We start from the raw sequence: 72,089 nt of genomic DNA, 5'->3' as shown, positions 1-72,089 counted from the left end.
ACAAAAAGGGAAGGAAAGGAAACCACGACCTAAAATGGTCTTCTCCCTTTGATTACCAACCAAAATCCCGTGCGCTAGCGACTTTTTTTTCTCGCCCCGCACTAAACAAAAAAAAAACAGAAAAAGAAAAAGCCAGAAAAATCAAAAGCCAAAAACACACAAAAGCCGAAAAAAAAACCCACCAAAAGAACCCATTCCCAAGGGAAGCCCTATTGATCCATGATCACGCATGTAATTTTTGATTTGATAGGAAATAATTTGCAAAGTCAAGTCATGACATATCTATGGTTCGGAATTAGGATGAAACACTTACCTGTGCGAGATTGATACACTTTGAGTGGATTTCTTCTATTTTTGTCGAACCCAGTGTTTCCTCTAAATGGTCATTTAGAAACGAAATTCTAACATCCAAAATCTCATTTATGGTTATGGGAGATTTCATCAGCAGACTCTCCTTCCCCGGTAGACGCATTGTTTTTCACTCAAAAAAGCATATGCTGCTCTAAATCAGTTGGAATATTTGTCTCTTTGCTAAAGCATGTTTGCATTTTAGTGGAGAAAACACCGAGACTTTTTCAAGTCTCACAAGTTATCCAGAACTACGTAGGTCTGAGTTCCTCATTGGAGGATACGTAGGAGCAAGAGCCTCGCTTTTGTCGACCATACCGCCTTTTGTTGCCATGACTCAAGAGCTGGTAGCCTGCGGAGACACCTTACGGTTATCCGCACCTCGTCATTCAGTGACCCCAAGTGTGATTGACGAGCAGAGACCAATATGATCATCTGTGCCCTTTCCGGAGATGTCATCATTTTCCGATGGAGACTTTTCAAGTCTCACAAGTTATCCAGAACTACGTAGGTCTGAGTTCCTCATTGGAGGATACGTAGGAGCAAGAGCCTTGCTTTTGTCGGCCGCCCCATAATCTTTGTCATACTGACCCTGAGGTCCTGTGACGTGCACCCTTGTATCATCCAGAGGCGGCGGGCCCGATGATACGCGGAGATACCTTACGGTTATCCGCACCCTTTTGTCATCCAGAGGCGGCGGGCCCGATGACAAGCAGAGACCAAGTTTGGTCATTCTGCACCCTTGTATCATCCAGAGGCGGCAGGCCCGATGATACGCGGAGATACCTTACGGTTATCCGCACCCTTTTGTCATCCAGAGGCGGCGGGCCCGATGACAAGCAGAGACCAAGTTTGGTCATTCTGCACCCTTGTATCATCCAGAGGCGGCGGGCCCGATGACACGCGGAGATACCTTACGGTTATCCGCACCCTTTTGTCATCCAGAGGCGGCGGGCCCGATGATACGCGGAGATACCTTACGGTTATCCGCACCCTTTTGTCATCCAGAGGCGGCGGGCCCGATGACAAGCAGAGACCAAGTTTGGTCATTCTTCACCCTTGTATCATCCAGAGGCGGCAGGCCCGATGATACGCGGAGATACCTTACGGTTATCCGCACCCTTTTATCATCCAGAGGCGGCAGGCCCGATGATACGCGGAGATACCTTACGGTTATCCGCACCCTTTTGTCATCCAAAGGCGGCGGGCCCGATGACAAGCAGAGACCAAGTTTGGTCATTCTGCACCCTTGTATCATCCAGAGGCGGCGGGCCCGATGATACGCGGAGATACCTTACGGTTATCCGCACCCTTTTGTCATCCAGAGGCGGCGGGCCCGATGACAAGCAGAGACCAAGTTTGGTCATTCTGCACCCTTGTATCATCCAGAGGCGGCGGGCCCGATGATACGCGGAGATACCTTACGGTTATCCGCACCCTTTTGTCATCCAGAGGTGGCGGGCCCGATGACAAGCAGAGACAAAATTTGGTCATTCTGCACCCTTGTATCATCCAGAGGCGGTGGGCCCGATGATACGCGGAGATACCTTACGGTTATCCGCACCCTTTTGTCATCCAGAGGCGGCGGGCCCGATGACAAGCAGAGACAAAATTTGGTCATTCTGCACCCTTGTATCATCCAGAGGCGGCGGGCCCGATGATACGCGGAGATACCTTACGGTTATCCGCACCCTTTTGTCATCCAGAGGCGGCGGGCCCGATGACAAGCAGAGACCAAGTTTGGTCATTCTGCACCCTTGTATCATCCAGAGGTGGCAGGCCCGATGATACGCGGAGATACCTTACGGTTATCCGCACCCTTTTGTCATCCAGAGGCGGCGGGCCCGATGACAAGCAGAGACCAAGTTTGGTCATTCTGCACCCTTGTATCATCCAGAGGCGGCGGGCCCGATGATACGCGGAGATACCTTACGGTTATCCGCACCCTTTTGTCATCCAGAGGCGGCGGGCCCGATGACAAGCAGAGACCAAATTTGGTCATTCTGCACCCTTGTATCATCCAGAGGCGGCGGGCCCGATGATACGCGGAGATACCTTACGGTTATCCGCACCCTTTTGTCATCCAGAGGCGGCGGGCCCGATGACAAGCAGAGACCAAGTTTGGTCATTCTTCACCCTTGTATCATCCAGAGGCGGCAGGCCCGATGATACGCGGAGATACCTTACGGTTATCCGCACCCTTTTATCATCCAGAGGCGGCGGGCCCGATGATACGCGGAGATACCTTACGGTTATCCGCACCCTTTTGTCATCCAGAGGCGGCGGGCCCGATGACAAGCAGAGACCAAGTTTGGTCATTCTGCACCCTTGTATCATCCAGAGGCGGCGGGCCCGATGATACGCGGAGATACCTTACGGTTATCCGCACCCTTTTGTCATCCAGAGGCGGCGGGCCCGATGACAAGCAGAGACCAAGTTTGATCATTCTGCACCCTTGTATCATCCAGAGGTGGCGGGCCCGATGATACGCGGAGATACCTTACGGTTATCCGCACCCTTTTGTCATCCAGAGGCGGCGGGCCCGATGACAAGCAGAGACAAAATTTGGTCATTCTGCACCCTTGTATCATCCAGAGGCGGCGGGCCCGATGATACGCGGAGATACCTTACGGTTATCCGCACCCTTTTGTCATCCAGAGGCGGCGGGCCCGATGACAAGCAGAGACAAAATTTGGTCATTCTGCACCCTTGTATCATCCAGAGGCGGCGGGCCCGATGATACGCGGAGATACCTTACGGTTATCCGCACCCTTTTGTCATCCAGAGGCGGCGGGCCCGATGACAAGCAGAGACCAAATTTGGTCATTCTGCACCCTTGTATCATCCAGAGGCGGCGGGCCCGATGATACGCGGAAATACCCGAGTGGTTATCCGTATAAACATTCTTTTGCTATCTGTAAGACAGAACGCTTGATAGCATGCAGAGGCTGACATAGTCTTCTGCACCTTTTGTTCCTCCGGGAACAACAAGTCATTTACATGCGGAAATTTCATGGTCACCCGCGACTCTCGTCAACCGAGAGGAGCGAAATTAGTGTCATACACTAATTTTCGTCCGGGTACCTTTGCTTGATGACATGCGACCTTTCTTTGGTCCTTGTGAGGTGCTTGGCACCCATCATTAGGCAATTTGTGAAAATCCGGGAACAACAAGTCATTTGCATGTGGAGATTTTATGGTCACCCGCGACTCTCGTCAGATCGAGAGGAACGAAATTAGTGTCTTATCTTTACTTTCCTTTTATCTCCAATAAAAGACAAGTAAAGAGGGGCAACTGTCATACCCTAATTTCGTCCGGGGACCTTTGCTTGATGACATGCGACCTTTCTTTGGTCCTTGTGAGGTGCTTGACATCCATCATTGGGCAATTTGTGAAATTCCAGGACATGCCGAAAAACCAAAAAAAATATATTGATGCACAATCCGTAAGTTTCCGTGACACACCGGAAATCAAATGGAAGCATCGTTGCATAATTAAGTGAGGTTCCGTAACATTCCGTAAGTCAAAAGGGGGATGATTATGTAATCCGCAAGGTTCCGTAACATTACGAAAAGAAAACAAGTATCGTTACGAGATTCGTAAGTTTCCGTAACTTTACGAAAAAAGAATCACCAAAAAAGGTAAGGGGGTGAACTTATCAAGATAGGGGTGTAAATAGCAATTCAAATCTAGGCCCTTCTAGAACATTTTGGAAGTTGGGTTGCTTAAGGAGGAAGCAACTGGGCGGCAAGCTCCTCCACGTTTTTGAAAAATGGTTTTCGGGGCTTCCGCGGCTTCCGCGGCTTCCGTAATACTTCCGTAAAATTTCCGAAAACCTTGGGTAAGCATATTCCACTTAACATTGGTAAAAGGGAAAAGAAAAAAGATGAAAATCAAATTCGAAAACAGTTCCGTAAGGCTTCCGTAACTTTTCCGTAAAATACGAAAAGGGGGGTGAACTTAGTAATTCGGGTGCGCTTAGAAATCTTCTTCATTAAGTCTTTGGGCGGCAAGCACCTCTTCTTTTTTCTATAAATAGGGGAGGGGGGAGCTGTTTCAAAATGTTCAGCCCCTTTGGCACTTCTCTCTCTTTCGAATTTGCTTGGAAAAATCGTTTCCGTGAAGAAAATCTAAGCCGAGGTGCTTCCGAAACGCTTCCGTAAGCGATTCTGTGGAAATTCTTCATCGTTCTTCACCGTTCTTCATCCATTCTTCGTTCGTTCTTCGTTCTTCAACGGGTAAGTTTTCGAATTCGAGACTTTCAATTCATTTCTTGTTTTGTGTACTTTCACTTTAATTTCGTTTACTTTCAGTTTTCTTTTCTTCCGTTTTTAACGTGCTTTAACCATTTATTTAAGCCGTTTTCTCGTCTAATAAATGATAAAATGAATTTCAACCGATCACTTGTGTTGTAATCTCGTTTAATCACTGTTAAAACGAAATCTAACCGATCGTTCACGCTATAACCTCGGTTAAACCAAAAAAAGTAAAATAATAATAAAATAATCAAAATATCTTGAAAAATAATAATAAAATAATCAAAATATCTTTGAATAAAATAAATTAAAAAAATCAATCGGACGTTTTTCTTTGGAAGTTTCCTTGAATGAATTGATTAATAACCAAAGTGAAACTAAGACTAAAATAGACTCACAAATCAAGTTTTGTCCGAAAATCACTAAAAACCGTTTTAAGGTCCAACGCCTTAAACGGTCCTCTTTGCTTTTATCGGTTAACATGGACCATTCAAAAGCATAAAATCAACATGTGACTTTACCGCTTTTGCAAGAACTACGTAGGTCTGATTTCCTCATCGCAATTGAGGATACGTAGGAGCAAAAGCCCCGCTTTTGTCGACCACCCCAAGAGATCGTTAATGGTCCAAATGCCTTAACGTTTCTCTTCTTTCAAAAACAAGAGATCGTTAATGGTCCAATGCCTTAACGTTTCTCTCCTTTCAAAATCAAAAGACCGTTTAATGGTCCAACACCTTAAATGACCTTTTGTTCAAATAAAAAACATATTTTGCAAAAAAGACAAAAAACAAACTTAAACCAAACACTTTGTTCCAAAAGAACTACGTAGGTCTGATTTTCTCATCCCAAATTGAGGAATACGTAGGAGCAAAGGGAAACACCCTTGTCGACCACAAAAAGAGAAAATATAAAAAGGGTATGAAGGATATAGAGACATAAAAAGGGAACATAAAAAATCAAAGTCATGTTTGCACATTCGATTAAAGGCTGCCGTCCCTTGGGGCGGACGTGTGGGGTGCTAATACCTTCCCCGTGCGTAAATACAACTCCCGAACCTTTCACTTAAAAGTTCGTAGATCGCGTCTTTTCCGGTTTTTCCGACGTTTTCCTCAAATAAACGTTGGTGGCGACTCCGCGCGTATTCCTTTCGTGGAACACGCATCCCGCGAGTCACGCGTCGCCCTCCCGCCGAAGGGTAGGTTGCGACACCTCGTGCTAAGTTTTTTCCCAATTTCTCATTTTCGGCTAAGTTCTTGGCTAGCTGTTCGCACATATTTTTGGCAAAAATTGACTTCTCAGTTTTTCCCATTTCTTGCCTTTGCTAGGTCTCCCATGCAATGTTATCACCCAATACGAAGATTTAGAGTTCATTTCGCACGTGCTTAGTTTTTGACTGGTCGCCTTTTTTTCAAAAAGTTCTTGGCTAGTTGTTAACACATATTTTGGCCAAAAGTTGACTGCTTGGTTTTGCTTGTCTCTTGCCTTGGCTAGGTCTGCCATTCCAATATATCACATGTGCCATGTTTCAGAGCTTGGTTTGCCTTGTGCTTAGGTTTTGATTGGTTTCCCATTCTTGGCTAGTCGTTGACACAAATTTTGTCCAACAATCGACTTCTTGGTTTTGCCCGTTTCTTGCTTTGGCTACGTCCACCATATTAAGATATCACCTCGTGCCATGTTTTGGAGCCTTCTTTGCCCCGTGCAAAGTTTTTGACCGGTCACCCCTTTCCGGGTAAGGTCTTGGCTAGTCGTTGACACATATTTTGGCACATAATCAAATTCTTGGTTTGGCTTGTTTCTTGCCTTGGCTAGGTCTACCATGCGACGATACACCTTTTGCCAAGTTTCAGAACTTGGTTTGCCCCATGCTTAGTTTTGATCAGTCACCTATTTTTAGCTAAGTTCTTGGCTTGTCAATAACACAAATTTTAGCCCTAAAATTGACTTCTTGGTTTTTCCCGTTTCCTTCCTTGGTTAGGTCCCCCATGCCTGGATATCTCCACGTGCCATGTTTTGGAGCATGGTATTCCATTCCAAGATATCACCTCATTCCAAGTTTCAGAGATTGGTTTGCCTTGTGTGAAGGGTTGGAACTTGGTTTTCCCAGTGCTTAGGTTTTGATCAGTCGCTCGTTTTTGACTAAGTTCTTGGCTAATCCTTGGCACAAAATTTTGGCCAAAAATTCACTTCTAGGATTTTTTTTCCTTTCTTTCCTTGGCTAGATCCACCTTGCCAGGATATCATCTTGTTCCATGTTTTGAAGCTTGGTTTGTGTCGTGCTTAGGTTTTCACTAGTCATTCGTTTTCGGCTAATTTCTTGGCAAGTTATTGGCACAAATCTAAGCCAAAAATTGACTTCTTGGTTTTCCCTATTTCTTGCCTTGGTTAGGTCCCCATGCAAAGATATCACCCGATGCCATGTTTCGGAGCTTGGTTTTCCCCATGCTAAGTTTTTGTCCGGTCGCTCGTTTTTGGCTAAGTTCTTGGCATTGTTGTTGGCACAAATTTTGGCCAAAAATCAACTTATTTTTTCTTGTTTCTTGCCTTGGCTAGGTCCATCATGCCAAGATATCACCCCGTGCCAAGTTTTGGAGATTTTTTTTCCTCATGCTTAGGTTTTGATTGGTTGTTCATCTTCAACTAAGTTCTTCGCTAGTCATTGGCACAAAGTTTGGTCAAAAATTAACTTCTTGTTTTTGCCCATTTCTCTTGGCTAGGTCCACCATGCCAGGATATCACCCTTTGCTAAGTTTTGGACCTTGGTTTTCCCCATGCTTAGGTTTTCATTAGTCGATCGGTTTTGGCTAAGTTCTTGGCTAGCCGTCGTTGGCACAAATCTTGGTAAAAAATCAACTTCTTGGTTTTCACCGTTTCATGCCTAGGCTAGGTCCCCCGTGCCAAGATATCATCTTGTGGCATGTTTTTGGAGCTTGGTTTGTCTCGTGCTTAGGTTTTGGCTGGTCACTAGTTTTTGGCTAAGTTCTTGGCTAGTAGCCGACACAAATTTTGGCCAAAACTAGACTTCTTGGTTTTACTTGTTTCTTGCCTTGGCTAGGTATGCCATGCCATGATATCACCCCATGCCATGTGTCAGAGCTTGGTGGTCCCTGTGCTTAGGTTTTCATTGTAACACCCTAAAATTTCTCTCTTAATTTATTTTTCTACACGTGTAGAGACTCCCTATTAAGGACTAGACAATGGAAATTATGCACTATGCAATTTAATTATATGCTTGTATGATTTAATGTATTCTATGTATAATATTTGTAGAAGCAAAGACTTTGACTTTGTCTTTGATGTTTTGATGATGATCGTGATGATTTGATGAAAATTCGCTTCTCAAGTTTAATTCAAGACAATGATTCAAGAATACAAGATACAACATCAAGAAGATCTCAAGTATTTTAGGAAGGGAATTCCTAATTGAAATAGCAAAAGGTTTGGCCAATAAATTTAAGTTAAAAAGTCTTTTTTAAAGAGATTTACTCTCTGGTAATCGATTACCAGTGGCCAAAATGGTTTACAACAGCTATTAAAAATTTGAATTCAAATTTTAGACTGTGTAATCGATTACACATTATTGGTAACCGATTACCAGCAGTTAATAAACGTTTTAATTCAAATTTTAAAACCTGTAATCGATTACACATATCCTGTAATCGATTACCAGAGGAGATTTTCAGAAAATTAGTTCCAAGAGTCATATCTTTTCAAATGGTTTTTACATGACCACCAAAGGTCTATTTATATGTGACTAGGAACACGAATTTGCTCAGAGTTTGTCATAACAAAAAGTCTTATTCTCTCAAAGAGCAAAAACATTTTATCCTATTAAGAATTCCTTGGCCAATACACTTGCTATTCAATAAGGAATTAATTGAGTGCTCAGATTGTACAATCTATCTCTTTAAAGAGATATTTATTATTTTCTTCTTTCTAAATTCTCAAAAGGGATTGAGAGACCGAGGGTCTCTTGTTGTAAAGAAATCTGAACACAAAGGAAGGATTGTCCTTGTGTGTTCAAAACTTGTAAAGGGATTTTACAAGATAGTTAAACTCTCAAGCGGGTTGCTTGGGGACTGGACGTAGGCACAAGGGTGTGGCCGAACCAGTATAAATCTGAGTTTGCACTTTCTCTTCCCTTAAACTCTTTTATTTATTATTGCTTTGCATTTATATTCAGATTTTTTTATTTGAATCATTATTTAAGAGTTCATTTTTAAGGAAACTTGTAACTTGCATTGAAATTAAAATAGAATTTTAATTGGGGAAATAGTTTGAGATATCTTAATTCAACCCCCCTTCTTAAGATATCTGAGGCCACTTATCTAAAAAGTGGTATGAGAGCTTCATTCTTGTATAAAGTTTAGAAGCTTCAAGAATAATGGCCTCAGCAAACTTCTTATTTCCAGAAGGAAATTCAATCAATAGACCTCAATCTTTAATGGAGAGGGTTACCACTACTGGAAAACCCGAATGCAAATTTTCAATGAGGCAATAGACTTAAACATTTGGGAAGCCATAGAAATAGGACCTTATATACCCACCACAATAGAAAGAATCACAATAGATGGAAGTACAACAAGTGGAAGCACAACAAGTGGAAGCACAACAATAGAAAAACCTAGATATAGATGGTCTGAAGAAGATAGATGACGAGTACAATATAATTTAAAAGCCAAAAACATAATTACATCTGCCCTGGGAATGGATGAATATTTTAGGGTTTCAAATTGTAAGATTGCTAATGAAATGTGGGACACTCTACAAGTAACACATGAAGGCACAACAGATGTTTAAAGATCTAGGATAAACACATTAACTCATGAATATGAACTATTTAGGATGAAAGCAAATGAAAGCATACAAGACATGCAAAAGAGGTTCACACATATAGTAAATCATCTTGCAGCTTTAGGGAAAGATTTTCAAAATGAAGATCTCATAAACAAAGTATTAAGATGTTTAAGCAGAGAATGGCAACCTAAAGTAACAACCATTATTGAATCAAGAGATTTATCTAACATGACTCTTGCTACTCTGTTTGGAAAGTTACAGGAACACGAAATGGAATTGTTGAGATTAAATCAACATGAAGAAAATGACAAGAAAAAGAAGGGAATTTCTCTTAAAGCCTCATCTTCAATCTAAGAAGAAAGTGATAAGGAAATTGATCTAGATGAAGATGATGATCTTAGCCTTTTTGTAAAAAGGTTCAACAAGTTTCTGAAAATCAAAGGAAGTCAAAGGCGAACAAATTTTAAATCTAAAAGAAGGATAGAAGTTTCATCTTCTACTCTAAAATGCTTTGAATGCAATCAACCTGGACATCTAAGGGTTGATTGTCCTATCTTCAACAAAAAGATGGAGAAATCTGAAAAGAAAAATTTTAGTGAAAAGAAAATGAAGAAAGCTTACATCACATGGGATGACAATGATATGGAATCTTCTGAAGATTCAGAAAATGAAGAGATAAACCTCTGTCTAATGGCTAAAAGTTATGAAAGCGATGGAGAGGTAACATCTTCAAATAACTTATCCATTTCTTTTGATGAATTACAAGATGCATTTGCTGATTTGCATAAAGAGTCAATCAAACTTGCAAAGTTAGTTTCATCTTCTAAGAAAACAATTTCAGATTTGGAAAATGAAATTTCAAAATTAAATAAAGAATTAGATCATCTTAGAACTGAAGTTTCAATTTCTAAATCAAATGAAAAATTTTATATCTCTACTATTTCTGACAAGAAAATATCTGATTCTTGTAGTTGTTGTAGCAAATATAAAAATGAAATTAAAGATTTGAAAAACTCACTTGCAAAATTTTCTATTAGTAAAAATAATTTAGATGTCATATTAGGAAAACAAAGATGTGTCTCTAATAAGGCTGTAATAGGATATAAACCTGAAAAACAACAAAAATTTCATAAAAACCTCTTTGCTTCCACACAAAAATATAATTCTAGTTATATCATTTGTTTTTATTGTGGAAGAAAAGGGCATGACACATCTACATTTTATTTTAAGAAAAACTACAACAACATTAAAATGATATGGGTCCCAAAAGGATCTTCAGTCTACACCAACACACAAGGACCCAATAAAGTTTGGGTACCTAAGTCAAAAACTTGATCATGTAGGTATCTTTGAGGAAGAAATGGTACATAGATAGCGGATGTTCAAAACATATGACGGGAGATGCATCAAAGTTCACACATATCTCTCCCAAGAAAAGCGGGCATGTAACTTATGGTGACAACAACAAAGGTAGAATCCTTGGAGTTGGTAAAATAGGTACAAATTCTTCAAACTCCATTGAAAATGTTCTACTTGTTGAAGGTCTTAAGCACAGCCTACTTAGTGTTAGTCAATTATGTGACAAAGGCTATCTAGTATCATTTGATTCTCAAAAATCTCTTATAGAACATAAGCATGACACCAATATAAAGCATGTAGGATATAGAGTCAACAATGTATATATGATAGATTTAAGTCTAAAACTAGATAACAATCATTGTTTTCTTAGCAAAGATGATGATTCATGGTTATGGCATAAAAGAATTGCTCACATAAACATGGATCAGTTAAATAAATTAATTTCAAAAGATTTAGTTGTTGGTTTGCCTAAATTAAAATTTGAAAAAGATAGACTATGTGGTGCATGTCAAAAGGGAAAACAAACTAGAGTCTCATTCAAACCCAAAAATATTGTTTCAACTACTCAACCCTTACAATTATTGCATATGGATTTATTTGGTCCTTCTAGAACTATGAGTTTGGAGGAAATTACTATGCTCTTGTCATAGTTGATGATTTCTCTAGATATACATGGACATTATTCATTACTCAAAAAAGTGATGCATTCCAAGCATTTAGGAAACTTGCTAAAGTTATACAAAACAAGAAAAATCTTAAGATTGCATCTATTAGAAGTGATCATGGGGGTGAATTTCAAAACAAAGATTTTGAATTATTTTGTGATGAACATGGTATTGAGCATAATTTTTCTGCACCAAGAACCCCTCAACAAAATTGAGTTGTTGAGAGGAAAAATAGGTCATTGGAAGAAATTGCTTGAACTTTATTAAATTATACTTCTCTTCCAAAATATTTTTGGGCTGAAGCCATCAATACTGCATGTTACATCATGAATAGGGCCTTAATAAGACCCATATTAAAGAAAACTCCATATGAGTTATATAATGGTAGAAAACCTAATATTTCACATCTTCATGTTTTTGGTTGCAAATGTTTTGTGCTTAATAATGGTAAAGATAATCTAGGAAAATTTGATGCAAAATCTGATGAAGGCATCTTTCTTGAATATTCATTGCAAAGTAAAGCATATAGAATATATAACAAAAGAACTATGAGTATTGAAGAATCCATTCATGTTTCTTTTGATGAATCTAATGCTATTTTGTCAAGAAAGAATATACTAGATGATATTGCAGAATCTTTAGAACAAATTCTAAAGGAAAAGGGAAAGGAAGCAATGAAGATCCTCCAGAAGAAGCCAAATCAAATGATGAACTTCCAAAAGAATGGAAAGCCTCAAAAGATCATCTCTTTGACAACATTATTGGTGATATCTCAAAAGGGGTAACAACTAGACATTCTCTTAAAGAATTATGAATTAATATGGCTTTTCTATCTATGATTGAACCTAAAAATATAAAAAAAGCCATAATAGATGATCATTGGATAATTGCTATGCAAGAAGAACTAAATGAGTTTGAAAGAAACAATGTGTGGGAACTTGTTGAGAAACCTAAAAACTATCCCATCATAGGAACAAAATGGGTATTTAGAAATAAGTTAGATGAACATGGCATAATCAATAGAAATAAGGCTAGATTAATTTCAAAAGGATAGAATCAAGAAGAAGGTATAGATTATGAAGAAACATATGCTCCAGTTGCTAGATTAGAAGCCATTAGAATGCTCTTAGCTTATGCATCCATAATGAATTTTAAGCTTTATCAAATGGATGTTAAAAGTGCTTTTCTAAATGGCTTAATTCAAGAAGAAGTATATGTTGAACAACCACTAGGTTTTAAAATATCGAATAAGCCAACTCATGTCTATAAATTGAAAAAGGCTTTATATGGCTTGAAACAAGCCCCTAGGGCTTGGTATGAGTGTCTAAGTAAGTTCCTTTTAGAAAAGGGCTTCTCTAGAGGAAAAGTATATACTACTCTTTTCATAAAGAGAAAATCACATGATATTTTATTAGTTCAAATTTATGTTGATGATATTATTTTTGGATCCACTAATGAATTATTGTGCAAGGAATTCTCTCATGACATGCAAAGTGAGTTTGAAATGTCAATGATGGGAGAACTTAATTTCTTTCTTGGATTGCAAATTAAACAAACCAAGGATGGTATATTTGTCAATCAATCCAAGTACTGCAAAGAGTTAATCCACAAATTCGGCATGGAAAATGCTAAGCACATGGCTACACCAATGAGCACTTCTTGCTATTTAGATAAAGATGAAATCGGTCAATCAATAGATGTTAAGCAATATCGAGGTATGATCGGATCACTTCTTTATTTATCTGCTAGCAGACCTGATATAATGTTTAGTGTGTGTATGTGTGCTAGATTTCAATCAAATCTTAAACAATCACATCTTAGTGTTGTTAAAAGAATCATAAGATATTTAGTAGGCACTATGAATATAGGTTTATGGTATCCTAGAAATTCCACATGCACCTTAATTGGATATTCTGATTCAGGCTTTGCCGGTTCTAAAACAGATAGAAAGAGCACAAGTGGAACTTGTCAGTTCATTGGATCTGCTCTAGTTTCTTGGCATAGTAAGAAACAAAATAGTGTTGCTTTATCCACTGCAGAAGTGGAATATATTTCTGCCGACAGTTGTTGTGCATAAATCTTATGGATAAAGCAACAACTTTCTGACTATGGAATCCTTCTTGACCATATACCTATTAAATGTGATAATACAAGCACAATTAATCTTTCCAAAAATCCAGTTCAACATTCTAGAACTAAACATATAGAAATTAGGCACCATTTTCTAAGAGATCATGTTCTAAAGGGAGATTGTGTGTTAGAGTTTGTTGATACAAAGAATCAACTTGCTGATATCTTCACAAAACCTCTCCCCAAAGAAACATTCTTCTCTATTAGAAGAGAATTAGGCCTCTTAGATGTTAGTGATTTGGATAAATAAGGATTGATTGATTGAATTATATATTTTTTTTTATTATTGATTGTTCATGTTAAGTATGTTACTTTGCTTGATTTTGTTTAAATTCATGTTATTATGATGGCTTGATGCATTATTGTGTGTTTGATGTTTGAATGATTGAATTAAATACATTAGTAGTGATGATTGATAGTGTTAGATGTATTTAGCATAGACATAGGTAATTTTTAGAGGAACTAGCCTAGTTTATGCTCCGGTAATCAATTACCATTCAGTGTAATTGATTACCCAAGAACATACAGCTTGTAATCGATTACAACAGCCTGTAATCGATTACCAGAAGGCTTACTACTCCTGTAATCAATTACCAAATCTTGTAATCGATTACATCTTGTCCTCCTCTATAAATACCTACGAGAACCAGTCACGCTGCGCAGCCACCATCTCTTCTTCGTGCCCCCTTCATCCCTAATCTTCAAACCCTCATATCTTCCTCAATTCTTCACCAAAACACGTCCCGCAAAGCCCAATCTTCCTCATTTTCACTCCTCTTTCGATTCCACCGATTGAAATTCCCTAAAACTTCATCAAATGGCAGAATCGTCGAAGAAGCGAAAGGGATCATCCTCCACCACCGCTGCTGCTGGCCATCGCCGCCACGGATCATCTGAAGCACCCACAACACCTATTCATACTTCCTTATCATCTCCAAGATCATCCACTCTGTTTTCTTCTGATGATCAACGTCTACGGTACCTTTCTCAATTTTCTTCTAGGATCATTCTAGACCCTAAGCACCTAGACATAGATTTCTTTAATGATGAGACATTTGACTGTTATCAAGTGTTTCAAAACTCTGGATGGATTGATTTCATGTCTTTAAAATTGCCTTACTATCCTGAACTTGTTAAAGTCTTCTGCAACAATTTAAAAATTCAGGATGGTATTATTTCTTCTGAGGTGCATGGTATTTCTATGATCATTGATCAATCTTTGTTCTTTTCGTTGACAAAATTACCCAGTCAAGGTGCACCTTTTGAGGGCACCATTGTTGATGATTGGAAATTTGATTATTCTAGTCATGATGCTCGCCGTATGGTTTGTAATGACCAGGCTGAAATGACCGGTAGATTGCTGGCCGGATCATTGACATTTGATAATTGCATCATGCACTATATTATTGTTAGCATTTTGCTTCCCCGGTCTTCAAATTTGGCTCAAGCCTCTGAGGAGGACTTGATCTTGATGTGGGCTTTCCTTACTGGTCGTCAGATCAACTGGGCTCACTTGGTTCGGTACCGAATGCATAAGGCATTACGGGCCAATGCACCTCTCCCTTACCCTCAATTGGTCACTCTCTTTCTCCGTCATTTTCAAATTCCTCTTGATGATGAACCTTTTGTTCAAGTCAAGTGTTCCTTTGCTATAGGTGCTGGTGCTGTCACTTCTTTTGGTTACCGTAAGGATCGTAATGGTTAATGGCTGAAGAAAGATGCACTTCCTCCACAAGATGAGTGCACTCCTTCTCCTCCTCCTCAGCGAGATGATTCAGCCCTTATGACTGAAGTTCTTTCAGAGTTACGGGGTCTTCGCTCTTATGTTGGTGAACATTTTGATTCATTGGATAATCGCTTTGCAGGAATGAATATCCGTCTCACACAGCTTGAAGAAGATGTGGGATATATTCGTCAGAGCTTCATTCTTCCACCACCACCACCACCTTCTTAGTGTTTAGTTTATAATTCTCTTTTTCTTATAAGCCGTGTATTTGGCTATGATCTTTAGGCTATTATTTTCTGCACTTTAGTTATCTTTTGGTATTTGGACTTTAGTCTTTTATGCTTAGGATTAAATATGGTTTGACTTATGAATGTTTGGATTATTTATTTACCTTATGAATATTTGGATTATTTAGTTAACTTATGACTGTTTGGATTATTTTTGGTCTTAGTTTTTTCGTGTTATATTGAATTATACGAATGCTATTGTATTGTTATTACCACGCACTTTGTCTTTTGATGTTGCCAAAGGGGGAGAGAAATGAGGTGGTATAGAAGCTTAGAAATCAAGTGATCATCAATTCCAAAACATAGGGGGAGTATGAAATGAGTGAACGCAATATATCATGCATCTACATTACTTGTATCTTGATTTCAGGAATTAAATTGTCATCATCAAAAAGGGGAGATTGTAGAAGCAAAGACTTTGACTTTGTCTTTGATGTTTTGATGATGATCGTGATGATTTGATGAAAATGCGCTTCTCAAGTTTAATTCAAGACAATGATTCAAGAATACAAGATACAACATCAAGAAGATCTCTAGTATTTTAGGAAGGGAATTCCTAATTGAAATAGCAAAAGGTTTGGCCAAGAAATTTAAGATAAAAAGTCTTTTTTAAAGAGATTTACTCTCTGGTAATCGATTACCAGAGGATGTAATCGATTACCAGTGGCCAAAATGGTTTACAACAGCTATTAAAAATTTGAATTCAAATTTTAGACTGTGTAATCGATTACACATTATTGGTAATCGATTACCAGTAGTTAATAAACGTTTTAATTCAAATTTTAAAGCCTGTAATCGATTACACATATCCTATAATCGATTACCAGAGGAGATTTTCAGAAAATTAGTTCCAAGAGTCATATCTTTTCAAATGGTTTTTACATGGCCACCAAAGGTCTATTTATATGTGACTTGGAACACGAATTTGCTCAGAGTTTGTCATAACAAAAAGTATTATTCTCTCAAAGAGCAAAAACATTTCATCCTCTTAAGAATTCCTTGGCCAATACACTTGCTATTCAATAAGGAATTAATTGAGTGCTCAAATTGTACAATTTATCTCTTTCAAGAGAGATTTATTCTTCTCTTCTTTCTAAATTCTCAAAAGGGATTGAGAGACCGAGGGTCTCTTGTTGTAAAGAAATCTAAACACAAAGGAAGGATTGTCCTTGTGTGTTCAAAATTTGTAAAGGGATTTTACAAGATAGTGAAACTCTCAAGCGGGTTGCTTGGGGACTGGACGTAGGCACAAGGGTGTGGCCGAACCAATATAAATCTGAGTTTGCAGTTTCTCTTCCCTTAAACTCTTTTATTTATTATTGCTTTGCATTTATATTCAAATTGTTTTATTTGAATCATTATTTAAGAGTTCATTTTTAAGGGAACTTGTAACTTGCATTGAAATTAAAATAGAATTTTAATTGGGGAAATAGTTTGAGATATCTTAATTCAACCCCTCTTCTTAAGATATCTAAGGCCACTTGTCTAACAATATTAGTTGTATAAGTTTCTTGTTAGTCATATTTTTCTTTTAGTGTAAATAATTTATTTAGTTAGTTGGCAAAAATTTGGAAACTGCTTTAACAAAAATTCCATCTGTAGCAAAATTCCACCGTGCACTAAGCGGCCATGTAATTTAACTCTATAACATTCCCGATTTTCGACTTCTTGGCAGCTCGCACTCTATCGTACTTCATGCGGTGACACTTCACTCAACATCTTTGTTGGTCAAAACCTTCCACTGGTCAGAATCTTCCATAGGTAGCCCTTTCTAAGACCTCTACAATTTTCTTCGTCTGCTTTCAATATTAATGACTATCCCCACAAACCAACATCAGACTTTTCAGTGTACTTTGTCCTCACTTCAAAAAGTAGATGAATCTTGTTGGTATAGGTAGTACTAATTAATTCCTTTAAGTCATCCTGTGATGCCCTCTACCCCTCACATATATGTACTAATAATAAAAAGAATAAGAAATTAGAATTAATTAAAAGTTTTTAAAACACATTTAAATACAAGCCTTTCAAAAGGGTAAAAGGCTCACATTCACTTTTCTAGCATCATAATAAAACTTGTCCAAATAAATAATAAATCATCTCGGCTCAAAACAAGGTCGTCCAAGACTTCATGCAATAAATATAGAAACCTATACCCCAATGTCACATCCTATTAGAGCATTGTGTTCAATCATCTCGGCTCAAAACAAGGTCGTCCAAGACTTCATGCAATAAATATAGAAACCTATACCCCAATGTCACATCCTATTAGAGCATTGTGTTCTTGTGTCCTCTAGCATGAGGTTCTGCATAGTCATCCACCTAACCATCTGCTCCCACAAACACAAGGTTCGAAATCATCATAGGATCCAAACACAAATAGCACACGGGGAGTGAGTTATCACATTCCTAGCTAATAGAGAGAAACAAAACAATATGTAAATATACATATCATATAAACGAAATATAACTTACTTAAACATAGCTCACATCATTCCATCACTTTGTTGCATAACATCACATCACAACACAACACGTCTCATTCATTTTCACATCATTCATGTACTCAAGGATCAAAACACAATATCACTAAATCAATCAATATCTATCAATACACAAGTGTTATGCAATAGATACACTAAGACTCAATCATATATGCAATGTGGTACCATGTTAGTGAAAAACCTCGTCGGGCGTAGGAGTACATGACAAGACAAACCACGCACTAGTAAGTCAGGTCACTCTCACTAGGTAAAATCATAGGGAGACCAATCAGGGTCATGTTGTTTTGTGAGAATGCTCCAACCATGTGGAATCGACACAGGCTTAAAGGAGCACTCAAACCAGGTGTATTTACCCCCAAGGCCTATACTCCAAAGAGTCTGTTAGGGCCTCTCCCTCCTAATTCAGGTCCAACTCAGAAAATATTTTAGCACATAAACTCTATCTATGATCTGTACAAAACATACGACTCCTCAATTGTTCTCAAAATAATTTTATCTCGTCGTGCTTGTGATTAAACTCGTCGGGTCCCCTCAGTGGTTCCCATCACAATACTCGTTGTGCATTAACTTGTCGCCCTTAAATGGTCTTATAGTCGTGTGATTGTCCAATTCATAGCTCACAACTCAATGCACACCACTTCTCAATGCGCACATATATTACAAGTCAATACACACTCAATTTATCTCATACACTCGGTCTCAATCCCAATCTAACATGTTATCACACCTCATAAATCATATACACTTTACCTATGACCTATGCAATACACACGACTCCTCATTTGTTCTCAAAATCATTTTTATCTCGTTGTGCTTGTGATTAAACTCGTCAGGTCCCCACAGTAGATCCCATCACAATACTCGTCGCACAAAAACTCATCGCCCTTAAAGGGTCTTACAATTGTGTGATTGCACAGCTCATAGATCACAACTCAATACACACATCTCAATACACATGTATTTCTCATTCATCACAGGTTCAATTTATCACATACTCACAATTTGAAGCACAATTTCATAATCTCAATATAACAATTTATACAAAAGGTTTATCACAACATGGGGAGTAAAACCCCTCAAATAATTTCACACAATTATATCAAAATCAATTAATCAAAATCATAGGTATAAAAAAATGAAAACACCAAGAGCACTCCATTTTATCAACCAATTCGCATCAGGACATCAATATTGTATTTATAATCATAAAGGAAAAATTATAATTCAACAAACATCCCAAAATAAACCCCAATTTAATCCTCTAAGGATCCCTACACATGTTCACTCTAACCCCAGTTGCGATAAACTCATCTCTTACCTCTAAGTTTTCCTAGCGGCATCCCTAGAGGTTTCCTGTGATTCCTCAAGCTTTTCCTCTGGTTGTTCTACTAGGGTTTCCAAGCATTAGAGAGAATAAGAAGAAATTGAAGCCTTCATTCCACTGTCTGCATGCGATGAGTATTTCTCCCTCTCGAGATATTTAACTGAAAATCCCAACTGTTACAATATGAAGCAATGTGAGGGACATTTCTTCCACCACAGATATTATCCTCAAAATCCCAATGGTGGGTTTGTGTGTAAATATGTTCCGAACCTCATGTTTAAATATCACGATGGTCCAATGGTGAACAAGTCAAGGATTGTCATTTTACTGTGACAGATTTGAGTGTATACGGGAAAAAGAGAGGGTTTTAGGAGTGGGAGAAGGGAAAACGAATTTGAGAGGAAGAGAAAGCGCAAAGATGTATCGTGAGTCTGAAAACTGACCTAAGATGTCTCTGTTTATATCTAGGGTACTCTCAGCCTATTATTTACTCTATTTATTTGTTTTATAAAAAAACTTTATTTTATTTCCTATCAAATGAATAAATAAAATACCCTTTTTATTTTCTCTCAAACCATTATTTTAATTAATAAAGTTATTTCTCCTTATTTATTTAATTATAAAAACTTCATCATTTTTCTAAAACTCTATTTATTTATAAATAACAATCATTTTTAAATTAGTTTATGAAAAATGGGATGTTACACATCCTCAACTACATAGTCTTATACCTGTACAGCCTATGGATCTCTCTCATTTTGGTGCGACTAGATTTAGGTGTTACATGGCCACCAGCTTCTTCCTAGTTCGTCCTCAAACTACATTGTATTAGGAGAGAGGTTTGCTCTGGTACCATTTGTAAGATCCCTGACGATCGACATCTTGAGGCTCACACTATACGATACTTTACATGATGATACTTCACTCGACATCCTTTTTGGTTAGAACCCTCGGTAGGAAGCCCTTCTAAGACCTCTACAATATGCTTCGATTGCTTTTAGGATCAATGAATGTCCCCACAAACCAACACAAGACTTTTCAGCATGCTTTGTCCTCACTGATACGCTTTCCAAGAAACTTCCAAGAAGGTGACCCATCCTATAACTACTCCAATCCAAGCATGTTTAACTATGGAGTTCTTAAGCGATAGACTATCAAAAAGTAGATAAATCTTATTGGTATAGGTAGTACCAAATAATTTTGTTAAGTCATCATCAACTGCATAGTCTCATACATGTACAACTTATGGATCCTTCCTTGTCTCATTCTGGTGTGATTTGATTGGGGTATTACAACTCTGTGTGAGAGTGTTCTTTGTGTGAGGTTCACTTTGGATATGCATATTCCTAGGAAGATTAACACAATACCTAAGGCTATTAAGACAAAATTTACTAATCTTGGTAAAAAGTGAAAATACCCTTGTTTGGAAAATACTATCCCTTTCATTTTTTATAGTTTTGCATAAAGAAAAACTACCCAATTGAGGCATGGAGTGGCACATTGAACTTGTCCAGCCAAGGGTTCATTCATGTGTCAAATGAGCCTTGTCACCATGAAGGTTTCACCTTATCTTCTAGCTCTTGGAAAAAAAATTTGGAACCCTTCATTCACTCATTTGCACAAGCTCAACCTTAAGGGAGAGGAGTTCATTTTGCTTCTTCTTCCAAACTTCTCCTAGTGTTCTTGAGTCATAATCCATCAAGCTTAGGTAAATAATTACCATCCTTCGTTCTAGACTTGGTTTCCCCATCATTTTCTTGTTCTATCTTCCCTAGTAATTCAAAATTGGACTAAGTGGTATAGTACTATGAATTGTTTTATTAAAATTTTTACCTCAAAAATGAGTTTATTAGGTGTGAAAATGCAGGATAGAATATAAGATTTTCAAAAAATTGATTCCCAGAGCACCAAGAGCAGTGAGAATAACTTAGGAGCAGAACTTTGTAAAACTAAGCGACATAGTGATTTATAGACAGTAAACCACTTGACATTGGAAATCATGCATCTAGGTAAAGTTACCTTAGAATTATTCATTTTTGGAACTGTTGATTTAATTATTATATGTGTTAGACACTGGACGATCCATCATTGGTCAACCCAGACATCTTTTACGGTTTGATGAAAACAAAGATATAAATTTATGTTAACTACTTCATTGCATGTAAGCCAACAAGATTGATGACTGGAAAGGACACCAGAAGAGACCTAGCCACAAATGGATAACCTGCCTACTAGAAGCATGAAACACTCGTCCAATGCATCCAAACAACGAGTGAAATAAGCATTTATTTGAATTATCTATTTATTCCACTTTATATGCTTTTCTTTTAAAAGGAACATATATGTGAAATAATCCTTTATTTCCTTTTATATGATTAAGGGTCATATAGTGATATGAACGACATAAAAGAAAAGTCTTGATCATATCAGACAAAAATGCGCATCATTCGCTTAATTCAAGAAACAAGGATCAATTTGCACAACGGTCATAACATTCAATTCACAAGATACTCTCCAGAATTACAAGCGTCTCTTTTGCCTATAAATACAACATCAAGATTGAAGAAAAGTGACAAATGTACATAGAAAGAAAGAGAGTTGTGATTTAAGAAACAAGAGAAAAAGAAGAACAACTATTGAAAAACACACTAAGCCTAAGAGAGTCTATCCTTTGTGTATACAAAGTATCAGTGAGAGATAAGAATATTATTGTAAATCCACTCTTTGAGTGCTCTAAAAGAATCTTTGATTCTACTTCAAAATTTTGTTTGTGAATTCCAGGAGTGGCTTAGTGACAAAATAATGCTTGGGTGTTCTTAGATTCAGGGGGAGTCTAAGAGGTGGGCTAGGAGTGGCATTGACAATACTTGCAAGCTAGAAGTGGTAAGAAAGAATACTTATTGTAATCAAGGTTGATTAGTGAAACCCTTTAATGGTTGGTAAAGGAGAATTGGGCGTAGCTAATGTTGAGTGAGCTAGTTTAAAACGAAGTATTTTTACTATTCTTCATATGGTTGTTAATAGTATTTCATTGTCCATCATTGTCACACCTTGCACACAAGGTTTTTCATTAAAAGACAAGTTTTCAACTCACTAGACGATAGTCCACTTCTATCACTAGACAAAAGTTTTACAAACTGCGTATTTTAACGTCTTCCATTTTTAAAAGGTTTTATATTTTGAATAACACACTATTCAACCTCTCTTGTAGTGTGATTTGTGCTATTTCAATATGATTGCTGAGATAAACTGCAAACTCCGATGACTAATGCATGCTCTGAAATTGTGATGATTTTTCTGCTGATACATTTTCTCAAATGCCTATATATTATTATTGTTGTTGTTGAATGATAAGACCAACAAAATGTGAACTCCAAAAATTATATCTATGGCGTGAAAATTTATATTTTGTTATATATTTGTATATTGTCATTTTATCTATATGCGTAGTGGTGTGGGTATGGGGGTGTCCGACTCTTGGCAAATTGTTGTTATGTTTGATTAGATTGTTATAATTACAATTGTTATGTTGAATAATTGTTTGTGTGTCACAAGTTGTTCTACCGCTTAAGGGGCCACGATTGGTTCATTGAGAGTAATACGTAGGCCTAGGTCTCGTCTTTCTTTCTTGTTTGTTTGTTTGTATGTGTTCGTTGGTGTACATGGTACAAGGACTACGCACACGATGAGGTGGTAAGAGTCAAGAGGATGGGATAGAGAGTAAGGAAACAATGGTTCTATTTTCTTCTTTAAGAAGGTGAAGTTATGTTGAGGATGCGGATGATGGACAAAGATACATTGGGTTATAGTTGGGGAAGAGTTTCGAAGAACCTAGGGGAATTAGCAAGTGGTGACTACCCGATATTTGATGCACTCATTTGGCACGGGTAACTCACATGCCACACTTTGCTACTCCTAACGGGCTTTGAGTTTGAAGTTTATGGATTGGTGTACGATGTATCCATATGTGGTGATCACTCTTAACTGTCATCCACATAATTTTCTGAGACCATCAAGATTTGGGAGGATTGGTGGTAGTGATTGGCCCTATTGCGAAATAAGTGTGATAGTTACACGCTTAAGATGTAAGAGTGTTGTTTGTTTAGATAACCACATGAGGTGGTTACATAGATTGTATGTTTTAGTTTTATTTTCTATTGCTTGTTGTTTGTGGCGTTTGAGGAGCGGATGATGCACCCTTGTAACCACCAATTTCAAGAGGAGGTCATGGAGCATTCACGGAGGATACCGTTACAATTATACAATGGATGAAGAGGCATACCTCCAAACACACTTTGGTTACATCCAGTGCCACTTTTCTTGTTAGATGAGCTTTAGATACCACCTATCACCATAGAGGCACACACTACATATCATGTTCCTTTCGAGCGTACTCCTCAGTGAGACATCAACCATGTTATTTCTTACTATGCTTACTTTGGACTTGAGTGGTCGGGAAACCCACTATGATTCTGGAAGCAATTCTTTGATTTGCATCTTAAGAACATACACTCTCGATCTTGCCCACTGAATCCGGAGCCATTTGGCCCCCGATCAAAGGGGTGCCATAACCGATTAAGTAAAATTGAACACGATAACACCTGTTTAATTGTTGCACTTAAACATCCAAATCATACGCATGCATACATTCGCATCTTGTCATCCTACGGATCGGAGGATTAATAAAGAGTCTTTTTGAGTGATGGTCAATAGCACACCAAAATTGAGACAAGGGTAAGTGAAAGGTAATGCAGGCATTTTGTGGTGTTGTTTCACATTTTGTTGCATGACGCCATTTCCTTTGTTTGACTGCTTAGGGGCAAGTACGAGCAGGTGCTAGGCCCATGATCAATCAATCATCATCCCGTGTCTGGCTCAAGACGTTAAAGAAGCGCTCCTAGGAGGCAGCCTACTATCTCTAATTTTGCTCTTTAAAATTCTTGCTTGTATTTAATTTGTTTTCTTGAATTATATTTGAACTCACCTAAGTTTATTTGCAACCATAGGATTTTAGAAAATATATGCCTAACAAGGAATAATCCAAATTTTTGGCAAAGGGTTTTTGCACAAAAAAAAAATTATTATTTAGCTCGCCTAGACGAGCATGCCTGACAAGAATTTTATAAGAGGGGGTGAAGCCATTCTACCCCAAAATTCAAAAGAACACCAAGGCTTACGAGAGTGCACGAGTCCAGCAGCCCCAAGCCTCCATTTGTGCATTTTTGCTTTCCTTTTTGCATTTTTGTTCATCTCCTACAAATAAGTACCATCTCCCTTTGAATTTTGGCTTTCCATTGTGATATTTTGGTGCTCTAGTTGTCTATTTTTTTTCAAATTTCGTGAGACAATTTATGTGTGAATCCATGCTTTGTTTGCTTGATTTGGGGGCTGTAAGGGATGGCCATAGGCCTACCTTGGATTCTAGTATCAATTGGCATGTCATATTGTTCTCGTTCCTCATTTTTTCATGCTTGAACATGCGTGTCGCAACCTCATTGATAACTTTCAACTTGGGGAGCCAATCTAACCCTCGTGTATGAACTCATAGCCATCCATGATAACCACCGATGACGCCATTACGGATGCCCTTAAGCTCTTTGTCTTTCCTCAACGGACTTCTCCACGCCTTGTGGACTCTTTGTATAACTTTGAGACTTTGCGTGCCAAAATCTCTCACAAGGAAAGGCGAGAGACTCTCTTCTGTTGGCGCTCCCCTCATGGGGTATCCTAGCTGTCTTATGGCAAGTGCGGGATTATAGTTGATACAACCCCTCGTCCCTATCAACGGAACATTAGGGTAGTCCCCACACGAGAAAAGAACTCCCTCATTTCCTTCCTTCCATCGAGGAAACCAATTGATCGTGTTGCCTCCTATCCCAGCCAAGTGTTGGTCCCAATCGACTCTTCTTTTTTCGACGCACGAGCGATAACTTTGAAGCGGACACGGGTGTCTTATGTCTTGTTGGAATAGGTGCGAAACCAACCACACACAGAGAGCGGGCAAGCAACAGACAATCTGTGCGCTGTTTTTCTCGCACCTTCGGTCAAAGGTATCAAATAAGTCCGCCAAGATAGCCACCACTAGGCTCTCCTTGCTATGGTGATAGGCAAGGAAAGCATCGATCGCGGCTAAGTCCACCAAGCCGTCCACGTTCAGAAAGAGGACAACCCCAAAAATCAGCAAAGCTAGTATATCCGCAAACGGGACCCACTTCTCTTGGCTTGCCATATCCCTTGCCTTGCCTTCCAAGTATTTCCGCGGCAGGCCCACTACGCCGTTCCGAGTTTGCTTCATGCGATCCAACTCTTTTGCCGAATCTCCGACCACAGCTGCAATCTTACTCAAGGAGGGAAGAAACCCGTAGAAAAGGTATGGTTTTCTTCCCCCAAGAGGGCATCCTAATATCTCCTCAAACTCTTAAACAGTCGGTACTATTTGGAAGTCCCCAAACGTGAAGCATCTCAATGGCTGGTCATAGTATTGGGCGAGGGATACAACAGCTTCCATAAATACCTCCGCTGCGGTCAAATCTAGAATATTTCCGTACACTTTGCGAAAGGCTTGCCTTTGGAGAGGTCCCATCAATAGTCCCAATTCCTTGAGGCTGGTGACATCTAGACCCTTAACCTTGACTTGATAAAATATTTTTCCGTTTTGATTTGTCCCAATCATTTACCTAAAAAAGGGGTGGATCAAGACTCCGATATGAATGATGCAATGCGTATGCATGAAACGGAAAGAAAACAAAACAAAGGGGTAATTTACATATACGAGACCGCAAAGATCCACCTTTTTAATGCTACGTTTTAGGCATCATGGCGCCTCAACGCAAGTATTAAAAGGTTACGCATTACACTAAAGAAACAAAATATTACTAGCAAAACTATATTTAGTGCTATTTGCAGAGAAATGCATGAGAACAAATGGCACAGAGCGTGTTTGCTCTATGCCCCTAATTGGGAACCTATAGGACAATATCTAGGGGTCTCTAATCACTACCCCCAACAATTCATAACTCACACGACGGTTTTCTAGAGGTATCATCACTCAAAATAATAATATTGTGGCGGTATGGAATACCAGCGACAACATATTATAAAGAGAGAAAGCTCTAGACGGGGTTTCACTATTATCAAGCAAGTCGGAGACCTAGCATGATGATAGATTCACCTCCACTCCTTAGATTCCCATGAACCCGGGTATAAGGCCCCTTTTTTACTCAAACCTGTGGGTGCTTAGAATGCAGTGTAAAGAATGCGAAATAGACAACTGTTATTTACATTTTACACGGTTCAACAAGTGCACACACAAAGTTTCACAATTCCAAAATTCCTTAAAATAGGCCTAACTCACAAAAAGTCCCCAGTGGAGTCGCCAACTGTCGCAACATGCCCTTTGGCGGGCGAGCGAGGCGAGGCTCACGGGTGCGCTTTCCAAAGAAGGAAAGATGCGCGGAGTCGCCACCAACGTTTATTTGTGGAAAACGTCGGAAAAACCGAAGGAAACCGGTCAAAACCAAAATTCTAAGTTCGGGAGTTGTATTTACGTTTGAGGAAGGTATTAGCACCTCTCACGTTTGTCTCAAAAGACAACAACCTATTTTTTAGAATTGTGGAAATTGTGTTACCTTAACTTTATTTCTTTTTTATTTTTTGAGGTCGACAAAAGCGGGGCTTTTGCTCCTATGTACCCTCCATCGAAGAGGAAATCAAACCTACGTAGTTCTTTCTTAAGAGTGAATCAAGCAATTCTTTTTTACTTGAAAGGTGATCATTTTAAGGCGTTGGACCTTAAAAATGATCTATCTACTTGATAAGAAAAACTGAGATGATAAGCTTTCAAACCCTTTTTAGTGACTTTTTTGTGGACGAGCTTGATTAGGCGAGTTGATTTTAGCCTTAGTTTCACTTTAGTTATTAGTCAATTCGATTAAGAATGAGAAATCCCAAAGAGAAAACGTCTGATCGATTTTTTCCGCTCCATTTTACTAAAAGGTATTTTTTGATTATTACATTATTATTTTACCTCTTTCTTTTATTTCCAACGTGGTTACGGCACGACCGAACGGTCGGAATTCATTTTAACAGAAATTAACAGATATTACAAATCAAATGATCGGTGGAAACTTATTTTATTTTTTGATTAGGCGAGAAATGACTTAAATAGATGACTGAAGCACGTCAAAAGCGGGCACGGAAAGTAAATGAAAACGAGAATAAAAGTACATGAAACAAATGGGGACCACCACGGGTACATAGAATGAATTGAAAAGCTCGGTTTGGGGTACTTACCAGTTGAAGACCGAAGAAAATGAAGAACGAACGATGAATGTCGAAGAACGGTTCAAAATCTTTGCGTAATTACCCACGGAAACGTTACGGAAGCGCCTCGGCTTGAATTTTCTTCACGGAAACAATTTTCCTCAGCAATTTTAAGAGAATACGATGTGCCAAGAAGGCTAAACCCCTTCCCTCTTCATTCCTCCCCCTATTTATAGCAAAATAGGGGAGGAGCTTGCAACCTAGCTCGCCCAGGCGAGCCAGGTTGCTTCCTCCAGAAGCAACCACCTTCTGGAGGAAGAATCTGGAAGGCCCATGTGGGCCTGATTGCTATTTACACCCTCTTTTTTACTAAATGCACCCCCCTTTGCTTTTTTTGTGATTCTTTTTTCGTAACGTTATGAAACTTTACGAATTTCATAACGATACTTATTTTCTTTCCGTAAGGCTACGAAACCTTATGAATCATATATTTACTCTTTTTTAGCTTTCGAAGAAGTTGTGGAAACTCACGGACTGCGTAACAATACTTCCTTTTGGTTTCTGCCACATTACGGAATTTCACGGATCGCATATCCATGCTTTCTTTTGATTTCTGGCGCGTCTCGGGACTTCACATATTGTGCAACAAAGGGTGCTAAGTACTTCGAAGCGGTCAATCAAAGGTTGCATGCCATCAAGCAATAGTCCCCAGACGAAATTAAGGTATGACAGTTGCCCCTCTTTACTTACCTTTTATCGGAGATAAGAGGAAATTAAAGATAAAAACACTGATTTTGTCCGTCTTTACCCTTTCCGTGATTAGTCTATGACGACTCTCGTCTCTATTTCTTCTGTTTTCTGCACAACACAAAACAAAATACAAACAACAACAAAAACAACAATAACATAATATACGTACATACACATGTTTGGCGAAGGAATCAATCGGGAAAATAACAAAAACCACATTTCCCAGTCACCGGAGGCTCCGCACTTGACGGTGGAGGACACATGAACAGCGCTAGGCAATCACTACGCGTGGCTCCAGACTCATGGGTGGAGGATGCATGAACGATAATCAATTCACGGGGCTCCGAATAAAAGTGGAGAATGGAGAATTGCACTAGGCAATCACTACACATGGCTCCAGACTCACGGGTGGAGGATGCATGAACGACAATCAATTCATGGGGCTCCGAATAAAAGTGGAGAATGGAGAATTGCACTAGGCAATCACTACGCATGGCTCCAGACTCATGGGTGGAGGATGCATGAACGACAATCAATTCATGGGGCTCCGAAAAAAAGTGGAGAATGGAGAATTGCACTAGGCAATCACTACGCATGGCTCCAGACTCACGGGTGGAGGATGCATGAACGACAATCAATTCATGAGGCTCCGAATAAAAGTGGAGAATGGAGAATTGCACTAGGCAATCACTACGCGTGGCTCCAGACTCATGGGTGGAGGATGCATGAACGACAATAAATTCGTGGGGCTCTGAAAAAAAATGGAGAATGGAGAATTGCACTAGGCAATCACTACGCATGGCTCCAGACTCATGGGTGGAGGATGCATGAACGACAATCAATTCATGGGGCTCCGAATAAAAGAGGAGAATGGAGAATTGCACTAGGCAATCACTACGCATGGCTCCAGACTCACGGGTGGAGGATGCATGAACGACAATCAATTCATGGGGCTCCGAATAAAAGTGTTGGCAGGACCGAATGGTCCGCCGGGTTTTTTCCACCTAAGAAGACAAACATGCTTTCTGCAAAGAAAAATAAATCATTCGCGAGAGCACCATATCTTAGAGAAACAGTATACTCATGCCAAGGGTAATCTTCCTTGTAACCGAAAATGAAGGGCAGGATTTCATCATTTAGCTTTTAAATGAACATTCAGGGGAAACATTGGGTTAAACTGGAACTGGGAATAAATCACTCATAGTGTATATATAAAAAAAAACTAACACAGGCAAGTGTCTTACCCTAATCCCAAGCCATAACTGCACCATGACTTTATTCTGCACACGACTTCCTATCGAATCAAAGATCAACACGTACGATCACGGATCAATAGGATTTTCTCGAGGGTAGTGTTTTTGGAGAGGAAGCTGGGTGTTTCGGTCTTTTCCTCTTTGTTTATGTGGGGCGGGATATCGCCAGTCGAGAATGACCTTGAGTGGGAATCCGAAAGGAAGAACCACCAAAAAATGGGTTTTCCTTTGCCGGCAGTCACTTACCTTGCCGAAAATTTATCTGGTCTGAAGATTTTCTATTCTCTTTCTTTCATTGATCGGGAATTACTCTATTTTCCTCCGATCTTTTCCTTTTTACTTTCTTCCGATCTTTGATCGGGAATCCTTCTTTTCCTTTCTTTTCATTTTTTTCTTTTCTTCCTTTTCATTTTTTTCCTTTTTCATTCCTTTCTTTGGGAAATTGGGTTTTAGTATTCTATTTGCTCTCCCTTGAGGAGATTCCGCTGTCCTTTGCTTTGAGGGAAAGGATGAGGATTCTTTTTTGTAGGCCAAGGTTCAAAATAGTCTAAGGTTGTGTCTCAATGGGGTCTTTTATCGTGGGAGCCCGATCTTGATATCTGGGGCAAAACAAATTCGCGTGTCAAGGTGTCGGTCTCAGGCCGAACTTCCATATTATTCCACAAGGCACGTGCAACAATGATGATTTGGAAACAACGCGCAAAATTAGTCATGGCCACAGCCAGGTGGGCACTCAAGCATCCCGTTCATGGCATTGTGATACTATGGTTGGGAATTTACACAAACAGACCCAACGTTTCCCAATTATGTTCTTTCATCAGTTCAACAAATTCATTCATTCTTATCTCGATTATTCAGGAAAATAAACTCTTAGCGTCAGTCCCTTGTTTCCAAAAGATACGTTTGTTCTCTACGAATGATTTATTCTTCCTAACCATAACATGTCGACCTTCGAGGTCTTTCTTTCTTTTTCCTTTTTGTTTTATATTCACAAAAATATACACCCATTGCTATTTGTGAGAAAGCTTTTCTTTGTACACTTTCATTCCTATACACGACGAACCCCTTTTTTTGTATACACATCAAAACTCTTTTCTTTATGTCACACAGTCTATATACGAACCCTATTTTTGTTCAAAGATTTTTCATTTTTCCCAACATACACCTGTGGTTCATACAAAAGTTTCTTTTATATAAACTCGTTGCTCACACACACAAAAATTCCTTTCCACGCATCATTTACACACAAAAATCCTTTTATACACATTTTCCTTTTAAAAAACATTTTTTTCTTTTTCTTTATATACGTAGACATTTCATTCACAAAATGAAAAACGAAAAATACTAAAATAGTAGACATTTCATTCACAAAAATCCTTCTTCTTTCTTTTTATCATTCATTTTTTTTTGTATTTTTATTCTGGACGACGTTCCTAAAAAAATGAAAAATTCTACACGATTCCAGAATTTCAACAGACACTATTGACAACAACGAAGTAAACACTAACGTAACAGTTCAAACGACATGTATGCACAAAACAAAAGTCAATCAAAACGAAACAAACGTTAGTCCCTCAGTTAAACAAAAATAAAATGATACGTAACATATTAAAGAGGAAACATAAAAGAGAATATGGATCTAGGGATCTCCCAATCATGTGGCTCCACTCCCTCCCAAGAAATCAAGCAAATCAGTCATCTCCTCGTCCTCGCGGGCCTCATCTGCCTCGCCGGGAGCCTCTGCGGGTGCCTCCCCTGCCTGGGCCTCAGGCCAATCTCCTGGCCATGCGACCTCTTCCCTAAACTGATCTGGAGTAGGGCATGGAAAAGAAGCAAAACCCTGACTCTGCAGGCTGAGGCTAAGCTGATATAGAGAGTCATGGGTTTGCACGTGCGCCCGATGGTTGGCCGCCTGCTGGCGAACCAAATGCCGTAAATACCGCTCCGTGTCAAATGAACCAGCTGGGTCAGCCTGAGGAGGTAGCGGTGCATCTGGGGCCTGAGGGTCGCCACCCTGTGCCTGTCTAGCTGTGCAGTATTTCTCTATGAAGGCGCGGGTGATCGGCAGTCGGATCACCTTACTGGGCGCAACAAGAACCCCGAACGACTGGCAGAGACCCGTGATCAGTGCCAGAAAACCCAAGGCCCTGTTAGACTTATCTGGGTCTAAAGGGTGCCTGGTAGGTGGCATACCTGTAAATAGATAAATGGCATCGGTGATCAATTGAGCCACATGAATGCTCATCCGTGTCAGAATGGCATACACCAGCTGACACTTTGGCAGGGGGAGGTCAGAATTATGATCGCTGGGCTGGATGTTGCTGAGCAGCAACGTCATCCTAATGCTACCTATCCTCAAGTACGCATATGTTGAAAGACATTTTTCTGCTACTCATTCACACTTTGCAAGGATTTTTATGCCATATATTCACACATATACACACCATTGAAAGGTGTTTTCCATGCTACCTATATTTACACACATATTTACATACCATTGAAAGATTTTTTCCATGTTACCAAGGTGCAAAGTACTCCTCATGGGGCAGCCAAATTCGGGTAAAACTCTCACAAGCATATCCTAACTTTCATGCCTTTCTACTTTTAAAACCAAAATTCAGATTTTTAGACATAAGCTATGTTTCCTTGCATCGAAACTAAAAGCTTGGGTTCTTAAGCTTAGAACTGCATGTGAGCATTATATTTCGAATTCTCTATGCTGTCCCTATGTATATAAAACAGTCTCAATCCCAATTTTACAAAACTACATTCATATGTCATTGGGGCATTTCACCGAGCACTTGGTGGGCGCGTGTTTAGGCATAAATTGCAAGAGAATGGGGGCAATGTGGCATGCCCCATTGTTTCAGAATACCACATAGGCCTAAGGCCGTCCCCTACAACCCCTCAACTCTAACAAATCAAGCATAAAAAACCCCAAAACTGCCCCACAAATATGAGCACATTCTTACAACTTAGAGCTCCAAAAGACGAACAAAATACACCAATGGAAAGCAAAAAACTCAAGGATTGAATACTTACTTGTTGGAGTGAGAAGGAATACGAAAAAATGAAAGTAAAATGCGACCAAAAGTGGCTTGGGAGACCAAAAAACGCAAGCTACGTGAGGTCTCTTTTTTGAATGAGGGGGGGAAGTTTCTTGGTGCAGAAAACGTCCCCCACCATCATTTTTTATAATCTGGTGCAAGGGTTGCTCGCCCAAGCGAGCTCAGCTCGCCCAGGCGAGCTAACCTGCAAAATTATTATTATTATTTGATTATTTTTTTTAGGGAAACCATAACCATGCCCCCCCGCCCTTTTTTATAGTTTAACATCTGCCTACTTGAACGTACTTAAATTAGAAACAGGCATCGATTACTTATTTAACATAAGCAATAGTAATAAATACTGTGAATTCAAAGGATACTGGGCTGCCTTGCAACGATGTTCTCTGCTTGTCCAGCACCGAGAAGGGACGAAGATTGGTCGGTCGTGACCCTATCCTTCATTTGCACCCGTCTCTAAGTACCTACAAGTAGGAAACAAACAATGCGCGGCCAATCGTGACCGGGTCATCGTCGTACTTTGGTTGATTTCTGCCGTCAACTTTGTCTCGACCTCTGACCGTGGCCTAAGACGATTCTGCCCCTATTACTACAAGATATGCATGTATGCGTGCATGCATGAATGTTTTTTAATGCAATGATTTTCTTAGTGAAGGCTGGTTAGGTTCAATTTTAATCTAAGCGCTTGGGGCACCCCATGAACCGAGCGAAGAGGGCTCAAGTTATTAACACAAGGTTTAAAATCAAAGGGAGGACTGAAGCCTCACCCATCTTTCTCTTCTTTTAAAGAAACGAGACAAATACAATGAAAGGGAATCCCTGGAGGAAACCAAGAAGAACAAAAAACTCAGAAGTAAAAGAACATGCAACGGTCCTCTCAATTGCCCCAAACTTCAAGCGTAATATCGCTTAACGACATCGGAGTTCACGAGCGAGGGTAGCTCCTCGCCATCCATGTTGGTGAGTATCAGAGCACCCCCAGAAAAAGCCCTTCTCACAACGAAAGGTCCTTCATAATTCGGGGCCCACTTGCCTCGATTATCCTTAACAACGTGGGACATCTTCTTCAGCACAAGGTCCCCCTCGTTGAATTTGCGCCGGCGCACCTTCTTATCGAATGCATTCTTTATCCTTTGTTGATATAGGCGCCCATGGCTCATGGCTGTCAACCGCTTACCTTCAATAAGGTTGAGTTGGTCGTAGCGTGCTTGAGCCCATTCTGACTCTTTTAGGCCTGATTCCATTATTATCCTCTGAGAAGGAACCTCTACCTCAAATGGGAGTACTGCTTCCATCCCATAAACCAAGGAATACGGCGTTGCCCTAGTAGAAGTTCGTACCGAGGTTCTATATCCGTGCAGGGCGAAAGGCAACATCTCATGCCAATCTTTGTATGACACCGTCATCTTCTGAACAATCTTCTTAATATTCTTATTCGCGGCCTCTACAGCCCCATTCATCTTTGGCCGATAAGGGGTGGAATTATGATGCTGGATCTTGAAATCCTCACACATTTCTTGCATCATTTTGTTGTTCAGATTGGTGCCATTGTCAGTAATGATCTTCCTAGGGAGTCCATATCGACAAATCAGCTCCCTCTTTATGAATCTGACCACCACACTTCTGGTGACATTAGTATAAGAAGCCGCTTCAACCCATTTGGTGAAGTAATCTATCGCCACAAGAATGAAGCGGTGACCATTCAACGCTTTGGGTTCAATGGCCCCAATGACATCTATTCCCCACATGGAAAAGGGCCAAGGGGTGGACATAACATTCAGAGGATGTGGCGGAACATTGACATTGTCCACGTATGCCTGACATTTGTGACATTTCCTTACATGAGTGCAACAATCGCTCTCCATAGTGAGCCAGTAATAACCGGCCCTGAGGATCTTCCTGGCCATAGCATGCCCATTGGCATGTGTCCCAAATAAACCCTCGTGGATTTCCTCAATCATGAAGTTTGCCTCTTTGGCGTCTACACATCGTAGGAGAGTCATGTCGTGGTTTCGTTTGTACAGGATGGTACCACTTACAAAGAAACCAGTAGCCAATCTCCTTAACGTTCTTTTGTCATTATCAGAGATCCCTGGTGGATATTCTTTGTTCTCAACATATTGCTTGATGTCGAAGTACCACGGTTTCCCATCCCGCTCTTCCTCTATCGCACAACAATACGCTGGCCTGCCCTGAGATCTAAATTTGATGTACGGCAGATCCCCATGTGGGGCAAGTTGAAACATGGATGCCAGGGTGGCTAATGCATCGGCCATTTGATTCTCTTCCCGAGGTACGTGGTGGAAAGAAATGTCATCAAAGAATTCGGCTAACTTCAAGATGTGAATTTGATAGGGTATCAACTTCGGATCCCTAGTTTCCCATTCTCCTTTCAACTGGCGTATCACCAAAGCCGAGTCTCCGTACACTTTGAGTAGCTTTACATCAAAATCAATGGCCGCTTGAATCCCAAGAGCGCATGCTTCATATTCGGCCAAATTGTTGGTACAATCGAAACCTAGCCTGGCCGTGAAAGGAATACATTGATTATCCGGGGATACAAGGACTGCCCCTACTCCATGACCCAAAGCATTAGATGCCCCATCAAAGCAAACAATCCATTTGTTTATGTCCTCGTGCGTCCGCCTCTCTTTGAGCAGGGCCATGATATCTTCATCTGGGAACTCAGGGTGCATCGGCCGATAATCCTGGAGGGGTTGCTGGGCCAAATAATCTGCCAAGGCGCTTCCCTTTACCGCCTTTTGGGTGACGTACTCGATACCGAATTCAGATAGTAGTACCTGCCACCTAGCGATTCGTCCCGTGAGGGCCGGTTTCTCAAAGATGTATTTCACGGGATCCATTTTGGAAATAAGCCACGTGGTATGGCTGGGCATGTACTACCTAAGCCGATGTGATGCCCATACCGGAGCACAACACGTCCTTTCCAGCATTGAGTAATTCATCTCACATGCGGTAAACTTCTTACTTAGATAGTAAATGGCTTGTTCCTTTTTCCCAGAATCGTCGTGCTGACCCAACATGCACCCCATAGACTCGTCCAACACGGTCATGTACAGGAAAAGAGGTCTTCCTGTTATAGGTAGCATGAGCACCGGGGGGTTTGCGAGACTCTGTTTGATCTTCTCGAAGGCCTCTTGGCAGTCGCTGTTCCACAGGACCGCCTGGTTCTTACGTAAAAGCTTGAAAATGGGCTCACATGTAGGGGTGAGTTGCGAGATAAATCTTGCGATATAATTCAACCTGCCCAAGAAACCTCGAACCTGCTTCTCCGTGCATGGTTCCAGCATCTCAATAATGGCCTTCACTTTCTCGGGATCTATCTCTATCCCTTTCTGACTTACGATAAATCCCAGCAACTTCCCCGACTTTACCCTGAAGGTACACTTGGTTGGGTTTAGCTTTAGTTGGTATTTCCGCAACCTTCCAAACAGGTTACGCAGATTGACGAGGTGTTCGTGCTCAGTCCGAGATTTGGCAATCATGTCATCTACGTAGACCTCTATTTCCTTATGCATCATGTCATGGAACAACGCCACCATGGCACACTGATAGGTTGCCCCAGCATTTTTCAGCCCGAAGGCCATCACTTTATAGCAGAACGTTCCCCATAGGGTGACGAAAGTGGTCTTCTCTACATCTTCGGGTGCCATCTTTATTTGATTATACCCCGAGAAACCGTCCATAAATGAGAAAAGGGCAAACTTTGCTGTATTATCTACCAATATATCAATGTGTGGCAGAGGGAAATTGTCTTTAGGACTGGCTCGGTTTAAGTCCCGATAGTCTACACACATTTGCACCTTGCCGTCCTTTTTCGGGACCGGGACAATGTTGGCCACCCACTCCGGGTATCGAGCTACAGCTAAGAAACCCGCATCGAACTGCTTTCTTACTTCTTCTTTGATTTTTAAAGACATCTCGGGCCTCATCCTTCGTAACTTTTGCTTAATTGGGGAATACCCAGGATTCAATGGCAATTTATGCTGCACAATGTCGGAGTCTAGACTGAGCATGTCTTGGTATGACCATGCAAAGACGTCTTGATACTCTTCAAGAAGGGTTATCAAGCCTTGGCAGATAGGTGCGGTCATACTGGTTCCTACTTTTACTTCTTTCTTTCCCTCTCTAGTCTCTAAGTTCACCAGTTCGGTTTCTTCTTGGTGAGGCTTCATTTCGCATTCTTCCTGATCAATCAACCTCTCCAACTCTGGTGAAAGGACGTCCTCTTCCTCTTCTTCGTTCATCATTTGGCTTACATCTCGGTCGAAATCGATCGTCAAACCCTCGTCTTTAGGATCCTCAAAGAATCGACCCTCACATCTATACCAATCAAGACAAAAGAAACGAAAACATGCAAAATGATATGAGAAAAGGTGGGACTGCAAGAACAGATGAAACAAGATCTCTTTGTTTATTTAATAAGGTAGGTTTCAAAAAAAACAAGAGAGAAAGGAAACTATAGCCTCTAATTGCATTGAATCAGCGGTATAGACCTCTGATTGGCTTATCACGCGCCAGTTCCCTACTTGGGAATCGGGATGGCATGGCCGCACGAAACTTGGCGGGTCTTGAGGGCACTCATCTCCGATTGCTGCCACCTCTTCGTCGAACATGATTCTGGCACTGGTGAAACATTGGCTAACACGGCCGGGCCATGTCCTATCCGCCCGGAATCTTGACGGCGCATTCCTCCTTCCCGACATGCCGGGTTCATACCCCAATCCATACTTGTACGGATTTCCCCTAATATCGACTACGTCGGCATTCCTGAGGCCGTCCTTGCCTAGACCCATTCCGGGCTCATATCCATGCTTGAGCATTACCCATGCCACCATTATGGCCGCGTTGGAGAGAGAAGGTAGCAACGGACTTGGTTCCACAGAGGCGCAGCTCACCACCTCGAAGGATTGGAAAGTCGTTTCCAATGATTCTTCTGCCACTTCTACGTATGGTGCGAAGGAGGGGCAGCTCACCAACATATCCTCTTCACCCGACACTATCACTAAAAGTCCACCCACTGCGAACTTCAATTTTTGGTGAAGTGTCGAAGGGACCACTCCTAGCGCATGAATCCAAGGTCTCCCCAAGAGACAGCTATAGGCGGGATTTATGTCCATCACTTGAAATACCACATTGCAAGTGTGGGGGCCTATCTGAATGGGAATGTCGATTTCACCCATCACTTCCCGCCGAGTACCATCAAAGGCTCGTACCACCATCGAACTTGGTTTTAAACGTGACGCACTAAAAGGAAGATTTTCCAAGGTGGTCTTCGGCATCACATTTAAACTTGATCCATTGTCGATAAGTACCTTCGCAACGACATGGTCCATACATCTCACCGACACATGTAGAGCCTTGTTGTGTCCTCTCCCCTCAACGGGAATCTCTTTTTCCGCAAACGCGATATAATTATTGGTGGTTATATGATTAACGATGCCTTCAAAACCCTCCACCGAGATATCATGTGCTACATGGGCATCGTTGAGGACTTTTATCAACAACGCACGATGAGGCTTGGAGTTTATGAGTAGTTCAAGCAAAGAGATCCTTGCTGTAGTTTTATTCAGTTGCTCGACTACCTTAAACTCGCTTTATTGGATGAGGCGAAGGAACTCATGAGCCTCTTCCAAAGTCACTGTCTTTCCTTGAAGACCCTCTTTCTTTTCAGCCCCTTTTTCCATTGGAGGATCCACTTCTTTTGAGGGGGTGGCTATGTCTGTGGGCTCTTGGACCATGGGCGCTTTCCCCTTGGAGGGCAATTCCGTCGAGTGAGGGGGAGCGAACAACCGACCACTGCGGGTTACGCTACTAAGGCCAGTGATGTTGGTCACCTTGGCTGACAGGGGTTCAACTTCGGTTGCAACTCTTTCTCCAAATGCGGGAGGGGTATACTTCCACAGAATGGCCTTATTGCTTTGATATGCAAACGGCGTCGGCTTGGGCGCTGTCCAGGGGTATATGGGCGTGGAGCCGGTCCCTTTCCTAGTAAAACATATTACTAGGGCTTTGGGGGTTGAGGGGACTTTCTTTTCTTCTGACTGCATGCAAATCTGTGGTTCTTCCTTCCCTCCTTTGGACACTTTGAGCTGCCCCAGTCCATGATCCGCTGAAGCAACTCTTCCACCGCAGGACAGGTTTCCATATCATGTGACTCCCCGAGGTGAAACAAACATTCGTCCCTTTCGTCTCCGCCACGGGAGACCATGCACGCCGCTTGCAGCAATTGGTAGATGAAGCGTCTAGAAGTAGCCACCTCTTCTAACCTCTTTGCCCGCGATGGCCCATCCTCTTCGATGGTGTTTACGCTAGCCCCTCCATGACTGGCTAGTGGGTTGGTTTTAACATTGGGGCCCTCCTCTTGGAATGATAGCCAGCCGGAATTAATTAAGTGTTGCACCTTATACTTAAACGGGATGCAGGAGTCAATGTTGTGTCCGGGAGCTTCACTATGGTACACACACTTGGCATCCCGGTTGTACCACTTGGGGTATGGTGGCTGGAAGACCTTCCCGGGTATGGCCACCACTAAATGATTCTCCAATAATGAAGGCCACAACTCTGAGAACGCCATGGGAATAGGAGAGAAATCATCTTTCAGGGATGGGCGCCGTGCATTATTATAGCTCGTGCCAAGAGCTGTATTATTGACTGGCCGGGGAGTGGCTGGAGCTGTGTGTTGGGCCGGTGTTCTTTATGCTGCGGGTGGTCCTTTCACTTGAGTTGGGAGGGAACTCCCGGCTCGGATTGAAAAATTCAGGGGGTTGGGCTGGTATGAGCTTTGGATATTTTAGGGTGCTTTCATCCACGTTGGGGCGGTGGTGACCGCGTGGGTATCTCCTTCCTTTTTCCTCGTGCCCACCACTAGGGCTCTTCTTTTGTTTTTGGGGGCCACGTTGGAGGCATATTCGAACTTTCCTTTTCTTAGTCCGGCTTCAATTCTTTCTCCGGCGAAGACGAGATCCACGAAGTTAGCTAGCATGTATCCTATCAGCTTTTCATAGTAGAATGTAGGCAACGTATCTACCATAATTGTGATCATATCCCTCTCCGTCATGGGCGGGACGACTTGGGCTGCGAGATCTCTCCACCTTTGGGCATATTCTTTAATGGACTCATGTTCTCGCTTGGTCATACTCTGAAGCTGGTTCCGATTGGGAGCCATATCCGTATTGTATTGGTACTGCCTAATGAAGGCAGTTGCCAAGTCCTTCCACGACCGGATCTGAGAAGCTTCTAGATTGGTATACCATGCCACTGCCGCTCCGGCCAAGCTGTCTTGAAAGAAATGCACCAACAGCTTTTCGTCCGCAGAATACACCCCCATCTTTCGGCAATACATCCGAAGATGCCCTTTTGGACATGTCGTCCCTTTATACTTATCAAAATCCGGTACTTTGAACTTGGGAGGGATGACGATGTCAGGTACCAGACATAGGTCTGCTAAATCCGAGAACGGGTAATTGCCAAGGCCCTCTACCGCTCTTAGCCTCTCTTCAAGTGAATCAATATTTCCCTTATCTTCTGCGAAGGGAACGGATTCTTTTACGGGTGCGGGTGAAGACGGGACATGGCGGACTATGTTTGGTTGGGGTAATTCATGGGGGGCCGGATCCTTGAGGGGAAGCAGAGGGCCTAGATGGGCATCTCCTTCATCATCTTCTTGCAGGGGGTAGTCGGCATAAGGGGGAAGTTTCCCCTCGAAGGTAGGGGCTTGGCTCAACTCTTCCGGAGCGGCACGGGGAGTGAAGTCCGGAGGCAAGCCATAAGGGTAAGCTTGCGGACTATACCTCCGACCAAACACCGTTGTCTTTCTATCTCGGCCCAAGTTTATTGCAGGCTGTAGCACCGGTTCCGCTTCCCTAACTGCATTGGAGGCGGTCGTCGTGGCATTATCCTCTATAGTTTTCTGGAGTTTTAGCATGGCCTCCGTGATAGAAGCCATTTGATCTTTTAAGGCTGATAGGTCGGCCTTCATCTGTTCTTGCACGCCCTCTTCATTGTCCATTTTTCTGGATCAAGTGTTATAGGGGTGCCTTTGTGCTTTCTTAGTTATGGTGAATTCCCTAAAGAAACAAACAACAGTGAGTACGCCACCAAAACATGAATATGCCAATGAATGATCGGAGCACTTGGATCCACCTCAAGGTTTTTTAGATAATGTGATGAGTTCAAAACTTCTCGTTTTATAAAAAGAACAAAGCTTTCATCTAGCCAAGATTATACAAAAGTGTTACAACAGAACCTAACGGTTTCTAATTATATGGGCCATCAAATCTATCATGTGTTGACAGTAATTGATTAGCCCATGAATTTCCTCAGGGGCTGTACACACTTCGGCGATGGCTTTTGCTTTGGCTAGTAGTTGCGGGAGGTCTTGACTTCCATTCAAGGTCAAGGCGAACCTATCCATCCACATAGTCGCTTCTTGATGCAATGCATCAATCACCCTCCCTCTTGCTTCCTTTTCGGCGTACACTTATGCGAAATCCTCAACTAGCTTTTGTTCATGGGTCACAGACTGGTTTAACTCTTCCTTGTACTGCCCTATGATAGCTAGCATGCTTTGCTCCGTGGCTTCCAAGTGTTGAGCCAAACTCCTCTTGGATCTTGCGCAAGCAGCTAACTCTTCTTTTAAGATCATGCCATGCACCCGTGAATGGTCTCTTTCCTCTCTCCGGAGCTTGAGCTCATTGTTGCTACCCCACAAAGCTCCTCGGAATTTATCTCGGCCATGTTCCTCCTTGCGGGCCCTTTTGGTTTCTTGTTCAAGGGCTCTTGCAGTGGCCGCGTTTTCCTCTCGTAACTCAGTGCACTCTTTCTGGATGTTGGTAGCGGCTGACTTGAACTTTTCTTTGGCGAGTCTTGCCTTCCCTAGCTCTAATTTTAGAGCTTGGACTTCTTCATCTTCCTTTGGAGCTTCGAAGTTCTCCTCATTGATAACTTTCAACTTGGGGAGCCAATCTAACCCTCGCGTATGAACTCTTAGCCATCCATGATAACCACCGATGACGCCATTACGGATGCCCCTAAGCTCTTTGTCTTTCCTCAACGGACTTCTCCACGCCTTGTGGACTCTTTGTATAACTTTGAGACTTTGCGCGCCAAAATCTCTCACAAGGAAAGGCGAGAGACTCTCTTCTGTTGGCGCTCCCCTCATGGGGTATCCTAGCTGTCTTATGGCAAGTGCGGGATTATAGTTGATACAACCCCTCGTCCCTATCAACGGAACATTAGGGTAGTCCCCACACGAGAAAAGAACTCCCTCCTTTCCTTCCTTCCATCGAGGAAACCAATTGATCGCATTGCCTCCTATCCCAACCAAGTGTTGGTCCCAATCAACTCTACTTTTTTCGACGCACGAGCGATAACTTTGAAGCGGACACAGGTGTCTTATGTCTTGTTGGAATAGGTGCAAAACCAACCACACACAGAGAGTGGGCAAGCAACAGACAATCCGTGCGTTGTTTTTCTCGCACCTTCGGTCAAAGGTATCAAATAAGTCTGCCAAGATAGCCACCACTGGGCTCTCCTTGCTATGGTGATAGGCAAGGAAAGCATCGATCGCGGCTAAGTCCACCAAGCCGTCCACGTTCGGAAAGAGGACAACCCCAAAAATCAGCAAAGCTAGTATATCCGCAAATGGGACCCACTTCTCTTGGCTTGCCATATCCCTTGCCTTGCCTTCCAAATATTTCCGCGGCTGGCCCACTACGCCGTTCCGAGTTTGCTTCATGCGATCCAACTCTTTTGTCGAATCTCCGACCACAGCTGCAATCTTACTCAAGGAGGGAAGAAACCCTGAGAAAAGGTACGGTTTTCTTCCCCCAAGAGGGCATCCTAATATCTCCTCAAACTCTTAAACAGTCGGTACTATTTGGAAGTCCCCAAACGTGAAGCATCTCAACGGCTGGTCATAGTATTGGGCGAGGGATACAACAGCTTCCGTAAATACCTCCGCTGCGGTCAAATCTAGAATCTTTCTGTACACTTTGCGGAAGGCTTGCCTTTGGAGAGGTCCCATCAATAGTCCCAATTCCTTGAGGTTGGTGACATCTAGACCCTTAACCTTGACTTGATAAAATCTTTTTCCGTTTTGATTTGTCCCCATCATTTACCTAAAAAAGGGGTGGATCAAGACTCCGATATGAATGATGCAATGCGTATGCATGAAACGGAAAGAAAACAAAACAAAAGGGTAATTTACATATACGAGACCACAAAGATCCACCTTTTTAATGCTACATTTTTGGCATCATGGCGCCTCAACATAAGTATTAAAAGGTTACGCATTACACTAAAGAAACAAAATATTACTAGCAAAACTATATTTAGTGCTATTTGCAGAGAAATGCATGAGAACAAATGGCACAGAGCGTGTTTGCTTTATGCCCCTAATTGGGAACCTATAGGACAATATCTAGGGGTCTCTAATCACTACCCCCAACAATTCATAACTCACACGGCTGTTTTCTAGAGGTATCATCACTCAAAATAATAATATTGTGGCGGTATGGAATGTCAGCGACAACATATTATAAAGAGAGAAAGCTCTAGACGGGGTTTCACTATTATCAGGCAAGTCGGAGACCTAGCATGATGATAGATTCACCTCTACTCCTTAGATTCCCATGAACCCGGGTATAGGGCCCCTTTTTTACTCAAACCCTTTTTTACTAAATGCACCCCCCCTCTTTGCTTTTTTGTGATTCTTTTTCCGTAACGTTACGAAACTTTACGAATTTCATAACGATACTTATTTTCTTTCCGTAAGGCTACGGAACCTTATGAATCATATAGTTACTCTTTTTTAGCTTTCGAAGAAGTTACGGAAACTCACGGATTGCGTAACAATACTTCCTTTTGGTTTCCGCCACATTACGGAATTTCACGGATCGCATAACCATGCTTTCTTTTGATTTCCGGCGCGTCTCGGGACTTCACATATTATGCAACAAAGGGTGCTAAGTACTTCAAAGCGTTCAATCAAAGGTTGCATGCCATCAAGCAATAGTCCCCAAACGAAATTAGGGTATGACAATGCGCCTACCAACCATTCGATGAAATCCCTCAATGACCTTTGCATGTCATATTGTGAAGTTTGAATTGTGGAATGAATTTGTGCATGTATGGCTATCATTTGGAAGGTGTGGACAACTTAAGTTGTTAGAATAAAATGCCAAAAGCATGGCTTAGGCATAGGAATCTAAGTTTTTTCTTGGATGCAAAAATGCATAAATTGCATGAATATGGGAGCATGATTGTTTAGATTTTAGACTAATATTCAAACTGGCTACACTATGATAGGCACCTTGCATCTAGATAGCTAAAATGCTTTTCAATAAAATGTATGTCATAAAATAATGCGTGCACCAAGGTATGATTGTTTTCTAATTACACGTTGACACTTGCATTTGGTGGAAAGAAATATGCACCATTCAGGTTTGTTTGGCTTTTGTTGTGTTTGAGATAAATGAAATGATGATTGGTATTTCATGCAAACTAACTTTGTGAATGTGTCCTCACAGAAAATGGCTCCAAAGAAGCTTCCAGCTAAGAGGGCAAGGAAAGATGCCGCTGGAGAAGGTTCCAGTGCAGCCCCACAAGTGGACGTAGAGTTTGACAACCATCGGTTCCGAAGTGAGGAACACCAGCGCTGTTTTGAGGCAATTAAGGGTTGGTCATTCCTTAAGGAGAGGCGGGTCTAGAATAGTGTGCCAAGTCTGAGCAAAGAATATCAAAAAGTGTCTCTACCCTAATTCTGCACAAAACAGGCTTTAAATAGGCTCTGAAATCGCAACGTTGCGCTTAGTGCCACCCTCACGCTTAGATCGAGTAAGTGGGTCTGGGCTTAGCGCCAGTCTTGCGCTGAGCCTGGCTGAAGACACCCTCGCATGGCCTTGATGCTGATGCTCTGTCAAATTCTCCTTCGTGCTAAGCACGCTGAATCGACGCTTAGCGGTGGATGTGCGCTTAGCCCAACTGCTAAGCTTAGCCCCAACTGCCACTTTTTGCACTTCAAAACTTAGCCTCTTTTTTACCTGAAAATGCACAAATTTCATCATTAAATCCAATGGAAATGTTCTAGAGATAGCTTTAACCATAAAACAAGATTTATTTACAAGATTACTCCAAAATAACCATAAATTGGGGGAACTATACAAGTTTTGGAGAATAATTTCTATATAAAAGTTAGTCGTATAAGGCGACTAATAGTTTGTTATCTCATTGTGATGAAACTCTATCGCTTCTAGCATGTTGTCATACTATTGCATTGTGATGGTTTGTCCAAAGCAAGAAAACTAAGCAAAAAATAAGGGTCTTGTGTATGGTTTCTTTTTGTTCACACGCCTTTTGTTCCTTTGATAAGTGTGATCTCGGGTAACAACTTTGCCTAGGTTACAAACTTTTTCTATAAAAGAACTGGAAAAAAAACTAAAAAGAAAAAACTAAAAACCAACATGCTTTTTGAAAAAAAAAAGGAAATGATTGCCAGTTTTCTTTGAAAAATTCACGGATCAAAACACAAAAAGTTTTTGATAAAAGAAATGTGCACCTAGAGGGTGAACGCAACGAAGGATTTTCTCGAATGCCAAATGGACTCGGATATTTGTATGACTTGATAAAAAGAGCAATCATTGAAACACTGGTTTGATTTAAATGGGGAAACAAACCATAAGCCTTAGTGTTTGCATGGCCACAAAGCCTTATGTTTGAGTGTCCACATGGGTGTGTGCTGTGATTAAATTTTGCATGAATTTCTAATCATCATGATATGCATTTCATGGAAATGATTTAGGCATCCCTTCATTTCTGAGCCATTTGCTAAACAGATATCTTGACATAAATCATATCCCGCTATTTGCCAGCCTTTTGAGCCAAACATCAACTTTTTGTCCTTGACCTAGGATGGAAATTTCCAATCTTACCCTAGGAAGAAAGAACAGGAGGATCTTTCCAGTTGTCGTGCAATCCGAAAGGTTTTTCGATGTTTCGGAAAAGAATATGGAAAATACCCAAAAGAGAGGGCAAAAGGGTCATTCAGAGGCTTTTTCAGACCCCTGGCTCGCCCAAGCTAGCCTTTGGCTCGCTTGGGCCCCTAGAAGACTTAGGGGTGAAGTAACCAGTTCGCCTTGGCGAGCAAGGTTACTTCAGGTTGAAGCAACAGCTTGCCTGGGCAAGCTGCTGTTCAACCTCCTCCCCTCATTTCCTATAAATAGGCGTGAGGGGGCTGAAGGAATGGGTTCAGACTTTCAAACATTGAAAGATTTAGTGAAATTAAGGAGAAGAAGAATAAAAATTGAGGCCAAGGCACTTCCGAATCGCATCCGTGACCGATTCCTACATCGTTCTTCGTCCGTTCTTCATTCATCGTCCGCTTAGTTTTTATTTTGAAGTTTTGAATTCGCTCTATGCACCCTTAGGGGTCCTCTCTTGCTTTTCACATCTTCATCTTCATTCTTCTACTATCAATGATCTCATTTCTTTGTGTAAAGCGAGTTTTGACCAATCGTTTGTGTCGTAATCTCACTTTATCACTGTAAAATAAAGTTTCAACCGATCGTTTGTGCCATAATTTCACTTTATCATTGTAAAATAAAATTTTAACCGATTGTTTGTGCCGTAATCTCGGTTTATCTTTGTAAAATAAAGTTTCAACCGATCATTTACTCCGCAAGTCATCTTTTAATGGGTTTGAAAGTAAATGAGGGAAACCAAAGTTAAAATCAACACATAACCAAGCTTTTATCCATAAAAAATCACTTGAATCCGTTTAAGGTCCAATGCCTTAACGGTCTCTTTTACTTTTATCGGTTAAAATGAACCTTTTAAAAGTTTAAAATTAACCCTACGTGTAACAATCCTTTTTCCGATGACCCACTCTCACCGTGGAAGCAGCAACCGATGGGTTCAAGACTGGGACTCTCATGCCCAAACCTCAAAGCCTATCCTTTTTCCGAGGTTACAAATTCATTTTGCCAACTTTTGTTGCCTACATTGTTTCATCGACCTGAGGTTGTTCACCTTGGAGACCTGAGGTAGTTATGAGTACAACCGGGAGTGGGAGACACTAGGTTCTCTGTGTTAGATCAAAGCTTAGAGCCTTTAGTTTTATTTTTTGGTTTGATAATTTTGCAATGCCAAACATGCTTTGATAGATGAGGCATTTATACTTAATGTTTTTAGACTAGGCATGTGTGTGATATAGTCTAAGTCTTTTTCAAGCTTAGTGTTGATCAAATATGAAGTGAATAAAGTATTCTAGTTATTTTTTTCCTAAGAACTTACTTCTACTTGAAATTTGGCTAGAAGCATTGAATTAATCGATTGCTTAACCTGGTAATCAAGTGCCCAAGCCAAATTTAGAAGAAGGAAGGATCTATTGCTTAAGATAATCGATTGCCTTATTTGACAATTGATTACCTAGCTCCTGGAAACAAAGACAAGTTATTTGTGTGATTCTATAATCGATTACCATATGTGACCATCGATTACCCAAAAAGCACAAAAGAAACAGAGATACTTAGAAGAAACAAATTAATCGATCACCCAATTTGATAATCGATTATCTAGTTTCTAGAAATGCAAAACAAAGGGGATTTTGACAAATTAATTGATTGCCTGATTTTATAACCGATTAGATCTATTTTAACTGTCAAAATTACAAATACCCTTATGTGTTTTCTTTATCAGAGACTATTGATATGTTCAGTCTTGGAGAAAAATATTTCAAGAGAGTCTTCTAAAAAGGTTGCATTGTATTTAGTCTGAAGATTGAAGTTGATCAAAGAATTATTCATTCAACCATCATTAATTGATCATCCTATGAAGAGAACTTGAAGATATTGAAGATCTACACGTCAAAGGTTGGATGACAAAGGCAGGAAAATAAACAGTATAAGCTCTCTGTTCAAAGCGCCATTATTGATCAATTTACCAATCTCTCCTAAACACTTGTATAACAGCTAAAGCAAGCTCAATTTAATGTCCTTGGAGATGTTGCACGCCCTGTCATCCACTACTAAACTCCTGGTTCTCACCCTCCAACACATCCACAAGGTATTCCACATCAACTCATCCCTTTTGAGCCTACACCCTCTCTTGATGAAATTGCCTCTCCACCTACACCAAACCATCCTCCACCTCTACCATCATCCCAAGAATGATTGTGATGTCCTTCAAACATTCCTTCTTTCTTTGAACCCCTTCTTTTTTTCTAATGCCAAAAAGTGGGAAAAGTATTAAGGAAGAATTTTGATGTAACCAAAAGCATCTTAATAATACAGGTGGTTTTTTCATATGTTTATGTACTCATATGTATATGCATGTTTAATGATTCTTTCTCATATGTTTACATGCATTAAGGTTGTGACTAGGGGGAGTTTATACACATCTTACATATATATTTTGTCATGATTATGCATTATACAATCAAAATCTACATGTTTTATCATCATCAAAATAGGGGAGATTGTTAAGTCTAGAAGACAATATGGTTGTTGGACGACCCAATCCCACTTTAGATTGTGATGCTTAAAAAAAATATAAATTATTGATTATCTGTGATATTCTATTTTGAGTGATCATGACTCACTACATGGCTTTAAAGTTCTCACACGTATCCTACAAAGTTCTTATGAGAAAGCATCCACCTGCAATGGAAGACTATGCCTAATTTGGCCTTCTTAAACCAATGTCCAATGTGCTAATAAAAACTTGTGTCCTCTACTCGTAAGTATCTATGCTATGATCTCGAGAATCTCTTGGTAAGAGTTCAATAGGACTATGAATTTTTGTTTAAATGTTTTATTAATTCACACGCATCAAAGTCTGTCTTGCCAACGGTAAGATCTATGCAAAAGGAAGTAACGGAAAGTTATTTTATTTGAAGTCATATATGCCTTTCCTTTTGTGTGATTAACTTTTTGATACAGAAAAAAGTCAACTTATAAGAAATCAGATGAACACTTTTGTCTATTGTCGCTATCACAACATAAAAAGCAGAAGCCAAATAGCTTTGCTTTTACTCCTTTTTTCTCTCCTACTAGAGCATGCCATGCTAAACTTCATTCTCAATGGAGAACAAAGCTACAACAAAGATCAATGCTAATATCTTGTTTTATTAAAACATGCCTTCGATAAGTGGACGAGAGTTTCAAAACCCTACATCATGCGAAAAAAATCATATTATATCTAACACACTATTCAATCCCTCCCCCCCCCCCCCCCCTCTTTCCCTTTCTAGTGTGATCTTTGTGATTTTAGGGTGTTAAGGTATCCACTTCCAGAATAGCGTTTGCAAAATATACAAAATTAAAAATCATATTATGGAATAGGGTGGAGGTAATAAAATAGCTATTTCAGAATATGATTTTTATATTCCAAAATAACTATTCTATAATACCTATTTGGGAATACCTATACACTTTTGGATGATCTACTCTAGAATATGAAAATCATATTTTAGAATAACTATTCTAGAATAGGGTTGAGTAGTCCGAAATCCTATTTTGAAATATGAAACTCTCATAATAGGATGTTCTTTCAAAATAACCATTCTGTAATAAGTGGTGCCAAAATGAGGGGTATTTTTATCTGCTAAAATATTTTTGGTGGTGCAAGAAGCAAAAATGGGATACTTCCATCAAAAAGTTATTTTTTAAAAAAGTTTGAGGTGAACCTAATAAAAACTGGTGAGAATAAAACCTTCATGAGCACGGTTGCTCATTTCGATTAAGTAAACGAATTCCAAATAACTATAGAAAGAGAAATTTCAAATTATTTAAGGTTGCACTAAATTTACAGTTAAAAATTTAGAAATTAAGAAAAAAAAAACTTAAACTAAATAATGTATTGTGGTTGCCAGAGATAAGGACAACCTCACGTCAATTTTACCTAGAATTTTTGTTAAATAATATCTAATCAATATATAAACTACATTAAGTTGCTTATATATGGTTACATTACAAAAAAAAAAACGGTTTAAAGTTCACTTAACATAATTTGACAGGAACACTGGTTTTTACAAACTTTTTGAACCCCCTCCTAGTATAAATGGTTCAAAAGAATTATATGTTTTCCATGTTACCTCACTTGTAAAATAAGTAAAGGTAGATTAGTATAAAACATTTGACAAATTATAATTTGTTAAATTATAGACTTCGTTTCTATATCCAACAATATTTTTTGTTTCAGTCCTTACATGAGAAAACTATTCATTTATCATAGTCATTCAATCACAATCCACCATATATAATAATTTTTTTATTTTTGAAATAATTATCTTAACGTATTTCAAATGAGTTGATCATCCATAGTCATTGTGTGAAAAAAGATTAAATAAAGTTAAAAAATAAAAAAAAATGTTGTTTTAATAGGAATTGAACTAATGACCCTTTATTCATAGGCAAGAAAATAAATCACTAACATGATTCTTTTGTTTAGTTAAATATATTAATATTATTTTCTATGTATCAGTAGTCAAGAGTTATTAATTTTTTTAAAAATTATCAAAATTTATAACTTACAAAATATTTAATATATAATTTTTTTAATTTTCTTTTATAATTTTATATTTTTTTATTTTGAATAGTTTACATATTTTTATTTTACCAATTTATAATTAAATTTCATAAATTAATATGTAAATCATTACATAATTTTTTTTGTAAATTGATTTTAATATACAAATTATTTTTACTCTAATTGTTTATGTAAAATTGAAAAGATTTATATATTAAATATATTTTAATTTATAAATTTTAATAATTTCAAAAATTAATAAATCTTGACTAATTGTACATAAAAAATAATGTTAATATAGATAACTAAATAAAATAAGTGTCTCAGTGGCTATTTATTTTAAAGAATAAGAAAACTAATTTGTCTTCGTTTAAAAATAGGGGACTAAAATTGTAGATTTGAAGTTATACGGGATTAAAATTATAATTTAACCTTAAAATTTTCTCTTTAGTCCTTCAAATTCATGAAATATTTTTAGTTTCTCAAGTTCATTTTAAAGACTAAACGGGGTGTATTCAATTAGGATTTCAAAAGATTTTAAAATATTTTTTTAGTAAATTTTTTTTAAGGTATTTAATCGAGATAAGTTTTGTAGTATTCAATCAAAATTATTAGAATTTTTTAACTAATTCAATAAAATTCATCGGTATTTTATTCAGATTTTTTACAACTTAAAAGAAGTCTTCTGGTATTCAAAATTATTCAAATTTGATTGATTCTTTTTAGAGTGTTGCTAGGTGCACCCAGCACCTGTAGTGAAAAGGTCGTAATACCCCTGACTTATTTTTTTTAAAAAAATAATGTGAGACTCTCTCTCTCCCACCCCGCGTGCGTTTTCGCTTCTTCTTCCTGCGTTTTCTTCTCTTCTTCCTCACCTTAGCCATTTTCGTATTGTTGTTGCTCACGTCACCGACGTTTCCATTTGTTGTTGCCGTTAAAAGGAGGTTGCAGGAAGAGGTTCTTCTTCTTCTTCATTGAGGAGCTTGCCACCATTGTTGCCGTTAAAAGGAGGTTGCAGGAAGAGGTTCTTCTTCTTCTTCATTGAGGAGCTTGCCACCATTGTTGCCGTGAATAGGAGGTTGTCGTGAAGAGGTTGCGAGGTGCATTGAGGAGGCTTCCGCGAAGAGTAACGCCGCCGTCCACTGTTGAGGGAGCTTCGTCACCGTCCACCGTCGAGGTAAGCTCCCTAACCATGGCTTTTCGTTTGTTGTTGCCGTAGTTAGGATGATTTGCAAGCGTAAATAGATGATCCGTAAGTGTAGACATTAGGTTACGAATGAAGTTGATCCGTAAGCATGTTACGGATCAACTTGATCCGTAAACATGTTACGGATCTTACAGATCAAGTTGATCCATAACATGCTTACGGATCAAGTTGATCCGTAATTTTTTTATGGATCAAGTTGATCCGTAAGTGTCTTCAGCAGCTTGATCCGTAAGAAAATTACGGATCAACTTGATCCGTACGTTCCCGACAGAGCCACCACCTTCTGCGTACCTCGTTTGCTGCCGCCGACCATCGCAACGCTCAACACCGGTACCTTCACCACACCTAACCGTTCACAACGAACCGGAGACAATGTCGCACGAAAACCACAAAAAACATAGAAAAACAGCGAACAAAAATGGAGCTGTGTGCATTTCCGAGAAAAAAGAAGGCTTTTATAATGAAAAAAAGAAGGCAAAGACATTTTTGCCATTTATAAATTTTGTTGTGTGCACCTAGCAACACTCTTCTTTTTAAGTGTGGATTTTAATGGATTCAATGAATTTTTTTAGTAGAAAATACACCTCAAACATTCTCAGTCAAACCCTTGAGATTTTGGGACTTTCTTTATTTCATTCTTTTCCTCTCAATTGACATGTTTTTTTTTGTCTTATATAATCCCTTGTATCTTTGTTAAAATAATAGACATTCATAATTTTTTATATACTTTCAACCATATCCTGGAACTTTATATATATATATATATATATATATATATAAATTTAATGTAACAAAAGTTAACTCATATATAAGAAAATAAATATATAAAAAAGATTTGCAACAATTGTTGGACATGTTTTTTTGTTTGATATGATTGTTATTATAATTACTACAAATATCTATGTTATTGACAAACATTATTTAATTTTATTTTATACAATTAATATTATTGATGATCGAAAGAAAATGAGATTATTGTATTTGTAAATTTACTACAAAAAATTGTTTCATTATGTAACAAGCTTAAGGTTTTATATAACATAAATTTTATTTAGTATTAGATGAAAAAATATCAAGGATATTTATCAATTATTTTGAAGGTTTTCTAAAAATTCAAAGGGTTCTTTCAAATCATTTAAATCCATAATATTCTTTTAAATCTTATGAATTCAAATTTTATAAATCCGAACTACCAAATCCCAACCATAAAAATCTATTAAAAAAATCTTAAAAGTTATTATATTTTTACAAAATCTTTTAAAATCCACCGGATTTTTTTATGTCAAAATAGTCTCTTAAAATCCTAATCCAATATACCCCTTAAAAATATGTTCGTTTAAGTCCTTCAAATTCATTTTGGGAGATTAAAAATAATATTTCACAAATTTGAGAGATTAGAATAGCATATTTCTAATTAGAGGACCAAAATTAGAAGTGCATAAATTTGAACCACTAAAAGCATGTTTAAAACATGTTTAAGCCAAATCTAAATCAAGGAATAACCAAAGATTCAAAATAATAAAATTGAGATGCAACGAGATATTATCAAGGAAAATCATTAACCACTAACAACGGAAGAGACAACACAAAAAGCAATTTTGGCAACTTGAATGCACTGTGGCACTGTTTGACAGTGCAGGAAGTAGCTGACGACCAAAATGCTAGTTAGTCTAAACTTCTAAGCTTTAACTTAGGAGAATTATCACTGAAAAAGGAAGCAAGAAACGGCTAATGTGAATCAACCATGCTCTTAAGCTATGCTCTTACTAAAAGACTTTAAAATAAAAAAATTTCAAACACAATTCAATAGGGCATTGTAGGATTGCTAACAGAGACATGGCTTTCCATTTCAATGATAACCAATGGTCAGTATCATCTTGAGCAAAATTGCATCTTCATGCACTTTCTTCCCGTGCTTCTCCATTTTTGCCCTTCTTCATTCCATCAGCCTTCTGTTGTTGCTGCTCTGCCTTCTTCTGTGCTCGAATCATGGCACGCCTTGCTCGCGGCCTCATTTCCCGTCCACTTCTAGGAGGCATCACATAAGGTTCAAGTGGGCGATCAACAAAAGGGTGCTCACTGCCAGGAAAGATCCTTAATTTTCGGTCCCTGTCCTATATCCATTAACAATAATGCAAGTAAAAGCAACTTACAATATCAGTTATTCGATATTTTAAGGAACAAAAAAAAATCAGAAAAAGCTCTAATCAAATGAAAATAAAGATAATTGAAAACCACAAGCTATTAAGAAAAACATCCTTTACCAAAGGGTCAATGATACTTCATCTTTGGACATTTAGGATAATGTTCTGATAATTTTTATATACACTGATAACAGTATTCCCCAATCCCATTCTCTTTTTCAGAACCCGAGTGCTAGTAAAGTACTGAAGCAATACAGCTGGATTAAATGATAAATAAAACGAACAATTCATGAAGTAGCCAACAAGGTTTGGCACTTGGCACGACTAGTAGATCGATCAACATGAAAAGACAACAGAAAAAGGTCATGGGTTCAATTCCTTTCCATTGGTAGCCATCTACACTAGGCTTGTGGCATACCCCAACCTCGATCAACAACCTTTTTGTCTATAATAACCTTTACCTGCCCATCAACCTTTCTCTTAACTAACCTTTCCAGCAACACTTTGGCTTCAATGATAATGAGACTGTGGATTAGATATTGTAAAAGACTGATGCTGAAAGAATAAATTTTTGAAGTTTTGAATTTGTTTGGGTTTTATAATTGCAATTATTTTGGAAGTATAAAAGTAGAGACATTTTTTAAAAATCATGGGATACACTTGGTAAACAAATGTATAATCTTACTTGTAGGTATCTTTATGGAAAACCATAGTTAAACCTCAAGATTTTGTCCACCACAAAAGCTACCCTTTAGTCACTTCTGTAAGATTTGATTCCCAAAAGAGGAAACAATTCTGGAATCTTAACCTACCAACTACCATCCTTAGAATGCCATTGTATATTGTTCAAACGAGTTTTTTTTTTAGTCTCAAATGGTACTCTACCTTGAAATATCCAAACCAAACATGAAAACAAAACTCTCATTCTAAACAACTAGCAATGATGTCAAAATTCCATATTCAGCTCAAAATCCCCCCCAAAAAAATAAAGGTCTAGGTAGCACTTACATCACGTAGTTTGTTTCTAGGCAGCATACGCAGAACAGCTTTGCGAATGACTTCAGTAGGGTCTTTGGCCATTTGATCCTTTAGAGTCCTTTGCTTGAGATGGCCAATATACCTACATACCATGACCTAATGTCAAATAGACTGGATAATACTGAAAATTAAAGAGCATATGAAACCAAATAAAAAACGGCAGTGAAAATACTGTTGGAAGAACATAGAAGATAGGCACCTTAACCAGAAAAAAAAAAACCATTTGATTTATAAGAAGCCCAAAACTATCAAATAATATTTCATCACTTCTAACAAATAGTACAAAGGCAAAGCACTTGCCCTGTATGCCAGTAGTAGACCTTGTCTGTAAGTTTTCTCCCAGTCACACAAATATCTTTTGCATTAAGAACAATGCACATATCTCCATCATCACGATTAGGTGTGTAAGTTGGCTTATCCTTTCCTTGAACTACAGTAGCTATTTGAGATGCTAACCTCCAAAAAACCTATATAAAAGGAACATTTGTATTAGCAAAATGGTCTCAAGACAAATAAGCAAATTTCTCAGTAATCGATCACACTCTAAATGCCAATCAAAAGTGTGCAAGATGTTAGAAGCTTGGCTAGCCTTCAGTACGATCTCAATTGGCATTTGATTATAAGTTGTAACTTATTCATGGAATAGCTTGTTTCAAAAGGCTTCATTAATACAGAGTCATGGCTATATCTTCTGGATAAGTAACTACTAGTGATAATTTAGACAAATTATATGATCCCTTCGGAGCTGGTTTTATAACTAGATATTGCAAAAGATCAATATTCATTCTGGATGATACCAAATGAAACAACCTCCATGAAATTGAATTGTCTTATTCTGTTGATAATTCTTCGCAGGATTTGACTTTCAATCCCAGTCTTACATGATATGCAAGCCAATAAGCTGAATGTTCGCATAGAATTTCATCAACCACTCTCACATTTTATTCTTTTGTTATATGCTAAAAAAATGCACAAGGAATTGTTGAAATATAAACTTGATTTGGGCCTAAATTAATTATTTGGTTCCTTGGACTTAGTTATTTTGGGCTTAAGTAATTATGGGTCATGTTTCTAGAGAATTCTTGTAGTGTTTGGAGTGTCTAGATATTTCTTATGGTTTTAATATTCTCTAGAATACTCTTTGGATCTCTAGAGTTGAGAACTCTCTAGAATTAGTGTGTCTAGAGTTCTCCTTAGAGTAGTATAAATAGAGATGTAATCCTACACATTTGTATCAAGCAAAAATACAAAGTTCTCTCCTCCATAAAGAATTCTCCTTCCTATCAAGTTTCTATTCAAAGTCTCCAATATTCCTAAACACTTTTCCTAAACATAAAAAGCCTTATTTCCAACAAAGTGGTATCAGAGCTTCAAGATCCTCAAAAGATGGCGAATGGAGTTTTTCCTTTCCAAATGCCGATGCTCACAAAGAACAACTATGATAATTGGAGTATCAAGATGAAGGCGCTACTAGGAGCTCAAGATGTGTGGGATATCGTAGACAATGGCTTCGAGGAGCAAGATGAAGCCTCGCTAAGCCAAGGTGTAAAGGAGACGTTGAAGGAGTCAAGAAAGAGAGACAAGAAAGCTCTCTTTCTCATTTATCAATCGGTGGATGAAGATACATTTGAGAAGATATCCAACGCAACGACGGCCAAAGAAGCATGGGATAAGCTTCAAACTTGCAACAAAGGAGTTGAGCAGGTAAAAAAGATTCGTCTTCAAACTCTTAGAGGTGACTTTGAGCGTTTGTTTATGGAGGAGTCCGAGTCAATTTCTGATTATTTTTCTCGAGTATTGGCCATAGTCAATCAACTTAAAAGAAATGGTGAAGATGTTGATGAGGTGAAGGTCATGGAAAAAATACTTCGAACTTTAAATCCAAATTTTGACTTCATTGTTACCAACATTGAAGAAAACAAGGATTTAAAGACCATGACTATTGAGCAACTCATGGGTTCCTTACAAGCATACGAAGCAAAACAAAAGAGAAAAATTAAACAAAAGGAGGCTACGGAGCAACTACTACAACTCAACGTAAAGGAAGCAAACTATGCAAATTACAAGAGCCAAAGAGGACGAGGTCGCGGCCAAGATCGTGGACGTGGACGAGGACATGGAGGAGAAGGAAGAGGTGGTTACAACAACCACTCCAACAAATTCAACAATGGAGAAAGAAGTTGGAATCCACAAGTAACAAGAGGTCGTGGAAGAGGAAATTCATGGTCGAGGTATGACAAATCACAAATCAAGTGCTTCAATTGCAACAAGATTGGTCACTACGCATCCGAGTGTAGATTCTCGAAGAAGGTTGAAGAGAAAGATAACTTTGTAGAAGAAAAAGGCGGAGAAGAAGAAACTTTGCTACTCGCGTGCCAAAACAAATTTGAAGAGAAAAGAAACAAGTGGTACCTCGACACCGGCGCAAGCAACCACATGTGCGGCGATCAAAGCATGTTCGTGGAGATCAATGAAGCGGCAACTGGCGATGTCTCATTTGGAGACGGCTCAAAGATACCAGTCAAAGGCAAAGGTAAAATTCTCATACGTTTGAAGAATGGGAGTCATCAATTCATATCCAATGTCTACTATGTGCCTAACATGAAGAATAATATTTTGAGCTTGGGACAATTATTAGAGAAAGGCTATGACGTCCATTTGAAAGAACATAGTATTTTCTTAAGAGATTGTAGACATAACTTGATTGCTAAGGTGCCTATGTCAAAGAATAGAATGTTCCTCTTGAACATTCAAAATGATGTGGCAAAGTGTCTCAAGGCTTGCTATACCGACTCTTCGTGGCTATGGCATCTACGGTTCGGGCACCTCAACTTCGACGGTTTAGAACGTTTAGCGAAGAAGGAGATGGTGAGAGGCTTGCCTAGCATCAACCACCCAGACCAACTTTGCGAAGGATGTCTAATTGGGAAGCAATTTCGTAAAAGTTTTCCAAAGGAATCAACAACAAGAGCAACAAAGCCGCTAGAGCTCATACACACCGATGTCTGTGGACCAATCAAACCCAATTCATTTGGTAAGAATAAGTACTTTCTCCTCTTTATTGATGATTATTCCAGAAAAACCTGGGTTTATTTCTTGAAGGAGAAATCAGAAGTGTTTGAAAACTTTAAGAAGTTCAAAGCCCTCGTGGAGAAAGAAAGTGGTCTTTCCATCAAGGCCATGAGATCTGATCGAGGAGGAGAGTTCACTTCAAATAAGTTCAACAAATATTGTGAAGACCATGGAATCCGTCGCCCACTGACAGTGCCAAGATCGCCACAACAAAATGGAGTAGCAGAGAGAAAGAACCGGACCATACTTAACATGGTGCGAAGCATGCTCAAGAGCAAGAAGATGCCGAAGGAGTTTTAGGCTGAAGCAGTGGCATGTGCAGTTTACCTAACAAATCGTTCTCCAACAAGAAGCGTGCATGAGAAGACACCACAAGAAGCATGGAGTGGAAGGAAGCCCGGGATCTCTCACCTCAAAGTGTTTGGAAGCATTGTCTATACCCATGTTCCAGACGAAGAGAGGACAAAGCTTGATGATAAAAGTGAGAAGTACGTGTTTGTGGGTTACGACTCAAGATCCAAGGGGTACAAGCTCTATAATCCAAATAGTAGAAAGATCGTCATAAGTCGCGACGTGGAGTTCGACGAAGAAGATTGTTGGGATTGGAGTGTTCAAGAAGATAAGTATGATTTTCTTCCTTATTTTGAAGAAGATGATGAAATTGAACAACCAATCATAGAGGAACATATTACACCACCTGCCTCACCGACACCAAGGCTGGATGAAACAAGTTCAAGTGAAAGGACACCGCGACTAAGGAGCATTGAAGAGATTTATGAGGTAACCAAAAACCTAAACGACATTAACCTCTTTTGTCTTTTTGGTGATTGTGAGCCTCTAAGCTATCAAGAAGCGGCGGAAAACATAAAGTGGAAAGACGCCATGGACGAAGAAATCAAGTCAATCACGAAGAATGATACGTGGGAACTTACTACACTTCCACGAGGACACAAAGCAATTGGAGTAAGATGGGTGTACAAGGCAAAGAAGAATGCTAAAGGAGAAGTGGAGAGATACAAAGCAAGATTGGTGGCTAAAGGCAATAGTCAAAGACAAGGAATTGACTATGATGAGATATTTGCTCCTGTTGCTCGTCTTGAAACTATTAGACTGATCATTTCTTTGGCAGCCCAAAATAAATGGAAGATCTATCAAATGGATGTGAAGTCAGCCTTCTTGAATGGTTTTCTCGAAGAAGAAGTCTATATTGAGCAACCACTGGGCTATGAAGTAAAAGGGCAAGAAGAAAAAGTCTTGAAGTTGAAGAAGGCGTTGTACGGTCTCAAGCAAGCACCGAGAGCTTGGAATGTTCGAATCGACAAGTACTTTCAAGACAAGAACTTCATCAAGTGTCCATATGAGCATGCACTCTATATCAAAGCGCAAAGTGGAAATATTTTGATTGTGTGTTTGTATGTAGATGACTTGATCTTTACAGGGAACAATCCAAGCATGTTCGAAGAGTTCAAGAAAGATATGTCAAATGAATTTGAGATGACGGATATGGGGCTCATGACATATTATCTCGGCATCGAAGTAAAACAAGAAGACAAAGGAATTTTCATCACCCAAGAAGGCTATGCCAAAGAAGTCCTTAAGAAGTTCAAGATGGATGACGCCAATCCAGTTGGCACCCCGATGGAATGTGGCAGCAAGTTGAGCAAGCATGAAAAAGGAGAGAATGTGGATCCAACTCTTTACAAAAGTTTGATTGGAAGTTTACGTTACTTGACATGTACAAGGCCGGATATTCTCTATGTTGTAGGAGTAGTAAGTCGCTACATGGAAGCTCCAACCACAACTCACTTCAAGGCGGCAAAGAGAATCCTTCGATACATCAAAGGTACAACAAACTTTGGCTTGCACTATTACTCTTCTGACAATTATAACATTGTTGGCTATAGTGATAGCGATTGGAGTGGAGACTTGGATGATAGAAAGAGCACTACTGGTTTTGTGTTCTTTATGGGAGATACTGCTTTCACTTGGATGTCAAAGAAGCAACCAATAGTCACACTATCAACTTGTGAAGCCAAGTATGTCGCTGCCACATCATGTGTTTGTCATGCAATTTGGCTAAGGAACTTGTTGAAAGAGTTAAAAATGCCACAAGAAGAACCTATGGAAATATGTGTTGACAATAAATCAGCACTCGCTTTGGCAAAGAATCCAGTCTTTCATGAAAGAAGTAAGCACATCGACACCCGTTACCACTTCATAAGAGAATGCATTGAGAAGAAGGAGGTAAAGTTGAAGTATGTGATGTCTCAAGATCAAGCTGCCGACATTTTCACAAAGCCACTCAAGTTGGAAACTTTCGTGAAGCTAAGGAGTATGCTTGGAGTCACAAATCAAGTTTAAGGGGGGATGTTGAAATATAAACTTGATTTGGGCCTAAATTAATTATTTGGTTCCTTGGACTTAGTTATTTTGGGCTTAAGTAATTATGGGTCATGTTTCTAGAGAATTCTTGTAGTGTTTGGAGTGTCTAGATATTTCTTATGGTTTTAATATTCTCTAGAATACTCTTTGGATCTCTAGAGTTGAGAACTCTCTAGAATTAGTGTGTCTAGAGTTCTCCTTAGAGTAGTATAAATAGAGATGTAATCCTACACATTTGTATCAAGCAAAAATACAAAGTTCTCTCCTCCATAAAGAATTCTCCTTCCTATCAAGTTTCTATTCAAAGTCTCCAATATTCCTAAACACTTTTCCTAAACATAAAAAGCCTTATTTCCAACAGGAATCAGAAAGGCAATGTTTGCATATCTAATGATGGGTAGAATGGGATAGAGTGGTGTGGAATGAATTAGAATAAAATTACCACACAATTGAATAATCTATGGAGGAATATAAAAAATGTTCTCCCATATAGAAGTGAACAGAATGATAATTAAGGAGAATGCATAATAACTTTAGTTCCACCCAATTGCATCTTGTACAGGGGATAGAAAAATAGAAGTATCTCCTATTTTAAACACGCCAAACAATGGCAATTGATGTGATTCTATTCAATTTGGTTCCATTCCATCCATTTCCAATCCATCAGTCCAAACATAACCAAAATGAAACAATGTTGTGTGTTTTGAGTTCAACAATACTTTTTTTAATCCGACACTCCAGGAAAACTGCTTTAACTTGACAGCAGAAACATCATATCATTGGCACATAGTCACTCTATGTTAGCTTTCAAGAGAAGGATCGAGAAAAAAGCTGAGACTCACCTGGCCCTTTGCATCAAAAACCCTCCATCGAAGACCATCAAGATTAATGCGTCTAAGTCCAGCAGCAGCTTTCTGAGAAGACAGTGAAAAAACTATGAAAATTGAATTCAAAAAATGTAGTTTTAGCATATAGAATATATTACTCAGCTTATCTAACCATTGGGGGAGGGGGTTCCCTTTTCACAAATCCTATGCATATCCATATAACCGATACGTACCTAACTACACAGGCTCTTGAAAATTTAATTACCTTCATGTTGCCATTGAAAGCAGTTACCATCTTCATTTTTGCCTCTGCTTATTTGGTCAATCTTCCTCCCAATTCAAAAAATAAAGCTTTCACCTCTGGATTCACCAACAGTATAAAATAGTGAGATTGAAAAGGGATAGAAAGTAGTATGAGAAAGGGAGATAGATAGCAAGTAAGTGTCGAATCAAAAGAGGAGTTGCAGTTTTAGTGTGAGAATTCAGAAGCCAATGCAAGTATCATTCAGGAATACTTAAAGACAATGCAATTCAATTCAATCATAGACTTAGTCAAGGTACTGGTCACTGGTTCTACCAGACTACCAAATACCAATGCATCACTTAGAACACTATATACACCCACACACACACATAGACAGAGATAGAGAGGAGACATGCCAAATGAGAGGACTATTTTTATTTATAAAAGAGAAGAAAACATATTGTGGGTTACTAAATGTAATTTTCATATGCACCCATAGAAAGGTTCTCTCTCAGAATATATATGTCTGATCGTGGAACCTTTTGTATTGTGCTTTAAGGCTGTAATCTAGTACCCCAGGTACTCCAAATTATATATATACAATATTATCTTTGCTGAGCAAAAAAAAAAAATATTGACTATCAGAACATACATGAATTGTCAAAGCCACAGGGAACTCTCCTTGACACTAGATCCATTCATCATCCACTAAGCCACCTATCCCTCTCCACATCCCAAGTTCTTGCACTTGAACATAACAAAAACGATCTTTTGCTCATTCTAGTTATTGATTGAAGCTAAACATTATTTTATCTATTTGGTTACTATGCAGAAATAAAGAAAAACACGACAAATCCAAAAAGAGATTTCAGAGATAGGAGGATATAGAAAGGGGGTAAGACGTGTATTCGGTTATGGATGTGTATGCTATGTTGGACTATCAGAAACTAATGAAGATGCAGCTTTCTTTAAATGACTGTGGAAGATTCCTGAACCATCTAAAGTGCAGGCTTTTGCTTGGAGATTATCTTTGGATAGGATACAAACTAAGCAAAACTCCTCAAGACAAATATTGGTGGCTTGTATGGTGTTGACAGATGTACATTCTGCCAAGAAAAGGAGGAATCAGCAAACCATCTTACTTTTTAATGTAAAGTTTCATACCTGATTTGGAAGAAATGCTACTCTTGGATTGGACATGAATTGGCATTACCCAGAGAGTGCAAGCGACACTTTTGGCAACATTGTCACAACTTCGTAGGGAACAAAAGTAGGAAAATTTGGTGGACAGTTGGGTTATCACTACAAGAAAAACGCTGATTTCCGACAGACAGTTCTCATAATCATCGCATTCGTCACCTTATCTAGTCACGGTCCTATTTATCATTTTTGAGATCTTATTCTTGATCTGTCACCAAAAATCTTCCAGCAAGAATGGAAATTGTGAAGAAGACAGCAGAGAGCTTCATGACACAAGCAGCAGGCTCATCACTTCAACAACGTTGAATTCTGGCCCAGGTAACTAACTAGTGACACATCACATGTTATCAATAAATTGCAAACAGTTTCTTAATAAGTGAAGCAGATAGAGATACCATTACTGAGTGCAAATTTAGACGAGTTACTAATTTGTAGCTAGGAATTGCAACTGTTTAATTTTTCCAGGCACTAGATGATCGCATGAATTTGTCCCTACTATGTTATTAATTCATTAATTGTCCTTAATAGTAATTCAAATTTGTTGCTAGTCCTTGAGGAGTAAAGACTGAGGTTTTAATTAATATTCATAGAAGCTAATACATAAATGCTTCAATACATTAAATTGTAGATGTGAAGAGTGGGTGTCTTCATGAGGGAAATTTGAACAGGACCCCAGCACCTAAATTTCGTGGAGTACAAGTGTTCACATATAGGGAGTTAGAAATTGTCACTGATGGATTCAGCGAAGCAAATGTGATTGGTAGTAATGGAATTATTGGAGGGCATGGTTTGATGTATAGAGGTGTTCTACGTGATGGCACTATGGCAGCAATTAATTTGCTTTGCACTTAGGGTAAGCAAGGGGAGCATGCCTTCAAAATACCAAGAGCAAAACTAACTGCTAAAGTATCTAGTCAATAACCAAAATATCAAATCTTATTTAAGAGTTCTCAAAATATCATTGGTTAAGAATACTATGGTATTATTTACCATGTTTTCACATATTAGATTGAATAACAATTCTACAAGGAATGTTAGGAACTATATTAAACAAAATAGTGAAGGAAAATAAGCATGAAACGAGCATGGCACACATAAATCTAATTAATCATATCTAATATATATCTTGATTTGATTTCTCAACCAGTGAATCAGAAAATAAATATATTATACACAAACAAGTGCTTAAACATTAACAAGCAACACAATGAACCTGATTTGGCAGCAGCAGAGACCAAGTTGGGGTTTCACGCAATGAATCTAAACAACTCACCGAAACAGCAACAAACCAAACTCACTGGAAAATTTAAGTACAGAACAGAAATGAGAAAACAAAATGAAGTGTTATATTTGAATAAATAGAAAGACCAATAAACAGTTGGGGCAATCAAACTACCAAATAATTAATAATTCCTAATGATATTCCTAAAAAATAGTGTTGTCCAGAATCCACAAGTCTCCATCATTCTCACTTTTTTTTATTTAATAAAATTTCATTATCTTCTTCCCTCTACTAGATGGAACTGATATACACTAATTTATCAAACATGTAACAGTTTATAAACAACAGAAAAATAAGTATGGTTAAGTACCAGAGTATATAAATTTTTTTATAACAATCAACAGGGCTTGGTGCATCCAGTTTTCTTCACTACTGCCAATAACAGAATCTTGACATAGACACACTGAGAAACTGTGATATGTCAAATTAGTTAAATTAAAAAAAAATGAGCACCATGACTCTGAAGAACATGGGGATTGTTCTAGGAATTATCCTTTATATAATAACCTTAACTGAAAAACAATCAAAGTAAAAGAGTAAATGAGATTCTAATGAAATCCACAAATCTAACAATCCCATAAAAAGAATATCACACACATGGGAACATCAAAACTGTCTGCAACCAAACTTATGTGGAACATTTCTGATAGCAAGGGGGGGTTATGCGGAAAGAGCTGTCAAGCAACTCAATCTGGTATATATATTATTACAATGTCATTTCTCACATTCTTCCTCTTCTGCAAAGGCATTGAACTTATCAAACAGTTTAGTTCAGTTTTCTAAATAAAAACTGTTAACTAAACTGTTATTAATAACTGAACTGTTTTTCTCCAATTAAAAGTTTAGTTCGGTTATGATATAAGAACTATTTTTAAAGTTCAGTTCAATTAAAAAAAAAACTGAACTAAACTGAACTATGGTCACCCCTAACTGCAGCTATAAAAATCAAACTTGAAACAATTATTGGAGGGCTCATAATGGATGTTCAGTATCGCATGCTGAAATATTTCGAATTAAGAGACTAAACAGGACGCTCTAGTTTCCAATAAATACACTACTCTTATAGCCATAATCTCTTTTCTTTTCTTTCTTTTATTCCATTCCTCTGTTCTCTTCAGTTCTGCGTGCTTCACTTCCACCTTCCAATTCCGCCACAGCTTAAAAATCCATTACGATGATAAAGCAGGGTTTCATACTTCCTTCCAGAACCTTCTCTCCTTCTCACACTCGCACAAACATACTAATTGGGTCTTCACAAGGAATAGACAAGATATAGCCCCGGTGGATAACAAAATCTTTTAGCGGTTTTGATTATCTTTTGGGTTATTGCATATATGTGTGCATAATATAATTCCAAATAACATTCACACTTCACTTTCGTAAATTGACGAATGAGTGAGGAAATTACATTAGTGTGCAATGCATCAATAATATTGCTCCAGCCGTCTCTGTGGAGCGCATAGAAGAAAAAAAAAATACTAATGAAAGCATATTAGGTAGGGGTTGTGGAAAATGAAAGGATGAGAATCAAAATCATTCATATGCATTATAATGAAATCGACTTGAGGGCATAGAAGCTTACAAAGACTTGTGCTTTTCCAAGAAGCTGACGGGTTGAAGTGTATCCAGAAGCAATGAAAACGAAATAGAGCAAGCGGGGAGGTGAGCGTCGTGAGGGAGTCACCCAATAAGCGAGGGGTAGGGTTTCAGCACCGAGCGAGGGGAGTTAGTTTTCTTTTTGGAGAACTAGTTCACTACCGGGTGTTGCTAGGTGCACCCAACGTTATTGCTGGTGCACCCAGCATCACTTAAAAATGCCAGAAATGTTTCTCTAATGTTTCGTTGTACGGATCAAGTTGATTCGTAAAAGACTCGTGGATCAACTTGATCCGCGAAAATCTCCTGGGGATCAAGTTAATCCATGTAACACAGGCAGACCAAACGCGGATCAAGTTGATCCGTGAGTCATACACGGATCAACTTGATCCTACACGGATCAACTTGATCCTACACGGATCAACTTGATCCGCAAGCATTACACGGATCAACACGGATCAACTTGATCTGCGAGTTTTCCACGGATCAACTTGATCCGCAGGAAACTGAATTTTTTTAAAAAGTTTAACTTTATTGAAACTTAATTTTAAATGACATTTGTAATATTAGTTTAAAATTTCTAATTTACTTACTTCCATTCATAATATGTCGATGAATTTTGAATGAATTTGGTATAAATTTCGGATCAAGTAATTTAAACATAATTGACAAAATAACACTAATATTATAAACTAATATTATTAATCAAAATAACTTAAAATATACAAAATGTTAAGTCAAATACATCGTCAAAAACTAATGATATCTAAAGTGTGAATAAACTATTGTTAATCCGTGCGGCACCTACGTTGAGACCTCACATACACATTGCGGTCTTCTGTGACACCCCTGGCAATCCTGAGGCATTTTTGGATGACCTCTTCATGTGTGGATGTGCTTGGCGCATTTAGATGCTGCTCCAACGCATCCACGATCGCATGACAAGCTTCCTGTTAAATAGAAAACAAACGAATTATACAAATTAGTATTAAAAATAATTGAAGTAAATGACATACATCTAACCAAATAGTAACACTTACCACTGCATGTCTGGGCTCGTCCGCATCAAGATCCGCATGTGTCGATGCCGGTGTTGCCTCATGAGGGATATGACTGGGTTGCGTCGCATATGCATCTCGAGGAGGATTCATCTGTGGCGCAGTCATGAATGGATGCGATATGACAAAGAACCAGTCTATGTAGTTAGGCGCACACTGACCTGGCACAACACATAGATCACCTGCTATTGCCAGATGGTCTGAGTAGTGCGTCCAAGTATCGCCCATGTCATCATATGACACCCATGAATGGACAGGGTGTGCAGGAATGCACTGGACGTAGCCGAACTGGCGCATAACCCTCTTCGGTCTGTATCTGACAACAACAGGCCCCCAGCGGATTTGTCCCGAGAAGCACGAAATCGGATGAAAGTCCTGCACAGGTCGGTGCTTCGCATGTGACATCCAGCAGACATCTAGGATTCTCAGACGATCCAGGCGCTGCCTGTACGTCGTTGTAGATACCTTCTTCACAGTCTTCTTTGTTGCAATCCACCGACACGCACGTCATGATACCTCGTCGTAGTCCGGATCAGCATTGCACTCCGCAACTGACGAAAAGTGCTCCTATATCCAACACTACAGGGTTTACACGAAAATCATACATGTTAATTAAATATACACTCATTAAAACATTGTTGTAAATAAATTATGAAATACATGTTAATTACCTATAACAAGGTGATGTAACCAGCAAGCTGTTGGCTGGTGCTGAGACTGGCATCATTAAGTTGATCGTACATATGGGCGAGGCCAGCAGTTCCCCATGCATATCGCCCAGCAAGAGTAAGGTCACACAGGGCCTATAAGTGTGAGACATGAACATGGGTTGCACTCTTATTAGCAAAAAGAGTGCAACCCAAAAGATGTAGAAGATAAGCACGAGCGGCAGCTGTCTAGTGCTGCATCTGACATTTGCGCTAGTATACGTCTCGCAGCTACTGCAGGCGTACATATGGTCCACCACATTGGCCTATCTCGACCATGGCCACCTCTGCTGAGACCATCAATAACTCAACCAACAACACCACCGCCTCGTCGGTGCGTAGGCTAGAAGTCATGGAATGCGTCAAAGATAGGCAAATAGAGAAGAGACGCGACGTCGTCCAACATGATTGAAACCTCCACCACAGGAAGATGGAAACTAGAAGTCTCCCGGTGCCACCTCTCGACAAAAGAGGATATAAGTCCCCGATTGCCGGTGTCTATCGAACACGCGATCAAAGGACTTAATCCTGTCCCAACAACCATGTCCTCAATTGCAAGAACAGGCCTGCCCAAGTTATGCACCTTCCTCCCATGGGAGGATAGCTTCAACTCAGGACGTTCCTGAATTGAAGTACAAAGGAACACACGATTTGTTAAAATAACGTCAATCAATAACCAAAAACTCAATAAAAAAGAATACTTAACAAACTTGAATATTATAAATACTTGTTCAGACCATACGCTGGCCGCAACATGATCAGCATACTCCGTAAGCACTGATGGGTCCCTGGGTCCACCAGGAAATCCCTCAGGCTCATCTGCAACATCCTGTGCACCAATATCCTGTGCGTTAGTCTCTGGGCTCATCCCCAGCTATAGCAGCCTCTGCCTCTGGTACCACAGGCGAGTCCGTAGGTACCGCAGGCACAACATCGTCAACAATGATAGGTACCCGTCGCCTACGTGCTGATGCGGTCGGCCTTCGTTGCTGGGGAACACCATTAGAATCATCACCCTCCCCTCTCCCCAGACCTCTGGCAACAACCCTACCTAATGCATGGCCTAATCCTCTAGTCTTAACCATGATCTACAAATGTTTATCACAAATTCCATTACTAAACCACACAAATTCCAATTAATCCTTTTATGTGTGTATGGTTTTCGAAATTTCATTTGGTTTGGTTTCGAGAAATTTGGTGTTCTGTGTTTGGGTTTGGACTATTGTTGTTATGTTGGAACTTCTTTAGATGCTTAATGTTTGTTCAATAAATAGCACTAGCAGTGTTATAAGCTTGAGAATTACCAAAGTTTGTAGGAGTGAGACAAAGGGCTTCAGGGAAATGGGCAGCAGAGATCAAACACACATCAAAGAAGATTAGGCTACAACTATTAGTTTGTGTTAAAAGCAATTCAAATGATGGCATTTTGATATTCTTTGTTAAACTAGTAGCTTGAAAAATACAATAGAAACACGGGCACCGAGAGACATTTATCAAAATAGTATATAAGTATACCTTGAATGATTAACAATTTTCTTGACTTTTACTTAAATAACATACTCAATTTGCATGATCCACTTCTTCAATCCTTTTAATTAGCATTAACAATTATAGTTTTAGAATCATTAACAATTTTCTTGACTTTTACTTAAATGACATTATTCGTAAACTAAATGACACTCGTAGCACACATCCAAGGATATTTTTCATTTTTTTGTTATAGAGTTAAACACTCATCTCTATAAGGTGACGTAAATGTAAGTACTCTTGTATGTGTTTTGTGTTTAGAGACTCTCTGCATTAGACTAGGGTATCATCTCCCTGGTCTCTTAATTTTCAATTACCTAAAAATATATTGTTAAAACATATAATCATGAATTCATAATTTGTTGATGTTGAAGCAAATTTTCTTGGTGGCAAAATGCTATTATTGCATACCTCTTGTAAGGAAGTATGAGATTAATCAATCAATTATCATATTTAACCATATTATAGGCACGTTTTTCATGCATGGGATATGCAGTAGCACAGTCAATACAATGTACAACATATGATAATAATCAAATATCAAAGATGTGTATCAATTGCAAACAAAACAACTAAAACAAGGACCTAATTATTCTTGTGGTTCTGAATTATCTATCTTAAAACTGAAACATAAGCCCACGATCATGTGGTTCTGATTCTAACTCATGGGAGGAGTGTTATATAGGGGTCACTAAAATTTAACTTTTCCAAGGACCTAATTATTCTTTGTAGAAGCAAGCTTCATGATGTTGAATCTAGATTGATTCAAGTTGTTTTGATGACAACAAAGATGATAGCAAAAAGCCCAAGAGAATGATTTCAAGATTGAGTCAAGAACAATTCAAGAATCAAGAGAAATTTGATTTCCAGTTTCAAGAAAAGATGAATTCAAGTTTCAAGAGAAGAAATCAAGAAGACTTCACAAGGAAAGTATTGAAAAGTTTTTTCAAAAAACAAACATAGCACAATTTTGTTTTTCAAAGGAGTTTTCTCAAAATTTTCTAAGTTACCAGAGTTTTTACTCTCTGGTAATCGATTACCAGATTCCTGTAATCGATTACCAGTGGCAAAATTTTGTTTTCAAAAGCTTTCAACTGAATTTACAACGTTTCAATTAATTTCAAAATGGTGTAATCGATTACAATATATTGGTAATCGATTACTAGTGTGTTTGAACGTTGAAATTCAAATTCAATTGTGAAGAGTCACATCTTTTCACAAAAATGCTTTGCGTAATCGATTACAATGATTTGGTAATCGATTACCAGTGATAAGTTTAGAACAAAATTCAAAAGATGTAACTCTTCCAATGGTTTTCAAATTTTTCTAATGGTTATAACTCTTCTAATGGTTTTCTTGACCAGACATGAAGAGTCTATAAAAGCAAGTCCTTAACTTGCATTTTTAAGTACAATCATTACAATTCTTTACAACCTTTGAATCTCTTTGAGCATCTTCTTAAATTTTTTCTTCTTCTTCCTTTGCCAAAAGCTTTCTAAAGTTTTTTGGTTTTTCCAAACCTTGAAAAAAAAGTGTGCTATTCATTTTTCTTTCTCTTCTCCCTTTGCTAAAAAGAATTCGCCAAGGACTAACCGCCTAAATTCTTTTTGTGTCTCTCTTCTCCCTTTTCCAAAAGAACGAAGGACTAACCGCCTAAATTCTTTTGTGTCTCCCTTCTCCCTTGTCAAAGAATTCAAAACGACACAGTCTGAGAATTCTTTTGATTCTTCCCTTTCCCTTATACAAAAGATTTCAAAGGACTAACCGCCTGAGATATCTTTTGTATCCCCCTTCACAAAGTTTCAAAGGACTAGCCCCCTGAGATCCTTGTCTTAACACATTGGAGGGTACATCCTTTGTGGTACAAGTAGAGGGTACAACTACTTGGGTTGTTGTAACTGAGAACAAGAGAGGGTACATCTCTTGTGGATCAGTTCTAGTGGAGGGTACATCCACTAGGTTGTTCAAAGAGAACAAGGGAGGGTACATCCCTTGTGGATCTTTGCTTGTAAAGGATTTTACAAGGTTGAAAAGAAATCTCAAGGACCGTAGGTCGCTTGGGGACTGGATGGAGGCACGTGTTAATGCCGAACCAGTATAAAACTCTTGTGTTTGTCTTCTTCTTCCCTACACTCTTTAATTTCCGCTATGCACTTTAATTATCGCTTTTACTTTTAGTTAAGTTTCTATTTCTGTTCTTTACTTTCTTAACATTGTAGTAAAAGCCTAAGAAGGGTAGATTTTTAATAAGTAAAGGTTCATTAATAATTAATTTAACCCCCCTTCTTAATTATTTCGAGGCCACTTGATCCAACAAGTGGTATCAGAGCAGGTATCTTGTAGAAAGTCTAACCACTTCAAGATTCATGGCCTCTTCAAATTCTTTGTTTCCTAAAGGAAATTCCATCCATAGACCACCTATCTTCAATGGTGAGGGTTACCATTATTGGAAAACCCGTATGCAGATTTTCGTTGAAGCCATAGATTTAAACATTTGGGAAGCAATAGAAATAGGACCTTACACACCCACTATAGTAGATGTAAGCACAAGCACCACAACACAAAAACCTAGAGATAAGTGGACAGAAGAAGAATCCAATATGATCTTAAAGCCAAAAACATTATTACTTCAGCCCTAGGAATAGATATATCCTTTAAATGATTATGCATGATTTTGAATATGATATATGAATTACTTGATTAAGATTCATTCATAAAGTATTTTTTAATATATATTTTCTTTAAGAAAGTATTTTGATATTCATTCAAATCCCTTTTCCCTTAAAAGTCGGTCAGCTTTTAATTTTGGCTAAAATGCTCTTTGGTAATCGATTACCACATTAGTGTAATTGATTACAGACAGTTAAAGTAAGGTGTAATCGATTACAATGCGTCCCTGCCCCTATATATTCAAAATTCAAAATCAGAAATCTGCAACTTCTCTCTTTTTCGAAAACCCTCATTCCCAATTCTCCCTTCTGCCATATCTCACTCATTTCTTACCCAAATCACTCCCCATAAAGCCCAAACTTCATCTTTTTTCATTCTCTTTCATTTGAACCAATTGAAATTTCAAACAATCCCTTCAAATGGCGGAGCCATCAAAGAAGCAAAAGGGTTCTTCGAGTCGGAGTCAACGACATTCCGAGACTCAGGAAACACTGATTCCTTCCTCTATTTCCTCTTCCTCATTGTTCTCATCCGAAGAACAACGGATACGATACACAAATCTCTTCTCTTCTCGTTCCATTATTGATCCAAAATTCATTGATATGGATTTCTTTTCAAATGACAGTTTTGAATGCATTCAGGCATTTGAAAACTCCAATCTTATTCCTTTCATGTCTTTAAAATTGCCTGTTTACTCTGATTTAGTTAAAGCCTTCTATTCAAACCTAGAAATCAAAGAAGGAACTTTAATTTCTGAAGTTTATGGGATTAAAATGGTCATTGACCAATCCTTATTCCATGATTTGACTCAATTATCCAGTGAAGGTGTACCATTTGAAGGTTCACTGATTGATGATTGGAAAT

The 72,089-nt window shown here is 39.1% G+C and overlaps 1 protein-coding gene across 6 annotated transcripts; it reads right to left on the bottom strand.

Moving 5' to 3' along the window:
* Positions 1-43,715: 43,715 nt before the first annotated feature.
* Positions 43,716-65,410, bottom strand: LOC114402467 (50S ribosomal protein L13-like). 6 transcript variants are annotated; one of them, XM_028365042.1, is made up of 8 exons: positions 65,250-65,410; positions 63,599-63,682; positions 62,350-62,711; positions 61,207-61,301; positions 60,957-61,028; positions 54,961-55,127; positions 54,631-54,742; positions 43,716-44,789 (listed from the first exon to the last, which is right to left on the bottom strand). In XM_028365042.1, exons 4-8 carry the CDS (start codon positions 61,240-61,242, stop codon positions 44,526-44,528), a joined length of 651 nt encoding a protein of 216 aa, XP_028220843.1. In that variant the 5' UTR covers positions 61,243-61,301; positions 62,350-62,711; positions 63,599-63,682; positions 65,250-65,410; the 3' UTR covers positions 43,716-44,525. The 6 variants fall into 6 exon arrangements, with proteins under 6 accessions (XP_028220843.1, XP_028220845.1, XP_028220842.1 ...); XM_028365044.1 differs by lacking the exon at positions 65,250-65,410 and adding an exon at positions 63,978-64,187; XM_028365041.1 differs by lacking the exon at positions 62,350-62,711.
* Positions 65,411-72,089: the final 6,679 nt, after the last annotated feature.

This window comes from Glycine soja, chromosome 20 (assembly GCF_004193775.1).
Source record: "Glycine soja cultivar W05 chromosome 20, ASM419377v2, whole genome shotgun sequence".
Classification (NCBI taxonomy): Eukaryota; Viridiplantae; Streptophyta; class Magnoliopsida; order Fabales; family Fabaceae; genus Glycine; species Glycine soja.
This window is presented reverse-complemented; position numbering and strand designations above follow the sequence as displayed.

What these genes read in the sequence shown, in the direction of transcription:
- LOC114402467 (XM_028365042.1), bottom strand. Translation starts at nt 61,242, where the DNA reads ATGAAGATGGTAACTGCTTTCAATGGCAACATGAAG. An exon ending in CTTTCAATGGCAACATGAAG is followed by an intron (nt 61,029 to 61,206) that starts GTAATTAAATTT and finishes CTGTCTTCTCAG; the next exon opens with AAAGCTGCTGCTGGACTTAG. An exon ending in TTTTTGATGCAAAGGGCCAG is followed by an intron (nt 55,128 to 60,956) that starts GTGAGTCTCAGC and finishes CCTTTTATATAG; the next exon opens with GTTTTTTGGAGGTTAGCATC.